We start from the raw sequence: 72,089 nt of genomic DNA, 5'->3' as shown, positions 1-72,089 counted from the left end.
ATTATACATGAAATGGCGACATACTATTATTACATATTATTATAGTCTTAAATGAAATCCATCACTTTCGTATTCTTCTTTATATCTAAATTTCACATCTAGACTCGCTATAAAATGCAGACATAATTCAAAGCAGAAAGGAACATAGGCAAAAACAGAAAGGAATATACGGGAGATTGTTAAATAAAGTGAAGAATCTATAAACATAATGTTATACAATTTATGCATTCAGTCACATATATTTGCTTCTTTGATGTTTCAATCAATTTTTTAAAAGAATATTGTACACGGACCATAAGTATAAATTGGTCGTGGTCTCTTCCATGGATTACACTGAAGACTAGAGCAAGACTGAACCCGTGTAGTTTATGCAGACTGCTTCTCCATTGGTTGCATGACAACACTGGCAAATCAATCCCAACATTCCCTATAATTTTGGGTTACCTCCTCTATTGTAATATCCGGGACATAACGTGTAACTGTTTCTATCAATAAATAATTATTATGTGATTATTATATGATTATTATCTGATTTTTGGTGAATTATCTGATGATTGGTGTTGTTATATGGATGTTTATATGTGGTAGAGTATAGGCATGTTAATTTTATTATGTCCAGAATAAAATATAGATAATTATGGTATTTTTCTGGTAATTTTTGGATTGTTATACAATTTTATAATGATTTATGACTTTATTAATTATTTTCTGAATAATTACAAAACTATTTTATAAAGCCCGGAATCGTCCAACTTCAACCGTTTTTGCGTTTTTACAACCCGAAACTCTTCAAAAAATTCCTTCCTAATCCAATCTAATAATTCCGGACATTTTCCGTGATTTGACTTTTTTGTTCGGATTACGGTTTGACCCGTGCGTGTCCCGGCGCAAAATTTTCGATACTATAACCATTTCGATAACATTATCTTCAGATAAAGTGTTTTATAAGAAGCCCGGTCTTGATAATTATCCAAAAGTTTTAATAGTTATCCAAAAGTTTTGATAATTATCCAAAACAGGTTGATAGTTATCAAAAACATTGTCCAATCAGATCGTTTTTGCAGTTTCTTAGCGGCAAAGTAACTTATTTTTTTATCCAATATGATCCAACATGTATTAATATTCCATATATATAAATAGCCTATTTATTATTTCATTTTATTCATATAATCATAATCGATCAGTAAAAATATAGAAAATACAGAGAAAACTCTGTAAAATCGTCACGTTCTTCAGAATCAAACTCAAATTCGAAAGCGTTATCGAACTCAGAATCAAGCGTGCCATATACCGAATCGAAGCTCTCGAAAATTTCTTTCATAATCAATCATCCATTTCAGTGCAGAAATCTAGGTGATTTTCTTATTTAATTATTTTAATTCGAATTAATTAATGATTAAAATAGGAATTTTTGATGTTGATGTTTTTTATATAATTGATGATTGTATCTTGTAGATAATTTTATCTTTTTCATTTTGGTATATTATATGTCAAATTTGGAGTTCATTAACATGTAGAAAAGTTCGTTTGATCTTCGTGTTTGAATGTTCTTGGTGTTCTTGAAAAAATTAATCGGAAAATTCATGTTTTGGCCAGATTTTTAAACCCGTTAAATCTGGGCATGTTTGCAGACTGTAGAGATGTAGATCGTCTCACCAGCAATCAAACCATGTTAAAATTTTGTCTATTGGATGTCGACTGAAAGTCGTTAGAAAATCTGACATCACCGGCGATGTGAATTCCAGTCGGTTTTCCGGCCGACTCGGGTATCGTTTATGACCTAAGAAACCACGATGATGTTCCTGCTCTACACTGCTTTTAATCTGCATCTTTTGAGGGAATTCTGGACAGATTTTCGAGCTTGAGGTCGGCCGGCAATGGCTGCCGCCGGCGACCGAGGAAGAAGGTGGCAAATTTTTATAAACCCTGTTTTAAAAACTTATAAAAAATGGATTTCTATTTATAAAAATTATAAAAATGATATTATGTCTATATTTATTTTCAGAAAATTGTTTTTAATAATTTAAAAATTCCAAAAATCATTATTTTAATTACGAAAATTATTTTTAATTCAAAAAAAAATCTGAATTAATAAAATAATTAATTTTAGTGGATAATTAATAATTTAATTGATCAATTAATTCAAAAATTAATTGATTAATTAATTTATTTAATTATTAATTAATTTTAATTGATTTTTAATTAGATTTATTTATTAATTTTGATTTACAAATTTTGAAAAATAGTTTCGAGTTTTAAAATATTATTTTAAATTATTTTCAAGGCTCGATAACTATTATTAAATCATTTTAAAGTCAGATTCGGGTATTTGAACGCTGTTATTTAATTATAAAATGACTAAGCTACCAATCCACTTCGAACACGTTCATTTAATACAAATAGAAACATCCACACACTACAGATGTCCAATTCCCTGCTCACAATTCAAATTATTATACATGTAAATGGCGACATACCATTATTACATATTTGTAAAGTCTTAAATGAAACCCATCATTTTCTTATTCTTTTTCATTATTAAATTTCATATCCAAACTCACTAGAAAATGCAGACATAATTCAAAGCAGAAAGGAACATAAGAAAAAACAAAAAGGAATACACAGGATGTTGTTAAACAAAGTGAAGAATCTATAAACATAATATTATACAATTTATGCAGTCGGTCACATATATGTGCTTTTTTGATGTTCCAACCATTTTTTAGAGAATATTGTACACTGACCATAAGTATAAATTGATCTTGGTCGCTTCCATGGATTACACTAAAGGCTAGAGCAAGAGTGAACGCGTGTAGTTTATGTAGACTGCTTCTATATTAGTTCCATCACAACACTTGCAAATCAATCCCAGTTTTCCTTTGAGTTACCTCCTCTATTCATCGTATCATTATTTATTTTACTAAGAGAGGACTATCAAAAGAATTGAATTAAACAGAATTTCTAAATTATAAGGGATTATATTTATCGGGTTTACTTAGAGGCATATCACCATCATGAAGTAGAAACTTGAATCCCCTGCAGCTGCTAGTGTTATTTAGTATCAAACACCCGAGTTCATTCTAATATGTTGAAGCTTCGATAATTGATTTGGGAAATTCTCATTTGAAATGTAGTCATAATAAACTAGCATTTTCAAATAGTAGTTTGTAACACTCCTATACCGCATTTGAATGTTGTCAAGCTATATTTTTTAGTATCATAAGTAAAACTCATTGTGAGGTAGTCCACCATTACATGTCAAATGAAAATTTATAAAACTCATTACACACACATTAGCTCATTAGAATGGAATTACGGGTGTGAGATACCAGATGACATAGAGTCAACAAGGAGATTAGATGATTTTCCAAAGACCTCTTCATCAAATGAAAAATTGATTGTGACCAAAGTACTTAATAGCCACATTAACAAAATTAGCTAATTATTTTTCTCCCATTGATACATATTGATATTAGAAACTAAAGTATGATAAATTATCAATTAAATATTTGAATTTTGATATACTCATATATCACCGGTACCCCACTATTATATTCACCTATGAATATAAACATACATGATTAAAATTGATAAATAGAAAATTAAAAATTATGGCAAAAAGACTTTGCAATCCGATCTCCCATATGGTTAAGGATCATATTAGCTCAAGTTTCCAAATTATTGAAACAACTCATTGCATTCACAAATCCTCGATAATATAACTAACCAGTAATATAAAAAAAATTATATCACTAATTTTTTCAATTAATATGCATTTCTATTTCTATGAATACAACTGTTAACAAAGGAAATTTATATAATCTAAGGATTGTTCATGAAACATCATCATCTTAAAAAATTAATTTCAATATAATGATGTAGCATGAACATCCTCAAATTATATGGATTTGATAAACTATAACAAATTTTTGTTTACAAATTTGAATATTTTTACATTATCATTATATGAGAGGTCCTTTTACTATCATTCTATACAAGAATGTATAAACAAGGACACTCTTTGATTTGTAATTTGTATATGAGGAACATAGATTATGCAGGTATTTATAGTAGAATACAGGGATATGAAAAAATAAGTCAATAATATTACCAATGATTTCAAAGTATAACATATGTTTACAGCTGGATAACATCCACCAAATACAAATTTCATAAATACTCATTTAATTTATGATATGTGTATACAGCTAGAAAAATACAATTTTTTACATATATTTATATATAATATAGTTGGACTTTTTTGTTGGGCTTTAATGTGAGTTTGTGGGCTTCGCTATTTGTTTGTCCTTGTTGGTTGGCTCGATCTGCAAATGTGGAGTCTATGTGTTGGACATAGTCAATGTATTCCTGGAGTCTTTTTAGGTGTTTATCAGTTACGTTTGAATAATGAGTTGTAATAGGAAGTTAGTTGCCATGTTCTTTTAGTTTGTATGTAGCTAAGTCATTTGTTTCTGTTTATGTTTTTCATATATATGTACTTAGCACTCATATAATAAAAGTTAACACTTAGCATACATTGTGTATTTTCCCAGTTATTTGATTAAACTCTAACAAGTTTGATTGAACTGTATTCACTTATTCACACCAATTTTTGTTATGACCATAATATGAAAGACACATTTTTTATTAAAAATATGCAATTTTAATTGATGAGAGGTATTTACATATTTAAAAAAAAATTATTTGAATACAATGCACAATGCACAATATAATTTTTTTAATGTTATGTACAATGTAACTTAACTACAATATAAACCAAACATTTTTAAATATTATGTAATTTTGGATATTAAGAGATAGTATATCCAAAAATCAATTGTTTTAGGAGTAAGGGGCACATTTTTTTACAAAAAGGATAAGGACAAATAGTAAATAAGTAGTAATATATGAATATGTATATTTATCCATAATATATTTTTAAAGTGAAAAAATGATTTTTAGATTATTAACATATATGCATACCCATGATTTGTTGGTGGTTCACCAAAAGGACACATGAGTTATTTTGAAACTGGACTATAAGTGTCCCTAATGAAAGGGTAATTGACTAATTGTTAATTGGCACAATAAAATATTATTTTAATCTCTTTAGAAATAAATTGAATAGTCCTTCAAGTTTGCAAAGTTGTTTAATTAAAACTTGAATATCTTTTAATTCTCAATAAATTAAGATTTGAATGTTATTTAATCTTATATTTATGAGCGTGAAGCCACAAAATTTAACTACATCAACTCACCAATGCCAATTTTTTTACAGAAGGTGTAGACACATGCCTTGAATAAATGGATGCTCTCTAACATTTTGAAGGCCGATCAATTAATGATATTATAAATATTTACTTGTCAAGCTTCTTTAGCTTTTTTACGAGCTATATTAAGGTTTGATCAATCAATGATATTATAACTATTTACTTGTCAAGCTTCTTTGGATTCTTTACGAGCTAGATTTTAGTAATCATTGCCAATTTGCTATTATTTACTTTAAAGATTACCGTGATAAAGCCTTTCATTATTTCTTCTATTAGCTTTTTTATAAAACTTTACACATAATTAATATAACATATATTTTACTAATTAGAAAATCAAATAAATATATCTGAGTATTAAAGTGTGGCCATGTTTTTTAATGGTCATATATATAGGGAAATAGTGATAACTTATGTAAGATTTTATGATGGCATTATTGTTTAATCACATAAACTTTATTGTGATTGTCGAGAGAATACAAAAATCTTTACTGGTATACGTGTAGTCTTCAAAATATCACTACAAGAGAATTAGGGTATTTTCAACCAATTAAATTCAACTGCACGTAAATTCTACTATATTCGGTCGAATTTAGTAGGTGCGGCTAAATTCGACCAACATTTGGTCGAATTTAGCGGTGGTCGAAATAACCCGGTCGAATTTACGGTTATTTTCGACTAACTTCTCTTTTCGGTCGAATTTAGCACGAGGGAAAAAAATGCGGGAACAATCCCGCCAAAAAAAAATCCCGCGTAAAAAATTCGACCGAATTTGGTCAAATTTAATAAGTGGGATCGGCGGGAAAAATTGCCGCCCTTTAATTTAAAATTTTCAGTGGGCAGGGAATTTCCCTCTAAATTTTTTTTTTGAATAATTTCTGCTATTTTTGACCAACAACAGTCGAAATAATATAAATTCAACTGATCTTGGTGGAACGGAGATAAATTCGACTGTAGGCGGTTGAATATTTTATTTTCGACCTAAGGTAGTTGAATTTATATAAATTCAACTGACCTTGGTAGAACGGAGATAAATTCGACCGTAGGCGGTTGAATATTCCTAAATTCGACTACAGTGGGAAGCATTTATTGACATACTAAATTCAACCGTGTCTGGTGGAATTAAATCTTACTATATTCGACCAGCTGCGGTTGAATGTAAATAAATACAACTATAACTAGTAGCATAAATATAAATTCGACTGATTTTAGGGCGTTACTAAATTCGACCGCTTCTGGTGGAATTGACCCGTACTAAATTCGACTATTTCTGGTTGAATTAACCCGTGCTCATTTCGGAAACCCTACCCCTTTCTCCATTCCAGTAGTCGTTTTCTCCATTGTTTCTCCCTCCATACTTTCTCCCCATTTCACTACTTTTTTTGGTTTTCTACTAAAAATTACTTCTTCATGTGAGCATCTCAAATCTCAAATCATCAAGTAAGTGTAATTCTTTTACAGATTTTTGTTTTAAATAGTTTAATTGTGATAATCTTTAATTTGAGTAGATTAAATTTTTTTTCAAGAATAATGTGATTATTATTTGTTTATTTTTTGGTGACTAATATGGTATTTAATAATGAGATAATCTTAGTTTCCATAATTAAATTAGTAATTTATTTTTATTGATCATTTTGTAGATGACATCCGATCGTAGTTGGATTGGTCGTCATCGATTTAATGAGGCAAAATATTTAACGGAAGATTACAAAAATGGTGTGGATAATTTCATTAAATTTACTATTGAAAATCTTGATCCCGAAGATAACGGTCTTATAAGATGTCGGTGCAAAAATTGTGGTAATGAGTACTACAAGTATCCTAGTACCGTGAAAGTTGATTTGTATCGACATTGTATTATGCAATGGTATACTAGATGGGATTGTCATGGGGAAAAAGATGTGTTGCGCAACGATGTTGGAACGAGTTTTAGCAACACTAGCTACAGAGATGATGATATGTATGATGCACATGATGATGATTTTGAGGATTGCGAAGATTTTGATGAAGAACCGAATGCAAAAGCAAAAGAATTTAACGAGATGGTAAATACCGCTTCCGAACCAATATATCCAAATAATGCCAATTTTACAACATTGGAGTTTGTAATGGAGTTGCTTCTTTGGAAAAATAGGCATAATTGTAGTAATAATGGTTTTGATGACTTGTTACACCTCATTGGATTAGTATTCCCTCATGATCATAAGTTGCCTGAGAAGTACTACACTATACGAAAGATGATTAGAGGATTGAACATGGAGTATGAAAAGATTGATGCTTGTGAGAATGATTGCATGTTATTCTACAAGGAACACAGTGAGAAGACCAAGTGTGATATATGCAAAAAAGACCGTTACAAAGTGCAAAAGGATCCTAAAAAATAGAAGATCTCACGTAAGATCTTGCGTTATTTTCCTATTACCACGAGATTGCAGCGTTTATTCATGGCTGAGAAAACTGCAAAATGTATGAGATGGCATCATGATAGAGTTGTTGTTGAAGGTCAATTAAGTCACCCAGCAGATGGAGATGAATGGAAACAATTTGATCGTAGATTTACACGATTTTCAAAGAGATTAGAAATGTTAGACTCGGACTCTGTACTAATGGATTTGATCCCTTTCACGATGCTCATGCCAAGGAGTATACTGTATGGCCTGTGGTGATTGTTGTGTATAATCTTCCCCCCTCTATGTGTACTAAGGCTCCATACATGTTCATGCCTCTTCTTATTCCCGGACCAACGGATCCTATAAAAGACTTACATGTTTATCTTAGGCCGCTAATTGATGAGTTGAAATTATTGTGGCATACCGGGGTGGAAACATATGACATATATTCACGTACAAATTTATGATGAAGGCTGCACTTTTATAGACAATTAGTGACTTTCCTGCACTTGCCATGCTGAGTGGGTGGTCCACTAAGGGTACATGTTTTATTTTTTAAACACACACATGTGCACATATTTTATATAATTTCACATATGTTTATTTATTGAGTTTTTCACATATGTTTTAGGTAAGTTGGCATGTCCAGTTTGCATGGGAGAGGTAAAAGCTAAACAACTCAAACATGGTGGTAAATCTACTTTTTATGGCACTGCTCGGTATTTTTTGGAAGCAGATGATCCCCTGAGAAGGAGTACAAGGTTTGGAATTATTGAGACCCGATCAGTCTGCGCTAAACATTCAGGATCTTTTGCAAAGACCATGTGCGAGCAGATACAATTCCCCCTCCAGGAAAGTCAACAAAGAGAAAACCAAGGGATTATGGTGTGACATATAATTGGACTCACAGTTCTCCATTTTTTGAGCTTCCATATTGGGAGACACTTAGCCTTCGTCACAACATTGACATTATGCACACTGAAAAAATATCTTTGACAACATAATCTACACAATTCTTGATGATGCAAACAAGTCCAAAGATAACACAAAAGTGAGGAAAGATTGTAAATAATTAAGTGTGCATCGTGATTCGTGGATTCAAGATGATGGTACGGAACCACATGCGCTATACGCTCTTTCCAAAGAACAAATTCATAAGTTGTTCAAGTGGATTGAAGAATTACAATTTCCAGATGGGTATGCCTCAAATATATCAAGGTGCGTAAATTGGAAAAAAAATTGCATTCGCGGGATGAAAGCACATGACTGTCACGTCTTCATGCAAAAGTTGTTGCCTATCATTTGCCGTGACTTACTTCCGAAACATGTAGCTGATCCTATTATTGAGTTGTGCAACTTCTTTCAAGATTTATGCTCGTCAAATACTCAAATACTCAAATATAGTGAGAATAATGTCAAAACTTGAAACTGTCTTCATTCCAGGGTTTTTTGATCCGATGGAGCACTTGCCACTCCATTTAGCTACCGAGTGTAAGTTGGGGGGTCCGACTAATGGGCGTTGGATGTATTTTGTTGAGAGATACTTGCATATCCTGAAATTGAAAGTTTGAAAAAAAGCTCGAGCAGAAGGTTCCATGGCACAACGCTATATTGAGGAGGAAAGTGTACACTTTTGCTCAGTATTTTTTGATTCAAAAGTTGTGTATGGTCAGTTACGTCGGAATGAGGCACCTCGAAAGTTTCATGATGTCGAATTGTTAGAAGTTTATACATATCTGACACATCCTAGTCTACAAAGTAGAGATAGAATCTTGAATGGTGATGAACATGAACTTGTGGCATACTATATTCTTATTAATTCACCGGAAGTTGGAAAGTACTTGCAGTAAGATTTTTCTAAACCCTCTTTAATTCAAAAATTAAGAATTTAGTTTACAACTTATTTTTTCTTATTTTTGAACAAAAAAAATGTAGTGGATTCCAGAAGTTAGTGCAACAACATTACCCCCTTCTCAATGACGCCGAAAAAGAACAATACCAAAACGAAAATTTTAAAGATTGGTTTGAAAGAAGGGTATGTGTTTTGATTTATATATAAACACCTATACACATATTATATATATTTCTCATGCAATCTTTAAATTTATTCTTATATTTATGTATCATGTCACACATGTTTTAGGTACAAGATGATGAAGAGCTTAAAAAGAAATTTCTAGACCTAATAAGAGGTCCGATGTTTAAAGTGGAGTCTTATAAAGCGTGCAAATGCAATGGTTACAAATTTAGTTGCCCAAATGATAAGGAGCTCACTTCAACAAATTCCGGTGTAGTTGTCATCGGTGAGACTTTTACTCATAATATTTGAAACATACTTTTCCTTTATCTTTTAATCAAAATTATAAACAATTATAATTGTAGGGACTTCTTACAATGAAACTTATGGAAACTATTACGGAAGGATGGAAGAAATTTTAAAACTCTTCTATCATAATGGACATCAAGTGATTGTCTTCAAGTGTCATTGGTTTGATCATACGACACATGTCAAAGTTGATAGACATCGGATGACTACCGTGGATGTCAAATCAAAACTAAATGTCGACGACGTGTTTGTGTTGGCTAGCCAAGCTCATCAAGTGTACTATACACCAAATATTTTAAATGCAAAATCAACATGGTACACGGTTCTAACAACAAAGAGTCGATAAGTTGATGAAAGTGTGTTAACCAAGGAAAATATCAAAATCATCGATGATGCTTTACAAAATGAAGTGTCAAATGCTTCATCTTCCCATGTCGAAAGTGTTACTATTCGTGATCCTTCAAATTTTTTTGTTGATTTAAGGATGTTTGAAAATGACTACTCGATACATCATGATGATGATGAAGAAAGTAAAAATGATAAGGAAGCCGAAGATGAAGACGAAGAAAATGGAACGGAAAATGATGAATTTAGTGATGATGATGACTTGGTGTAATTCATTATTATTAATAAAATTTATATCAAAACAATTGCTACTTTATTTATATTTTTTAAATTTGAAATTTAATTAAATGTTTGTAAATTTTTGTAAAGTGGATGATAGTGTTTGTATTTTGGTTGATAACAGGAGGTTTTATACAGAAGCTTAACTGGGAGAACACTCTGATTCATTTTTTTCAACCAAACAAGGTCTTATTGCACGACACGGCTAAATTCAACTATTATTAGCCGACTTAGTTTTTAGGTATATACTTTATTTACCCCCAAAATTTCAATTACATCGTTTCCCCTCTTTCTCTTCTTTCTTTCACGGCGCAGCTAGGGTTTACAAACGATGGCTGAAACCTCAAATTAGAGGCTGAAACTGGCGAGGCTAAGTACACAGGTGTTCTTTCTCTCTCTTTCTCTCTCTTACTCTCTCTCTGACTGTTTATGTGTCTCTCGGACTGTATATATGTGTCACTTTGTTAATGTTCTCTTTGAAAGAGCCCCAAATTAGTATTTGTGTATAGTCAACATATATAGAACATCTGTGTAAAGTCAAAGCTGTGGTGGTTGACTCTGTTTTGGCTGCTCAAAAGGCCTTCATTTGTTTTGTTAATTGTTGATTTTGGTTTAGTTGTTGTGGTTTTCGAATCTTTCGTGTGGTTTTAATTGTGAATTCTTTTATGGCCATGTGTGATTTAGTGATTTTGGGTGTTTGTTTAAAGTGATTCTGTTAGCAGATATGTAACTGGTTTAGGGCAGACTAAAAATTTATCAACAACTTTCGGAGTAACTTGTGATTGTTAGTCTGAATTACTGTTATTAGTCTGAAAGAACAAGTATGGAGTTCCTCACCTGTAGAAAGGACGACCATTGAGTACGGTTGGCGAACCAGAGGCTTGTTTGAGAGCTCTATATTTGAAAACAAGCCTGTGTTTATAGGATAGTTTTCCCCAAACATGATAGTAGAAAATACATGGCATGTGAAATCCCTCGCATAATCATCCACTTTTATCTCTGTAATTTTCCCACTATCCCCAACCACATTCTCCAAAGATTTGATTAGTTTGCTCCCGGACACTAACACTATGCTTAGCATGTCCTGCGACCAATTATTACATAACGTATATAATCTCAACTAGTCAATCAATAGATAATATAGAACTAAAGCTTATGAATAAGGAGTACCTTGACTTTGTCTACAAAAAGATTATGAGCAATGTTTTTTCTCTGGTGAGACCAAACTTCCTGATTTGTTGTAATCTGACCTTTGCGTAGTAGAGGCCCCCTATCCTTCTGCAAGTAAGCAGGCTTTCCCAAGTCTAATGTTTTGCTTATATTAATTTCTCTCACCAAGACGGGATCTGCAATATACAGAATTTGTACCTTACCGAGTACAAAGGTGAAAGTTTTGCCTGCATTGTTGATTTACTAATATCAGTCTTTGACAAAGGTGTTAGCTTGTGATTGTTGATTTTCTGAATACTTCCCAATTTGTTTTTGAGTTTCTTGTGTTTAAGAAAGGAACGAGCCCTGAAAACTGACACTAGTATCTATTAGTCTGAATGTTCACTATATTCTTTTTATGCTATAAGACGAGTTAGCATAATATCCTTGTTCCATTGTTATTTTTTTATAGGTGACATGGTCGAGCCCGAATTCAAAGAAGGGTAATGGAGACAAGGGTAAGGGAAACAAGAGGGTCAGGACCAATGAATACATCAAGAGATATGCTCATTATTATGAAAGGTTGGTTGTAAATGAAAAGTCAAGACAGAAAGCATTAGTAGATCTAAGCGAGATATAAAATAAGAAACTTCAAAAACTCGAGAAAAAATATTGTCAGCGAGAACACCCAAGCTTCTTTATGGAAGCTTGGGAGTAGATTTTTGAATGAAGGCGAGTGTTAAAATGGACTTATATTTATGGATATTCTATGCCACCAGAAGCATATACGAAAAAAAACAATTTGATTAACCACAAGGTGAGTCTGAGGTGGATTTGGAAAGGCTCCATGATTACGCAGAGAATAAGCTGCAAAAATACTTTAGGGATGAGGCTAGCTCAGAAGAATTTAATAAAAAAATCATAACGAGCTTATAAATTTAACAAAGGTAACTAGAAGATATTTTTCAAACTTTCTCAAAAGATTAGAAAATGGGCTATCTGAAGTTGATGTTACTCTAGTGAAAGAAAAACATGTCCAATTGACAGATGCCTGGCAATGTCAATATTGTAATATCCTAAATGATTGTGACCATAACATGTGCTAAGGGTGCTTGGTGCGTAAAGGGGGTTAAAACAGAGACACCAATCAAAAACTTTGAGGTAAGAGTTTCTTTAAGGTAGCTAGATAAAAAACAATTCTTATTTTTCAAGTCAGCTTAATTTAAGGGATTTAGTAAGTAGTTGCTACTGCTTTGTTTTTAAGTGAACTGGTTTTGTTTTTACCTTAAATTTTCATATTACTTAGATTTTACTTTACTTATGTTAGACAATTCCTATATTTTGATGTTTGTTTGATTGGAATATTAATGTAGTAGAATTTCTATGAAGTAATTTTAATTCTGCTACATCTCATATGAAAGTGGAAAACTACTTATAGGCTTATAATATTATGTGATAAGCTGGGCAGTAAAAAAAATTAAAATAGTCATGAAAATGGGGAATTCTGAGAATTGAACTCGGAATATCTCACTCCCTAAGCGAGAATCATACAACTAGACCAAATGCCATCATGGGTGCAAACCAAAAAATAGTTTAGAACATCTCTATCACCCCCAAAAGCAGAACAAGTAACAAAAAAAGATTTGAAGCATCCCATTGTCTAGTATTTATCTTTAATGGAAAGGGTGTATGTCATAGAGCATTATTTTGTAGCAAACAACATTAATTTGGCAGCAATTATTTTTCTAGCTGGCTTTCCTTTTTAGATGATTATTGGACAAACTATTTTGAAGTATTCATTATGGTTTCTCTTGTAATTAAATAGAACTGTACTTACATCATACCACTTTGTTTCTAACCGTTGGCTGTGGCCCGGGGGTCAAGCGTATTAGGATCTAAAATATTATTGTAAATTACAATTGAATATAGACATTAAGAAATTGATTTTTGACGAGGAGGCGAAGAGCTGCAAACGTCCATCACATCTCGAACCACAAATGAATTAAGGTACCAATCCACTTCGAACACGTTCATTTATACAAACAGAAACATTCTCGCACTACAGATGTCCAATTCCCTGCTCACAAATCAAATTATTATATATGTAAATGACGACATACCATTATTACATATTTGTAAAGTCTTAAATGAAACACATCAATTTCGTATTTATTTTTATTATTAAATTTTATATCCAGACTCGTTAGAAAATGCAGAGATAATTCAAAGCAGAAAGAAACATAGGAAAAATAGAAAGGAATATACGTGAGGCTGTTAAACAAAGTGAAGAATCTATAAACATAATGTTATACAATTTATGTATTTCGTCACATGTATGTGCTTCTTTGATGTTTCAACCAATTTTTTAAGAGAATATTGTACACAAACCATAAGTATAAATTGATGTTGGTCGCTTCCACGGATTACACTAAAGGTTAGAGTAAGAGTGAACCCATGTAGTTTATGCAGACTGCTTCTCCATTAGTTCCATCACAACACTTGAAAATCAATCCCAATTTCCCCTTGAGTTACCTCCTGTATTCATCGTATCATTATTCATTTTACTAAGAGAGGACCATCAAATAAATTTAATTAAACTGAATTTCTAAATTACAAGTCATTATATTTATCGAGTTTACTTACAATATCACCATCATGAAATATAAACTTCAGTCCCCTGCAGCTCCCAGTGTTATTTAGTATCAAATAAAAATTTATAAAACCCCTTACACACACATTAGGGGATTAGAATGGAATTAGGATGTGAGATACCACATACCATATAGGCAACAAGGAGATTAGATGATTTTCCAAAGACCTCTTCATCAAATGAAAAATGGATTGAAACAAAAGTACCTAATAGCTACATTAACAAAATTAGTTAATTATTTTTCTACCATTGATACACATTTATATTAGAAACTAAAGTATGATAAATCATCACTTAAATATTTGAATTTTTGTTGGAAAAACTTAGAGAAAAAAAGACACTTACAGTTTGCAGAGAACTTGTACTGCTATTTTTACTTATTATAAAACTCAAGGTAAACTAGCCATTATATAGGCTTTACAAACATATTAAAACTAACTACTACCAAAACTAACCACTAATAATTAATGGGTAAATTACATGTCCATAATTTACTCCACTACCCCACTACTAAACAATTCTAATATAATATTTTTATCTAATAATTAAATATAATTAAATATCTAATAAATCTAACAGTTTCAATATAGTGATGTATCACCTGTACCCCACTATTATATTCACCAATGAATATACACAATTAAAATTGATAAACAGAAAAATAAAAATTATGGTAAAAAGACTTTGCAATCCCATCTCCCATATGGTTAAGGATCAGATTAGCTCAAGTTAACAAATTATTGAAACAACTCATTGCATTCACAAATCCTCAATAATATAACTAACCAGTAATATAAAAGAAAATTGTATCACTAATTTTCTTCAATTAATATGCATTTCTATTTCTCTAAAACACAAAATTTATATAATCTAAGGATTGTTCATGAAACATCATCATTTTAAAAAAATTAATTTCAATATAATGATGTACCATGAACATCCTCAAATTATATGGATTTGATAAACTATAACACATTTTTGTTAACAAATTTAAATATTCTTACACTCTCATTATATGAGAGGTCTTCTTACTATCATTCTATACAAGAATACATAAAAAAGGACACTCTATGATTTGCACGAACATAGATTGTGTACGTATTTATAGTAGAATAGAGGGATATGAAAAAAATAAGTCAATAATATTACCACTGATTTCAAAGTATAATGTATGTTTACAACAGGATAACATCCAGGAAATACAAATTTTATAAATGGTCATTTAATTTGTGAAATCTATATACAACTGGAAAAATAAAGTACAATTTTTTACATATATTTATATATAATATAGTTGGACTTTTTTGTTAAGACAATAATATGAAAGACACATTTTCTATTAAATAATATGCAATTTTAATTGATGAGAGGTATTTATATATTTAAAAATAAATTATTTGAATACAATGCACAATGCACAATATACTTATTTTTTGGATGTTTGGTACAATGTAACTTAACAACAATATAAAACAAACATTTTTAAATATTATGCAATTTTGGATAGTAACAGATAGCATATCGAAAAATAAATTATTTTAGTAGTAAGGGGCACATTTTTTTTACAAAAATGATAAGGAAAAATATTAAATATGTAGTAATATATGAATATTTATGGATAATACATTTTTAAAATGAAACAATGATTTTTAGATTATTAAGATATATGCATACTCATGATTTGGTGGTTCACCAAATGGACATATGGGCTTTTTTGAAACTGGACTATACAAGTGTCCCTAATGGAAGGGTAAATGACTAATTGTTAATTGGCTCAATACAATATTATTTTGATCTCTTTAGAAATAAATTGAATAGTCCTCTAAGTTTGCAAAGTTGTTTAATTAAAACTTGAATATCTTTAAATTCTAAATAAATTAAGATTTTAATGTTATTCAATCTTATATTTATGAGCATGAAGCCACAAAATTTAGCTGCATCAAGTCACCAATACCAAATTTTTCACAGAAGTTGTAGACATATGCCTTGAATAAATGGATGCTCTATAACATTTAGAAGGCCGATCAATGAATGATATTATAACTATTTACTTGTCAAGCTTCTTTAGCTTCTTTAGCTTCTTTACCAGCTATATTAAGATTTGATCAATCAATGATATTATAACTATTTACTTGTCAAGCTTCTTTAGCTTCTTTACGAGCTAGATTTTAGTAATCATTGCCAATTTGCTAATATTGACTTTAAAGATTACCGTGATGAAGCCATTCATTATTTCTTCTAATAGGTTTTTTATACAAATTAACACATAATTAATATAATATATATTTTACTAATTAGAAAATCAAATAAATATATCTGGGTATTAAAGTATGGCCATGACTTTTAAAGGTCATATATACAGGGAAATGGTGATAACTTATGTAAGATTTTATCATGGTATTGTTGTTTAATCGTAGAAACTTTCTTGTGATTGTCCACAGAATACAAAAATCAATAATGATACACGTGTAGTCTTCAAAACATGTTGGATGCATTTATCATCTAAATCATAGAACACGAACTTTCGATGTTTGTACGTACAGTTGGAGCATACGACTGAGTACTTGTAAGCGTCCTTGCAAGCACGAGTTTTGTTGGATATGCCTAAGATCATGGAATGCACATGATCCTAAGGCGTGTAACTGTTATTAGGAGACTGTGAGGAGAGCATAATGTGAAGTTGTTAGACTTAGAACATCGGCTCACGAATACATCAAGAGATATGCTCAATTTTATGAAAGGTGGGCTGTAAATGAAAAGTCAAGAGAGAAAGCATTATCAGATCTAAGCGAGATAAAAAAAAGAAACTTCAGAAACTCGAACCTCGAGAAAAAACATTGTTAGTGAGAACACCTAAGCTTTTTTACGGAAGCTTGGTAGCAGATTTTTTAATAAAGACGAGTATTAAAATGGACTTATATTTATGGATATTCTTTGCCACGAGAAGCATATACGAAAACAAAGGTATTTGAGTTACTACAAGGTGAGGCTGAGGTGGCTTTAGAAAGGCTCCATGATTATGCAGAGAATAAGCTGCAAAAATACTTTAGGGATGAGGCTAGTTCAGAAGAATTTAATAAAAAAAATCGTAAGGAGATTATAAATTTAACTAAAGTAACTGGAAGATATTTTTCGAACTTTCTCAAAGGATTAGTGTAATATCCGGGATATATCGTGTAATTATTTTTGCTATTATATAATTATTATGTGTGTTCAGTATCTATTCTGTGAGTTAATTGTTAAGTGTTATCTGTATTTGAATATTCAAAAATAATATTAATTGAGTATTTTAATTTTTATATGTCCAAAATAAAATATAGATAATTGTCATATCTTCCTAATTATTTTTATGTTGGTTTACGGATTTATAAGAATCATATGAAATTTCTAAAATCTTTTTCCGGGTAATTAAAATCTATTTTATAAAAACGGGAACCAACCGACGTCAACCGTTGTTACGTTTTTGGAACCTGAAATTCTTCCGAGAACTCCTACCTAACCTAATTATAATATTCCGAGCATATTCCATGTTTCGACTTTTTCGATCCGGCTTACGGTTTGTCCTGCGCGGGTCCCGGTGCAACATTTTCGATACAATATTGGTTTCGGTAAATCAATAAAACCCGTATTTTCGATAAATGGGAGCTTTTTATTAAACTATCCCAATTATCACTTCGTAATACGTGTAACCAGGCGCTGAGACCAAGACCGCAGTACAAATTGTATTGATTTGGATAATTATCCCGAAAACCGATACCGTTTGGATCAGTTTTTACAAATAAACGTATCATTTTATATCCGGAATGATCCAACGGGATACAAATTTTCCATAATTATAAATAGCCTTCTACCGTATTTTATTTCGTATCAAAATCATTTGCAGATAGTTAATTATATAATTTTCAGAGAAAAGCCCTAATTTCTTAAAACTGTTCTAAGAATCAAACAACAAAACGAAGGCGTTACCGATCTCTGTTTTCACTTCAGAAATCAAGGTTATTTTTTTTAAAAATTATTTATTTTCGAATTTATTTTATTAAAAATATGAAATTTTGTTCGGATGATTGTTTGTATGATTTGATGATTGCATGTTGTAGAGCTTGTTTTCCTGATGATTTTCATATGTCATACGTCTGATTTGGAGTTCAATAACATGCTCAAAAGTGGGTTTAATTTTCGAATTTCAAAATTAGGGTTTATAACCCGTATGAATGTTTTCAATTAAAATTTGGGGGTTTTTGATTTAGGGGTTATTAACTGTTGATTTATAGTGGGTTGTGTTCCTTATAAAATTTGTAATCGATTGATATATAGCTCGTTAACAGAGGATGCTTGAATCGAAGGGAGTTGTATTTTAAAGATTTGCGATGTTCGCCGGAAACCAGCGATGTTTTTGGCCAATTTCCGGCCAGAACAGGGATGATTAGAATGTTTTGAATGCATGAACAAGTTCCTGGTGTTGTGTAGTGTTGATCTGGAGGTTTTGGTGGGGTGAGGACGCCGGGATCGTCTTCTCCGGCCACCCCCGATTTTCCGGCGACTGAAACTGCAAAATTGCAGTTTAATCCCTGTATTTTTGAAGATGGTGAAGTTTAGTCCTTGTAGTTTGCAAAGTTTTCAAAAATAGGATTCCTGTTTATAAAATGTTTAAAAATCATATTTCCTATTTATTTTTATTAAAAGAAAATTCATTTTTAATTTTTGAAAATTCTGAAAATTATTATTTTAATTCCGAAAATTATTTTTAATTCACAAATAAATCTGAATTAATTAGTTAATTAATTTCAGTTAATTTATAATTGATTAATTGGTCAATTAATTCGAAAATTAATTGATTAATTGATTTAACTAATTATTAATTGATTTTAATTAGTTATTTAATTAGATTTAATTATTTAAAAATGATTTAAAAATTCTGAAAAATAGTTTCGAGCTTTAAAATATTATTCTAAATTATTTCCAAGGCTCGATAATTATTCTAAAATTATTTCGGAGCCAGAATGGGCCAACCGAACCCTGTTTATTAACCCGAAATTGATTCAACGACCCGTTTTAATTCCGAAAAATGTTTTAAAAATCATTTTAAATACCCGAAAGCATATTTATGACCCGAGACTTCTTTATAGATGATATGTCATTGATTATGTAATGTATTATGTGTTATACGTGACCTGTTGTTTGATTATCGGTCTATATATTCGGTGTTTACTTGGTTATTGCATAGATTTCAATCCGTTAATCGGATTTGGGTAAAACGAAGGGTAGATAGAAGTATGTGTTGAATAGAATCCTGTGAGTTGATGATTGATAGATGCTTATGATATGTGAGCAGAAGAGGCAAGGCGTAGGAAAGGGAAACAGGTAGTTGAGGAGTAAGATGATTGAGATTGAAAGCAAGTGCAGGATAATAAGCTAATATCAGGCAAGTGTTCTGAACTTTCTCGAGATATTGTAATTCTTGACAGTCTTGTTGACATTGCAAGTGCTTTGAAGCACGAAAACCTAAATCCTGATTTCAGTTATTGTTCTTGAGCTATGAACCATATTCTTTTTAATCCATTGATTATTGTATACCCAAACAAGAACCACAAATCTACGATACTACTCCAGAAATACATACAAACTAAATACCAGACACTGAACTGAATTATTATATACTCAATCCATGATATCTTATGCTTTGAAAAACCAAATCCTTGAAACCCTGAAACGTTGTTTCCTTTGTTATCCAATTCTTTCATTACCCAGCATTCAAGCTTTAAAAGTACCTTGTTGATCCTTACAAGGATTTAAACCCTTTCATTGTTAAACATTTATTGTTGTTAATGATTTCGGTTATTGTTTACTATTGCATATTTTGTTATTAAGTTAGAATTGGATTGTTTTTATAAAATTGTTGACCAGATTCATGGTCAGACCATATAATGGTCAAGTTAGGCCAATGTGTGCCTTGGATCCAGTAGTTAGAGTAATGCTGTGTGCCTTGCTCGGGGTTAGTGCGTGACTGATCAGCAGCCTAACCTTGGTTTTTAAATTAAAAGTATAATATCCAATTCTAAATCATAATCCATTGTTCACTTAATATCATAAACATATTCACCTGATGATCATTATTCTCAGTTTTGTCATTGTGACTTGCTGAGCTAGTTAGCTCATTCGTGCGATGTTGTTTATATTCTTTCCAGTTAAAAAGGAACCAGTTGGTAAAGAGGATCCTCAGTCCAGCGCGAGAGCTAGGGGTTCAGGTTGAGAAAGCTGAGCTAGTAGGCTTCTTTTGGAGTAATTTAAGTTTGTAAAAGTTTGTAATAATGTTTAATACTCAGTTTGAATTTGAAATAGTTGGGATTTGAAAGGTTTGTAATATATATTAGTGTGTTTGGCTTGTGTGTGTACTTTAACCTGTTGCGGTCCGTGGTGGTTGGTAAGTAGGGTCATTGCATATATTATTATTATCTTTATTATTGTTATAAGCAGGTTATAATTAAGGTATGTGTGTGGACCCCAAACTTCTGACCCGGGTTTGGAGGGCGCCACAGGTTTGGTATCAGAGCTACAGGTTATAAGTCACTGACACAAGCCTAGGTTAACGGGAATGGGTAGAGGGTTAGGATTAGAAGTAAGGTATAGGATGATAGAACATCAAGAGGTTGAGTGTTATGGTATAACCGGTATTAGTATAGTTTGCATCATGGTACGAGATTCTTATATTGCGATATAATTTCAGATAGCAGTGATGGCCGACTCTTTTATTCCCGTATCAGCTGATCACTCAGAGCCTTCAGTTGGAGTGCCGTTTTCGGATCCACGTCCTGTTGTTCCAGCTGTATTGGCTATTCTACCTCCATCGGTATTGTAGCCCGTACCATTGCAGGCTATTCCACCTCCAGGCATGAGGCCACCTGTCAGAGGACACCCACCAGCTGATTCAGATTCCACTGGGCATTCAGTAGCGAGTGCCCCATTCCAGTCTACATTGCCGCCAGTTCCTTATTACCGGTATGAGGCTCTTTTATTGGAGCGTGATTCCTTGTTGGCTCAGATCAGAGAGTTACAGCATATCATCAGGACTACAGATGTTGATCATGGTGTGAGGGAGCTTCGAGAGGAGATTCATGTGACACGGAGGGTTTTTGAGGCTAGGCTACATGGAGCTACACTACCTGGCAGAGGCCCTGATGCACTGATGGGCTGGGCTACTGAGGTGATGGAGGACTTTGAGAGGCTGGCAGGACCAGAGTTTTCTTGGAGCTGAGTTAGAGATTCAGAGATGGAGATACTGAGCAGTGTTGTATGGTTATGTAGTATGAACAGTAGTGTGTAGTGTGTATCAGAAGACTTTTGAGTTGTATTTATAGACTAGCGATGCTGACTAGTGAGTAGGTTGCTGTACCCTTTTTGCTTTGACTTTCGAAGCGTCTTTACGCTTGTACTACCCTAAAACTTTTGATCTATATATATCAGTACCTTTTTCCTTTCCAACACTGTCATTTACTTTATCGCACCTGTTTTACCTTACCTTATTTATTGCACCAGTTATACCCTGTGATACCATGTGCCCTCTTTTCCATAACTGTTTATATTCTGTAAAGAAGCATGCAATTTATTTAGTCACAACTGTTTTCAAAAAGAGATATTCCTGTTTTACAAAACCTTTCTTTTATACAAAGATTTGATTCAAAAGCTAAATAAGTTGATTGATTCTTTACAGAAAATGCCTCCCAGAAGAAATACCCGCACCAACACCCAGAATGAAGAAACCAACAACAACAACAATAACAACCAAAATGATATAAACCAGAATGTGAACCCAGGACCCATGGACCCTGCAATAGCCCAGATTCTTCAAATCTTGGCCCAACAAACAGTTCACCTGGCACAACAACAACAAAGACAGACCAATCTCCTGGTAACTTTCAAAACTTTTCAGGCAATAAACCCACCAGAATTCAAGGGTTCCTTAGAGCCAATTAAAGCAAATGTTTGGTTAAAAGAAATAGAAAAGGCATTTGCCTTAGTGAAAGTGAAAGAGGAACAGAAGGTTGAGTTTGCAATTTACTATCTAAAGAATGAGGCCACCTATTGGTGGGAAATGGTGAAGACACTGGAAGGCACATATGTTATTAGTTGGGAAAGGTTCAAGTAATTGTTTTTAGAAAAGTATTTTCCTCAATTTGTTCAGGATCAAATGGAGCTGAAGTTTTTAGAGTTAAAGCAAGGGAATATATCGGTAACAGATTATGAGGGGAAGTTTGAGGAATTGTCAAGGTATGTGTCGTCGTATGTTGATACTGATCTTAAGAAAGCTAAGAGATTCCAGCAAGGCTTGAAGCCATGGATCAGGGGGAAGGTAGCTATTTTTGAATTGGATACATATGTCGGGGTTGTACAGAAGGCTATGATCGCAGAGACAGAGAGTGAGATGTTCCAGAAAGATAAGGAAAGCAAGAAAAGGAAAGTTGAGGGAAGTGAGGGTCAGTCACAAACAGGGAAGTTTCCAAATTTTAAGAAGGGCAAGTTTCAACCAGGGAGAAATTTTAATTTCAGGAGACAAAATGCAGGAGACGGAGGCCAGGGCAATCGTCCAGCTAATGTGAATCCGCCGAATCAATTGAGATTAACTTTTCCAGATTGTCAAGTATGTGGAAAGAAGCATGGAGGAGTTTGTAACAAGTTGAATGTGGTATGTTTTAAATGCAACCAGAAAGGGCATTACTCGAGGGAGTGCCGAAATCAGCCAGCAAGAGAGCCAGCAAATAAAGATCAACCTATCCGGAATCCAGCAGTGAAAGTTCCAGTCATTGGATTTACATGCTTTAAATGTGGGAATCCAGGACATATGGCCAGGGATTGCGAGACACCAGCCCCAGTCAGTAATGCATTGAGAATTATGGGATCTACCCCAACAGTGAATGAGACTCCGAGGGCTAGAGTTTTTGACATGTCGGTGAAGGATGCGATCCAGGATACAGATGTCGTGGCAGGTACGCTTAATGTGAACTCTTTATGTGCCAAAGTGTTAATAGATTCGGGAGCAACTCGATCGTTTGTTTCACAAGATTTTGTTAGTAAATTAAATTGTCCAGTTGAGTGCTTAAATGAAATAATGACTGTGGAGTTAGCAAATCAAGAACGTGTAGCTGTGAATCAAGTTTGTGAGAATTGTGAGGTTGAGATTTTTGGTAGTAAGTTTTGTGTAGATTTGATACCATTTAAGTTAGGAGAATTTGATGTGATATTAGGGATGGATTGGTTATCTAAGCATGATGCTCAGATAGATTGTCGAAATAAGAAAGTAATGGTGAAAACACCAGATGAAAGAATAGTAATGTTCAAAGGTCAGAAACAAGTAAAGAAGTTCTTAACGATGATTCAAGCCAAGAAGTTACTACGGCAAGGATGCGAGCATTTCGTAGCATACGTGATTGACAAAAGTCAGGAGCCAGCAAAACATGAAGATATCCCAGTAGTGAATGAATTTCCAGACATATTTCCCGACGAATTGCCAGGACTTCCTCCAGATAGAGAAATTGAATTTGCGATCGACTTAGCACCTGGAACAGAACCAGTATCCAAAGCCCCGTACAGAATGGTACCTGTTGAGATGAAAGAGCTAGCAAAGCAATTGCAGGAATTGTTAGAGAAATGAGTAATCAGACCCAGCATATCCCCGTGGGGTGCACCGGTATTATTTGTCAAGAAGAAAGATGGAAGCATGAGACTGTGCATCGACTATAGGGAGCTCAACAAGTTGACAATTAAGAGTAAGTATCCGTTACCCAGAATTGATGATTTGTTTGACCAATTGAAGGAAGCCAAGTATTTCTCCAAGATCGATTTAAGATCGGGATATCATCAACTGAAGATTAAACCAGAAGATATACCAAAGACAGCTTTCAGAACAAGGTATGGACATTACGAGTTTTTAGTGATGTTTTTTGGATTGACCAATGCCCCAGCAGCGTTTATGGACCTGATGAACATAATTTTCGAGGAATATTTGGACAAGTTCGTTATAGTATTTATAGACGATATTTTAATCTATTCAAAGACGGAGGAGGATCATGCGGAACATTTAAGGACAACTTTGGAGATTTTAAGGAAAAAGAAGTTATATGCTAAATTGTCGAAGTGTGAGTTTTGGCTACAAGAAGTTCAGTTCTTAGGACACATAGTCAGTAACGAAGGGATCAAAGTGGACCCGGCAAAGATCGAAGCAATTACGAATTGGGAGAGACCGAGAACACCCACTGAGGTAAGAAGTTTCTTGGGATTGGCAGGTTATTATCGATGATTCGTTCAGAATTTCTCAAGGATTGCCACACCATTAACAAAGCTTATATGAAAGAATGAAAAGTTTATATGGAATGACAAGTGCGAAGAAAGTTTTCAGGAATTGAAGCGGAGATTAATCACAACACCTGTGTTGTCAGTTCCAGATGATCAAGGGAATTTCGTAATTTATAGCGATGCTTCCTACAAAGGATTAGGATGTGTTCTTATGCAGCACGACAAGGTGATTGCGTATGCGTCAAGGCAATTGAAACCACACGAACAAAAGTATCCTTCTCATGACTTGGAGCTAGCAGCTATAGTTTTTGCTTTGAAGATTTGGAGACATTATTTGTATGGAGAAAAGTGTGAGATTTTCACGGATCACAAAAGTTTGAAATATATATTTACCCAGAAGGAACTTAATATGAGGCAAAGGAGATGGTTAGAATTAATCAAGGATTATGATTGCTCGATTAATTATCATCCCGGTAAGGCGAACGTGGTGGCAGACGCGTTAAGTCGGAAGGAAAAGTTAAATGAGTTATCAGTACCTGAGGATATATATAAGGAATTTCAGAAATGGGAATTGGAAATTAGAGTTTGTGAACCTGAGGAAGCGAAAGTGTACAGTATGACTTTTCAGCCGGAGTTGTTGGAGAAAATAAAGAAATGTCAGAAAGATGTAATGGATCAAGATATAAATCGTTTGGTAGGTGAAGAATTATGCACGCGGAAGGATGATCAAGGCATTTTGAGATTTTCATCTAGAATCTGGATTCCACCAGTGACGGAGTTAAAGAATGAAATTTTACAAGAAGCACATAGTTCAAGATATTCCATCCATCCAGGGAGTACCAAAATGTACAGAGATTTAAAGAAGAATATACATTTATCAATTACATTCTCTGTTTCTTGTACTTCCTTGTTGATTTGGATTCCTTGGGAGTTTCAGGAACCGTCATACGTCTAAGCCTCTTGAGAAGCCTAGAACCCCCAATTGCAGAATCCTTCTGAGAAGTTGCCTTCTCAGCTTCATCACTTAGAGAATCATGTTAAAAATGACCGAGATAATTTCGATGAATAAGTGCTGACAAAGAATCAGAACTTAAATAAAGACAAAATTTAAATGGTCATCAGAATATCAAGCAGGATTTAACAACACAAGATAAAATAACTCAGAGACAAAATCTTGAAGTAAAAACAGTTTTCATTAATATATCAAGTCAATACATATATGAAATAGAAATTACATCAATACAAGATTTTCCCTAAGCTTCTAATCCTAACGTCAACAGCTTTAGTCCTAGCTAAGAAGCCTGACAAAGCTGAGGATGAAGAAGAACAGGAAGAAGACGAGATTAAGTCATCTTCCTCTTCCTATCTTCGACAAACAAGATAGCGAGTCGAATGATTCGCTCTTGCTGACGGATAGCTTCCCCTGCATTGGTGCATCTTCCTTTGACGTAGTCACCACAGTTTCAGTAACATCAGAGTTTAATCCATCAGAATTTACAGTATCAGGACTTAGACTGTCAGGACTTGAGGTATCAGAATATGAATCTTCATTTTCAAATCTCAGCTGATCATGATCAATGCAATCTTCAAGTCCGGTGATCTTCTTGTCATCAAAAGAGACATTGATAGATTCCATGACCACTTTTGTTCTCAAATTATAGACTCTGAAGGCTTTTGTAGAAAGTGGATATCCAACAAAGATTCCCTCATCAGCTTTTAGATCAAACTTGGATAGCTGTTCAGGATGAGTCTTGAGAACAAAACACTTACATCCAAATACATGAAAGTATTTGAGATTTGGCTTCTTGTTCTTCACCATCTCATATGGTGTTTTTCCATGCTTGTTAATGAGTGTTGCATTTTGAGTAAAACAAGCAGTCTGCACAGCTTCAGCCCAGAAATAGGTCGGAAGCTTTGCTTCTTCAAGCATTGTTCGTGCAGCTTCAATGAGAGTTCTATTCTTCCTTTCAACAACTCCATTTTGCTGTGGAGTTCCAGGAGCAGAAAATTCCTGCTTTATTCCATGATTTTTGCAGAACTCTTCCATTATCAGATTCTTGAATTCAGTGCCATTATCACTCCTCAAAATTTTCACAGAATCTTTGATCAATTTATCCAGATGTTTGACATGATCAATCAGGATAAATGCAGTTTCACTTTTTGTGTGCAAGAAATACACCCATGTGTATCTGGTGAACTCATCTACTATGACCAACGCATATTTCTTCTTTGCAATAGACATGACATTCACTGGACCAAATAGATCAACATGAAGCAGATAATAAGGCTCAAGAATTGATGATTCAGTCTTGCTCTTGAACGAAGATTTTCTTTGTTTAGCCTTCTGACATGAGTCACAAAGACCATCAGGAACAAACACTGATTTTGGCAGTCCTCTCACAAGATCTTTCTTGATTAGTTCATTTATCTTGTTGAAGTTTAAATGAGAGAGTTTCTTGTGCCAATTCCAGCTTTCTTCAGTTGAGGCTCTACTCACTAAACAGATTACAGAACCATCAGAACTTGTTGAAAGCTTAGCTTCATAAATGTTACCACGCCTGAATCCCTTCAGAACAATTTTTTCTTTAGATTTACTAACTATTTCACAATGTTCTGCAAAGAAATCAACATGATAACCTCTGTCACAGATTTGACTTATACTCAGTAAGTTGTGTTTAAGTCCTGAGACCAGAGCTACATCTTTAATGATGACATTCCCAAGATTGATATTGCCATATCCCAAAGTTTTTCCAATGTTGCCATCTCCATAAGAAACACTTGGGCCAGCTTTCTCCACAAAGTCTGATAGCAGGGCCTTATTTCCAGTCATATGTCCTGAACATCCACTGTCCAGAACTAAAATATTTTTCCTGTTGCCCTGCAATCAAAAAGACCACTAATTATTAGTTTTAAGGACCCAGACTTGCTTGGATCCTTTGGCCTTTTTAGGTTTGTTAACATTTGCAGCGGATTTAGCAACAAATTTTATGTTAACAGTTTTCTTATCAGAACTTTTACTAACAGACTTTGAATCAGAACTTACACTAGAAGGAACAACAGAAACTTTCTTTAAAGAAGGTTTTATTTGATAATAATCATAGTACAAACTATGATATTCCTTACAAGTATAAATGGAATGCCATAAACTACCACAATGAAAACAAGGATTTTGTGGTTTGTATCTAACAGACTGACTCTTAACTCCTGATTTTGAAGATAAGGAGTTAATATTCTTATTTTTCCTGCAAAAAGAAGCCAGATGGTTAGAACTTCCACAGTTATGACATGCTTTCCTAGGAGCATCAGGAACAGATTTATAGTTATTGCTTTTATTCACACCTTCCTTTCCATTCCTGTTTTTCCTAGGTGATTTTACCTTGTTTGCATTCTTAACATCTTTCAGCTTATGCTTAAGCTGCTTCTTTGTCATTAAGCCTATGTTAACTTCAGCTGTCTTTTCCTGTTTTAGTTTGTCAGAAGCTAATTCCTTTTTAACTTCTGATTTCTCATTTTCAGATTTTTCAGTTACAAACTTAACAGGTTTTAACTTCGGCTTTTGCTTATCAACATGCTTAATTTCTACAGTTCCTTTTTCATTTTTATTTTCTCCATAACCTAAGTCCTCTTTCCAGTTTCCACTGCTTAGCAAATTTTGAGTTGTTTTGCCAGAGTTAGTCCAAGTTCTGATAATCTCTCTCTCCTTTTCTAACTCAGTTTTTAGAGATTCATTCATTTTTAGCACTTCATCCCTAACATAAAAATCATCATCTCTATCCTGCTGAGTTTGATGGAACATGACTAACTCTTTTTCTAAGAAATCATTTCTTTTCCTAAAAGCAAGATTTTCAGAAGTTAATCTTTCACATGTTAAAGTTTGATCTCTATAACTAACAAACATGGTTTTAAGATATCTTCTCAACTCATTAATATCATCAGTATGAAAAGCATAAGTAGTCTGAGGTACCTTTGTTTCAGCAGCTTCAGAACTTCTCTCAGAACTTGATTTATCAGCATTTGCCATCAATGCATAGTTCTCCTCACTTTCAGAGTCTGAGGTGTTTGTCCAGCTTCTCTGCTTTGTGACAAGAGCTTTGCCTTTGTCACTCTTGGTCTTCTTGCAATCAGGAGATATGTGGCCTTTCTCACCACAATTATAACATTTAACATTAGCGTAATCTCCTCTGTCAGACTTTCCTCCTCTTCCTTCAGATCTTCTGAAATTCTTCTTATCAGAACTTATGCCTTTCCTGGAAAACTTCTTTCCCTTCCTGAACTTCCTGTATGCAATCTTTGTGATTCCTTTCACCATAAGAGCACACAGCTTCATCATCTCCTCATCAGCATCAGTTTCAGGCAAGCTTTTAGAATCTGAGTCATCATCACTCTCAGAACTTGATGACTCAGTATCAGACTTTATGATAAGAGCTTTACCCTTGTCTTTCTTTGAGGAAGGTGATTTGGGGGATTCCTCTTCAGCCTTGAGAGCAACTATCCTTGACTTTCCTCCTTTCCTCTTGCTTCTTTGTTCCATCTCAAGTTCATGAGTCTTGAGCATTCCATAGATTTCATCAAGAGTTGTTTCATCAAGATTGTAGTTGTCTCTTATTGTTGTTGCCTTCAAATCCCAACATTCAGGAAGAGCTAACAGGAATTTAAGGTTTGTATCTTCAAGATCATACTCCTTATTAACCAATGACAAGTCATTCAAGAGTTTGACAAATCTATCATATACATCAGTCAATGACTCATTAGTCCTAGAGTCAAAGTGTTCATACTCTTGAGTGAGTATTGTCTTCCTGTTCTTCTTAACTGTTTCAGTTCCTTGACACCTTGTCTCCAGTGCATCCCATATCTCCTTAGCAGTCTTGCAGTTGATTACCCTGTTTGACATTACATTATCAATGTCACTATGCAATAAGTGTCGTACCTTGGCATCCTTAGCAATAGATGCTATATCTTCAGCAGTGTAATCACTTTTTTCCTTTGGTACGGTCTTTGCTGCTTCACCTGCAACTACAACAGCGAGCTTGGTAGGTTTGTGAGGCCCTTCCTTGATTCTATCAAGGTATTCTGGATCTGTTACTTCCAGAAACATGGTCATCCTTACCTTCCATATGGGATATTCAGATGGTCTCAATATGGGAACTCTGATAGTCTCATATCGACTCTGAGTTGATGTCTTTGATGATTCCTCAGTTTTGGTAGGCTTAGTTGGAGTTTCTGTGTCAGACATGATTGTGTTTGGATCTTTAACTGTATGTGTGTTAACAGAAGGCTCTGATACCACTTGTTAGGTCACACTTTCACTGTAGAGGGGGTGAATACAGTGTTTATTACAATCAAATCAAACTTCAAGAACTTATGTAACAGAAAACAAACTTTATTGAAACAATAAACTCTGTTACAATCTGGAACTGTTATCTCTCAGTGATGAACAAAATATCACGAGAGCTGCTAGAGTTACAATAAATAATATTCTCGATAATGATAACACTTATAGTGTAAACCCTATGTCTGTGTTTATATACTACACAGTTACAAGATAATCGCTAATTGATATGGAATATAATTCTGCTTCCTAAAATATATCAATCAGATATCTTCTATTCCAAGTATTCCATTCTTCAAGGAATTCCTTCTTCATGCATATCTCTTCTTATGTTTATCTTGATCTTCTTAACTTTAATCAGCTACTGTCCTTATCTGATCATCCTTCAACACTTAAGTTCTGATATCTATCTCCTGATGCTTATCTCCTGATAACATAAGTACTGATATCCCTTAAGTTCTGACTTCCAGTATAAGTACTGATCAGTTAAGTACTGATTTGTTCTGTTCAAATAAGATCTGAAATCTAAACATAAAACATATTAGCCATGACATTATCAAATATATCTAACAAATAATACTGTCAACCGGTTGTTCCTCTAAACTGTTGTATCTCTCAAGGATATTATCGTGTTGGTAGCGACTGTTGTACCCGGTTTCTTCTTAAACCCAAAAAGTTGCACACAGTTATCGATGTATATATATGTATATGTATAATAGATATGTAAAATAGATAGACAGTAGCAGTTTTCTATTTAAATTTGAAATTTGAATTCACTTAATTGGCTTCTCTTCAACACCTCACCTCCATGAGACTCTGCTTGCCTCTTCTTTTTTAGGTATGCTTTCGACCTTTTCTTCTCTATTCAATTCCATCCGTTTCTCTGTTGTGCTTGTGTATTAGTGTGAATAATGATTTAGTATGATAACTGATAAATGATTGGAGTAGATATAAATGGCCATTAATCATGTTGTGGGTTTCATATTTATGTTCAGACATCATAAATGCAATCTGAAACTATATTTTTTCAGACACAATAAATTCCCCCTTTCCGTTTATTAGTTTATTGTACTGATAATTCTATTAAATGCTGTGATAGTCTTAATTTCCATTATTGTGCAACCCCTCTTACTAATATTATGGTTTTAATTGCTTGAATTTGGTTGTTTTTCTGAAATTTTTTTATTCCAATTATTTCTCATTCCTTTTATTACAATTATATCAGCAGATTTGTTAGGCAATAAATGTTTACCAATTGACAATTACAATGGATAACGGTACTAACAGAAAACGTGAATTGCCCAACATTCTACATCGAGTGTGTAAGTATCATGTCACATTGTCATACATTACACAATAAAACGTTCTTATTGTGTTCAAGGTCATAATATAAGTTCCGTTCACTTTTGGATATGTAGTTAGTTATGAAACAATATTGACAAAAGAGTATTCACACCCTCCAAAGGATATTATGTCAATACGGAACATGATTGATCAGTGTAAGTGTTTATGATGTCTCAAAAATTTAATATGTTCATAGGCTTTCATTTCGAATATACTAATTTTAACATCCTATATATGTGCAGATCAGCCCCCCCAACCACATGGATCAGACCATGACACGTTGAGAGGACCGGATAATAGTATGTTTTACATAGTATATGTCTGTTTTTACCCATATGTTATATGAATCTTCTTAATGTTATTTCTGTGCTTTTGTAGGCATCACGTTGAAAGAAGACGCAAAATCACATAGACAATTGGCGACCAAAAAGCGTAAACATATTGGTGGTTCTTATCTTCCTCAAAAACAGAAATTGCAGTCTACATAATTGTCTCCAAATACACCTGCTGGTAATAACTCAAATTGTATGATATATTACATGCTAAAGTATGACAAATACAAACATTTCACTCTTAACATTATTATATAAATTATAGAGAGACTTTTGTAACCGTTTAGAATCCCCAATCCTACTACACCATTGTCCCCATTATCAGACAAATTGAAGATTTGTGGGAGGAGTCCCTTGGCAGAAAAATCAGATGCGAGGATTGATACATGCTATCGAGTAACGTCACATTTTTCTAGGAAGCACGCTGAGTTAATACCCCGTAAGTGGAATCTTACGTATTCGCATAATCATGTTACTGTAAATTCATTGTTCAGTTCTAATTTTTAATGTTTATAATTACGTGCAGGGAAGACTGTTCAAATGCTGAAAGAAAATGTGCCACCGCAGAACATATTTCCGCCACAGAACATATGTCAAACACAACCTTACACACCAATCGGTATTTCTGAATTCCTACTTTCAAACATAACCTATTTTAGGCTACAACTTAAGATAATATAATTTTAATTATGTTTGTAGTTGCAAATAAGGTGTGCCCGACCAAGTCAATTAAACCATTTGCATGAAATACAAAGTCAAGTGTGAGAAAAGATGTCATTGACAATTTCACTCCGTTATAACAGACCTTTAAAGTCAGCAAAAAAAGACAAACTGCACCTAAATTGGATTCGTTGAAAAATGGTAACAAATGTTTTTTCACAGTGCTTCATGTTTGGTAGATTATAAATTTGGTGATTTCCCACTAACAACATAGTTTTTACACAGCTGTTAGAAATGTTAGAATCCCGTACATATGCATACCGAAAAATGTTGAGCATAGAGCAGTGGGTGATGATTGCACACCGACATTACCAACAAATAACATTTCTGAGTGTCTTGTTCTCATATTCAATTCTGAGATATGTTATCATTCAATTTATTTATGACTTTAAATCTAAATTTATTGCAATTGTGAACACAACACGTTCTGACACCTCTGTTCACGATACAAGTAATGTTAGTACATTTGTGGACAAAGGGAAGAAGGCTATTGAACTGGAACATGATCCAACTGGTAACTATAGTTGTTGCATTATATTGTACATAATTGCGTAGTAAAAGTGGCTAAATTTTTTTCTTGGTTTATGTATATTTCCAAAGGTTGACCATTTATCAGACTTTAACAGTGATGTTAGTGAGGTTTTCTCTGACCAAGGTAAAAAAATGTATTTAAAATTAGTGGATAGACTACTGTCATTAAAATAGGCCTATTGTACTAATCGTAAATGTTGCAGAGAATTTGGAAGACTTCATATTTGAAACAAATGAAGAAATTATAGATCGACTTGGGTGCCCACCCCGTAAATGTTAGTGAGGATCCACCGTATGATATTAACAATGACAATGGTAAGAAATTTTTAAGGACTACTACAGTAATATATATATATATATAAACAAACACTTATAGTATACAAATATATATTACCGTTCATGGTAATGTTTTTCAGAGTTTTCCTATATTGCGGGAATGCACAGTGATCAGTCTGATGGGGACTCGGAGGCAGGTAACTACCTTTTAAGTACTTTTTAATTATTACTTAACCATATATCATAAAATAATCCTTCAGTTAATGAATGGTATTTAATGGCAGAGATGGATGAAGATATTCATATTCCTTCGTATGAAGATATGTCAGCTGGTGACACAGGTAAGCTATCTCTAATAAAAGAATTCTCAGGCCAATTAAAGAATATTTTGAAAGAAATGTGATGATAACAGATTACATGTATATTATGCAGTTGTGAAGGAGTATGCGTCGCTAGGCCCTGCAAATGTGAAGTGTAGCTACTGTGACGCTTGGATGTGGAAGGAAGAATGTGTTAATAAGAGTGTAGTCCGTGGCACCCCTGTTTTTTCTCTGTGCTGTATGAAGGGTCAGATTAAACTACCGAAAGAGCCGCCAACCCCTTCTTTTATTTGGAAGCTGCATACTGATAAAGCAAAAGGTCAGAGATTTAAGGATGGAATGCGGTTGTATAATAGTATTTTTGCATTCACATCAACTGGTGGACGAGTTGATAATTGTATCAATAATGGGGGAGCACCATATATATACCGCTTAAATGGACAGAACCATCATTTATTTGGTTCCTTAATCCCACCAGATGGTGAAGACCCTAAATTTTTCCAGTTATATATTTATGATACAGAAAATGAAATTAGTAATTGGCTTAGATGGGTTAATGTGGATGGTGGTGATCCAGTTGATGTTGAAATTGTAGAAGGTTTATCCGCCATGTTGGATGAAACTAACAAATTAGTGAAAGAATTTCGCACTGCACATGTTCGTTTTGAGAGTGATGATGTTCAAGATTTGGAAATCAGGCTGAAGGTTTGTAGAGCCGAAAATGGTCGCGAGAATCATGTAGGTCCGTCTGATGAGGTAGCTGGTATAATGGTCGGAGACATAGATGATACTGATGGTTCTCGTGATATTATAATACATTCTCATATTAAAGATTTGGAGAGAATTAGTGACATTCATCCCAAACTGATGGCATTGCAGTACCCTCTATTGTCCCCTCATGGTGGAGGTGGTTTTCACAAGAAAATTCCATTCGGAAAGGTTGATAACAAATCGCAGAAAAAAATAGAAATGATTTCACAGAAATAATATTATTCCTACAAATTCCAAGTTCGCACTAATGAAGGTAATTTTCTATATGTAATAGGATTTAATTTTCCGTCGCTTCTAATACGTCTCCCTCTATTTAATATACTGTTTACGTAAATACTTCTTTATTTGTAGGACTTACTCCCCGTTTGGGTGGTCGGCTTTACCAGCAGTATGTTGTAGACGCATTTTCCACAATTGAGCAAGCCCATTTGTGGTGGTTCCGTATGAACCAGACAACCTTACGGTCTGAGTTGTATAGTAACATACAATGTAATTTAAATGAGGGTACTTCTGACTCCGCAAACACGGGTAAAGGTTTTATTCTTCCTGCCGGCTTTGTAGGATCACGAAGATATATGCAGCAGAACTTTCAAGACGCACTAGTAGTTTGTTGCCATATAGGCCATCCAGACATTTTTCTCACAATGACAACAAATCCTTTATGGGATGAAGTAATCCAAATGATGAAACTGCTTCCATATTGTCAAGCACAGAATTCCCTTGATGTAATGGCACATGTTTTCAGAATTAAACTTGATCAGCTTATTGATGATATTAAGAAGAAAAACTACTTTGGTACTTGCCTCAGAGGTACATCTTTCCTAAACCTCAATATATACTCTTTAATTCTTTTTGGTTGTCTGGAGAATTACATTACAACTTTATATTTGTCCCAACAATTATGTATATTGTAGAGTTCCAAAAAAGAGGACTCCCGCGTGTACACATGCTCATATGGTTGTATGCTGCTTCAAAGCATAATTTGCAAGCAAATGTTGATAAGTTTGTTTCGGTGGAAATCCCAGATCCAGAAATAGATCCTGTTGGTTACGCGGCTATAAATGCTTTCATGGTACATGGACCCTGTGGTAAAGAATTCCCTAAATCTCCGTGCATGAAGCAACATAAATGTACCCGACATTCTCCCAAAAAGTATGTTCATTTTGAAATAGATTTAGCACCACAATCCTTGGTCATAAATTATAATGGAACTGTTTTGTTTTTTTGTTAATATTACAACTTAAAATATCTGATTTTCAGGTACTGTTACTCTACAACATTTGATCAGTCGGGTTTTCCAATATATTAAATGCGGCAGACAAATATCACTGTTTCAAAAGGAAAGGCAAATTTAGACAATCAATGGGTTGTACCTTACAACCGCAATTTATTGGTTAAATACCAATGTCATATTAATGTTGTGATTTGTGCTCATGCCCGTAGTCTCAAATATCTCTTTAAGTACTGCCTTAAAGGGCATGACAGAGCTACATTAGAAATCAGAGGTAAGAAAAGACAATCCAAAAATGGAGAGGCACTTGATAAATATGAGGATGAGATTCAATCCTTCTTTGATGGGAGGTACATATGTGGATGTGAAGCCACATATCGCATATTTGGTTTCAATATACATTACAGGTCTTTAGCTGTGCAACACCTTTCTTTTTATTTGGATGGGAATACATATTGTACCTATCGCGCAAATGAAGCACTACCAAAAGTTGCAGAAAGGGAGAGGGTCAAACTCACACAATTAGAAGCATTCTTTCTTCTTAATGCCAGTGATAGTAATGCCAACAAATACCTATATGATGAGATACCACAACATTATGTATGGAATGATGCAGATCATATGTGGAACCCGAGGAAGCGTGGTACAAAAATTGGCCGGTTGTCTTACACACATCACAGTGCGGGGGAATTGTGGTTTTTAAGACTTCTGTTGACGAAGGTGCGTGGTCCTACTTTGTTTGAGTCATTAAGGACAGTAAATGGACATATCTTTGAAACATTTCAAGGAGCATGTCAGGAGTTAGGCCTGTTGGACGATGACAATGAATGGCATCAAGTCCTAAGTCAGTGTTCAGAAAGTGGGTTTCCACCGCAGATTAGGTAGCTTTCTGTCCACATCATGGTTAACTGCAAAGTCTCAGACTTGCGTGATTTATGGGAAAAGCATTGGATATATATGGTTGATGACATTTTGTTGAAGCAACAAAAGTTGACTGGGAATTGACATTTGGTGCTTAATGAGAAGCAGCAACAGTATTATGCTCTTGCAGGTAATCCCTTACTAATCATTATACAATGGTGTTAATGTTTATTTCTACCTATTCTGCAAAACAGAAGATACTAACTTCATGCATGTTCATGTTATTAATTGAAATTCACACATTATTGAAGACAATTGGGAAATCACTGAAAGACTTCATTCAGATGCCTCAACCTCCAAATTCTTATCTAGACTGTAATGTTAACAATTTGATTATTGAAGAGACAAGTTACAACATTGCTGAAATGGAGAAGGAATTCCAACACCTTTTTTCAACTTGCAACAAAGAGCAGTTGGAAGTTTACAGTGCGGTAATGCAATCAGTGGAAAAAAATGAAGGATGTGTTTTTTTGTTTATGGCAGTGGGGGTAGTGGTAAAACGTTCTTGTGGAGAACTTTGATTTCTAAGTTGAGGTCAGAGTGTAAGATTGTCTTGCAGGTTGCATCATCAGGAATTGTTGCCACTTTAATGCCTAGAGGACGTACGGCTCATTCAAGGTTCAAAATTCCAATTTTCATTGATGAGCATTCCATGTGTTCTATATCTCATACATCGAACATAATAAAATTAATTAAGAGGACAAATCTGATCATTTGGGATGAAGCTCCGATGCAACATCGTTACGCATTCGAGTGTCTTGACCGTTCATTGAGGGATATCATGAAGACCGTACATCCAAACAGATTCCACATGCCATTTGGAGGTATTACCGTAGTTTTAGGCGGTGATTTCCACCAAATACTACCTGTAATTCCAAGAGCTTCAAGGGGTGAAGTTGTTGCAACATCAATTACAAGATCAAAGTTAAGGAAAATAGCTAAGGTGTTAAAACTATTGCACAACATGCGACTTCACAAAGGAAAAAATGAAGAGGAAGTAAAAGCTTTGTCAGATTTTGCACAGTGGGTTTTGCAGATTGGTGATGGAAAGGTTGGTCCAGCAGCACATAGTAACCGAGATTATGTTGAAGATGATATTGCCATACCTAAACAATTCTGCCACCTAAATGCAATAAACTCAGTTGATGCAATGATTGAAAGTGGGTTTCCAAATTTCCTAAACAACTTCCAAGATGCAGATTATTTAAGTGATAGGGTGATAATAACACCAACAAACGAAACTGTTGCCAAAGTTAACGGTATTATTGTTGAGAAAACTCCGGGTGAAATGTCATCTTACTTCTCTGTGGACACAACTGAAGATTATCCTCGTTCAAAATGTGACCAGTTGGCATCTTTTCCGCCAGAGTATCTCGACTCAATCAACATTCCTGTATTGTCGCTGCATGAATTGGACCTGAAAGTGGGTGTCATTGTCATGTTGATGCGAAATCTCAACCAAACACTAGAACTGTGTAACGGCACTAGGATGATGGTCACCAAATGTCTACAACATTGTGATGAGTGTGAGGTCATAGCTGGGCAATACAAGGGCACTAAACATTTCATCCCAAGAATGGAATTGGCACCAATGGAGACTAAGCTGCATTTCAAGCTATGCAGGAAATAAATGCCTTTGCAAGTATGCTATGTAATGACTATAAACAAAGTACAGGGTCAGTCACTAGAACAAGTTGCCTTATATCTACCAAGCAGAGTGTTCACTCACGGATAGTTGTATGTGGCTCTAAGTCGCGTAACTTCACCGCAGGGCCTTAAACTTTTTATTGATGATAAAGATGGTAATAATACCTACATTACTCAGAATGTGGTATATAAAGAGATCTTCTATAATTTGCCTGTTATATAACATAATTTCATGTACTGTACAGACTAGCATGATAGTCATTCAGTACAAGGGTTCAACATTTAGTTCATAGGTTATGACAATGTTGAGCATATTTTGTTGTAATGGAAATCCTTTTGTACTTAATCAGTGGTTCAAATATGTAAGCAGTTAGTGTCCCATTATTTTGTAAAACTGCAAACCTAAAGTAAATGAAAAATTTTAAGCAATGACAAACAAAATCCAGAGCTATCATAATTTCAAAATAATGTATTTCTTATAATTTTAGTCTTAATTTTCACAAGAAGATAACATTTATAAGATAATAAGTCAATCACTCATATCTATGAAAAATGTATCTTTCCAAAAGAAAACTTAAAGTTATATTAATGTGGTTTATTTAAACATGCGCTGAAATAGTTAACAAATAGTAATAACAAATGTCTAAGTTAGTACAATAATTGAGGTGTTTCTTATTTTGCATGCCATCTTACTTCCATCTACTTTACCAAAGGTCTTAGGTTTAAGAACGAGCCATCTTCCCAAATTCAATAACAGAGCAAGGTATGAAAGTTTAAGATGTTTCTCTAATTGCAGTTTTTTATTAAATATTTGTAATGACAGCTGACAGTTAGGTTTATTTTGTCATAATAAAGGTACGAACTGTAGCAATGGCTTTCTATAAATTTGACAGCTTGGAGTTGCTCAATGACTCCAAAGAGGAGTGGAGAATCAGAGTTCGAGCACAAACTCTATGGAAAGGAATCAACCATCAAACCAGAGAGATTCGAGGTTATAATGTCATTTTCTGTGATGACTTTGTAAGTACCACTGAATTGTAACACTATTTCATAATTCATGACAGTGTAACCTCAGTTTGGTAGTAATGTATTCTAAATGAACATATATAGGGGTCAAGGATACATGCTTTTATAGCGGTAAACCTAATTCCAAAATTTGAACTAATTCTGGAGGAAGGAGAGATTTATATTGTAGAAATGTTCAATGTAAAGACTTACAATGGAGATGAAACTAATCGACCTATTCGTAATGAGAAGCATCTCTACTTTTCAAATGAAACGGAAATTCAAAAAGATGTGATTCCTGGATTATAAATTCCCGCATTTAGTTTTGATTTCTATGATTTGGAGGAGTTTAACCGTTTAAAAGACGACAACCGTTTTCTGACAGGTTATTTTTTTTGGTTAATAACGACCTCATAGTTTCTTCATGAACCTAGAGATTCATTAATAGACATATATATGATGCAATTTTGTAGATATGATTGGTGTGATAGAGGATGTACATCCTAGATCCAATTACAATAAAGATGGAGAGGACAAATCACATGTCGCACTGACCATCACCAATGGAAGGTATGCTTATTACATTATTTCCTGTGAAAGGGTTTTTTAGGATAATTTTCATGCATAAACAAAAGAATTATATCCCATCAATACATTTGTAGGACCACAATCAATGTTACACTCTTCAATCAGTTTGGAGATTCATTTCTACAACAGTATGAAAATATGAAAGAAAGACTAGTGATCATTATAATAGCATGTGGAAAAGTCAGTGAGTAGAAAATTAAGATTAATATCACTTTACTCATTTATTGGCCTTATGTTCAAACATTTCACTTACATATCATTTTCAACGTAGATGTAATCTATATCACAAACTTCCCTACAACAAGAATATACTTAAATGTCGACCATACTGTTGTTAGTGGAATGAGGCTAAGGTATTATCCAAATTAAGTAGTAGCTGTCAGCTTTAACCAATAACAAATTTGAACTTACATTACTCATTCCTTGAAATAAATTACAGATATGCCAAGCCTGAATTTTATATAATGGACATGGACGAGGAAGATGATTGTACAGAGGTACCGACTATGAAAGTGAATGAGTTGATAAAGTTGAACGAGTCTTTTGTTTTGGTAAGCTATGTAGACAAAAATAACTATTATCACCACAATTTTATTAGGTTAGGTTACATTGTTAGACCCTCTATTTAAACCTGCAACGATTCGTAACATACTATATGTTACAATGTCTTATAGAAGAAAGTAATTTGCCAAGTTATTGTCAAAAAATTTGACGAGAAAATGAATTGGTATACACCTTTCCGCCTCAAATATGAGAAAGACCTGAAGTTGGTTGATGAAGTTTATAGTTATTGTGGCCGATCTGTTCCTTATCCGGACATAAGGTTTGCATAAATGTTGTGACATTTGTCCGTACCAATTATAATTTATGTATGATAACTTTGATTTGCAATGTTTCGTTTATACGCTTTATGCAGTGATGCTACTGGATGTGTCCCAATAGTATGGCCAGATGATGAGGTAACTCGAATTTTGGGGAGAACTGTATACGAAGTTGATGCAGATCACACGGAGTTAATAAACTAAACTGCACTAACATCAATGGTGTTTTCCACATTTGATATTTCATCTAACAAATGTTACAAACTCAGGTAAAAGGTTTAAAAGTGATTCCTGACATTTTAAGGACCCTAGAGAAGAAGAAATACAATGTCACTATTGATTTAACTGACAAAAATCTCAAAGAATGATCCAAGGTCTTCTATGCAACTTACATCTCAGAACCAGTAGAGATCACTGACAACCACTCTCCATCACAAAAATAACCTGTTCAACTGCAACAAACAGAACTTACAAATGTAAGTACATAATCCTTAAATGTTATTTCACATGACCATGATCTCTAACCACATTTATGTTTATAGGTGACTGATAAACAAGGTCCAAGCAACAACTTCAACCCACCAACAGTGGTCTTAACGAATCGTACTCGACCAAGGTTGAATGTCGAACCACTACATTACAATCAAGACCACCAGGATAAACAACCAAATTTTAAGAACATCAAAATTGAAAAGGTAACAGAACTATATCTTTTCAATAAAACCATAAACAAATTATGCCAATGCCTTATAGTTATTTACATGATTAATATATATTACAACCATGAGGCTAGGGTGCAATGAAGATGAACCAAAGAAGAAAGGAAACATATATTGCACATGAATATCAATATTCCATATTTTGTATCTATAAGAACAGTTCCTTTGGTTCAAATTTTTATTCCCTAAACTGTAACATATACAATTTCATGTTACATGAAAATTTATAATCCCTTATATTTACCAAATTCATGGCTGCAACATCACAGTAGAAATGATGTTTAAAATCTACATTAAAAATTGCAAAGAAAATCATCTACTGGAAATGATTAGTAATATATAAAACCAGCACCATCTATTTAATTATAAGATATAGAGTTGACAAGTAACATTACTAATACAACCTGCACTAACACAAATTGAAATACAGCTGATGCAAAATTAATTAGATAAACCAACTAACAAGAGCAGAATTAAATTTCATTTACCTACCACCATCACATAGCATAAAGACTATTCCCTTAACAATTGGCACGACCACATAAATTCTTAAACAAACAGAAACCATGTCAGCCATGGATTTTGATTCTTTGGGAAATGTTCAGAAGGGAAGAACCAATTGGAAGATTAGAGTACGTGTAATAAGAAAATGGTGTGGGGTTACAACCACTGGGATTGTCTTCAAAACAATCAACTACCTCTTCATGGATAACAATGTAATTTCATTTTGCAGCCGATTTGTTTTCCAACATATAATGTTAAATTCTTCATATCTAACCACATCAGTATAAATACATGTCTCAAAATTGCAGGATGCACGCATTTGTACCGGTTGCTTTTGTAGAAAAAATCTCCAGACTTATTGTGGAGGGAAATGTGTACATGATCAAAAATTTCCAAGTGAAAGAATATACAGAGAAGGACAAGTACCGACCAGTCCAGATGGAGCAGCAAATAATTTTCACCGCTGATACCAAAGTGAAAAAAGTGGATGAGAAAAACATTTTCATACCAAAAAACAGCTTCGACCTCTTTGACTATGCAGACCTGAAACCAATGACCAAACAAGTTCTTTATCTTACAGGTTTGTTCACTAATATTTCCTACCTATGACACATTCTTTCTTTTACATATACTAAGTTCAGTTGTTAAACAAATGTGATAGGAATACTAGAGAAAATTCCGACCATTAGTCGAGTTCCAAACAAACAAGTGAAAATTAAATTCAAAATCACTGATGGGATGAAATGTACAAACAAATGTACACATAACACCAATTTTTTTACAAAATGTTTATTCATACATGTAATTCTTGATTGTTGACAACTACGTAGGAAAAAAATCAATGTCACATTTTGGAGTACATTTGCAGAGGAATTTGATAGAGCAGTGCATGAGATGTGGGAAGAGCCCATTATAATCATCATCTCAAGTGGAAGAATTACTAGCTGGAATGGTAAATAATATTTAATTTTTTGAAATGTCAAAATTATGTGCTTACAAACTTACTAACTTTCTCATTTATCAGACCAACTCGATATTTCAAACTACTCCCCTACAAGATTCTACATTAACTATGACCATGAAAGTGTTGCAAAACTGCGGAATAAGTACGTTTTCTCATTCACAAGATTTAATGCCCACATTCTTATATCTGCTAATAAGTATTTCATCACATCATTTAGGTTGAAAGATCCAATGTTCTCAACCCAACAATTTGCTCAAAGGAAGAAATCTATCAAACTCTATACCATTCATGAAATTAAACAACTGTCTAAAGATTATTGTCATGAAGAGGTCGTCTACAAAGCAACTGTACAATCAATTCAACATAAGCCTCAATGAAAAAAATTTATTTGCTCCTCTTGCTACTCACAAACCGAGTACTTAAACAACGAGTCGTTTTGCAAAATTTGTAAGATAATTTTGCCACATACTTTGAAAAGGTATGTTAATACATAAAAAAATTACTCAAATTAGCAAGTCATACAAGCTTTGCTATTAACAAATACCAAAAATCACACGTACCACATTTCTGCCTTGGTGCAAGATGGAACTGGTGATCTAGAAATTGTCCTACAAGAGAGAGAGATACGAATTGTAACTGGGAACCGGGTGGAAGATATTGAAACTGAGGTAACAAATACTAATCCAACATATTCATTACTTCTGCAATTCATGATACTGTAATGTAATGATCTGCTTTCATATAGGACAATTCTTTTCCAAAGGAGATACAAACACTTCAAGGGCAAACTTACAAATTCAAGCTACTAATACAGCAGGAAAATGTGGATAAAACAGGTGTGCAGTACGTGAGTACTGGAATAATAATTGGCTGGGAATACGACACAGAGGGAGAAAACAAAATTAAAATAATGAACTATACTGAGAGCTCAACAACTCAGGTGATTTCTTACACGTTAAATAGGAATTTTAAGTGAGAATTGTATTCAATGTTTTAACTTACTCTAATTGAAACAACAAACAGGACCTTCTTACCACCTTGATGACCTTTCTCAAATGAACCACTGTTTTCACTGAAAAATTTGGAGGTTAAACAGGTAACCAATTTAAATTATATATAGTAGTATACCATTTCACGTTTCTGAACAAGTCATAGTGACAGAAATGTTCGTTTCTCATTTTCCAGTTTTCCAGACAAGCTTTAGCAGTAAGGGAATGGTGGCAACACTTTCACAGGACCGTGGTTGTTCATGCATTAATACCATTACAACATTTTGTGTAACCACTTTTAAGCGTATTGTATTGGAAACATATTATTTTGCTTATCAACGGAGTAATGCACTTATAACATATGTATGAATTCTAACCCTACTTGACCATAATTTCTCAATCTGTCTCGCTTTATATTATACCCAAAAGGAAAAACAAATATAAAATACAAATTACAGAGTAATTAAAAGTGGACATGGACATTAAGGATTGTCATAAAACATGGACATCAATGGACATGTTTAAATCCATCAAAATAAGAATTCAAACTTACACACCAAAATAAAAAAGTAGACAAAGAAGTCTATAGTCATTTCCATCAGCAGCTTTCAACACATGGATATCAATCTCTCTATTTTGAACTAGATAAGCTAATGGTATAATGTAATGTCTGGATGGATCAAACTAAGATTATGCAATAACTTATATTCAACATTAACCAGTAATACCATTACATGGAATGCACATTTATAAAGCCACCAAATTTATAAATACCATTAACATCCAAAACCAATAGTCATACATCAAAATTAAACTGGAAACATAAACAAGCCAACATCAAAGTACCATTACATGCCAATTCTTAGCAAACCATCAACAATTCCAGAGTTAATTACCAGTACAGACCATGATATTCATTGCTACCAAAACAACCAAAATAACAGTTTATTAAACAGGACCAACATCAGCCTTCAACACACGCACATCAAAATTATATATGCTCCCAACACGCCATTTGAAAACATATATATCACGAGGAACAAGCTCCAAATCCTGCCTGAATACAGACCACCCATCATTAATAGTTGTTCTCCTACGATCTTTGAGATGACGAATCTCTAGCTTCCAACAACAATTACGAACGTATGCACTAATATAATCTGTCTTACGCCAAATCTTAAAAAGCCCCTTAAACTCAACTGGAATGTCCTATAAAGAAACAAAAAATTCAATTACAATTCAAATATTATACATTGTTTACGCATACACTTATCACTTCAAATAAAATAGGTAAATAAGTCGCAACTTAATAAAATACACAACATAAAGGCATACATAAACATACCACACCATAGTCGTAGCGTTGAATCTGAAATTCCTGGACTACAAACTTAAAAGTCGTGCTACCAATAGAATTTGCCAAAACAGAACCTAAACGGTGAACAGATGAAAAAAATGTTATGGAATTTATATAAAAACAAAGGGGTAACTGAAATGCAATGAAAGGTGTTACCAAAGGCAGGGGTAATTGGTGATAGATGAGCCTCAATATGACCACGATCAATAGCAAACATGGTAAACTTATCACCACCATGGTAAGTGAACACCAACATATGCAAGAAATTAAGATCAAGAATATGTAACATATTGCATAAGTTATGCATCCCACAAATATCAGTCTGCTTGGCAAAGTAATTTGCAACTAGCTCATAACCACTACACAGTTGGATCGTTACTTTAGGAGGAATCATACCACCAACACGATAAACTCATACAGTACACCCTAAAAATAGTTTAAAATATTTGAGAGTTACAAACATTGTAAAATACATAGTGCATAGGGGGAAACAAAGTTAAACAATTCAATTAACTTACAACAGTGTCAACAACTTTGCCACCCAGCCAAGATTTTTAACAAACATTATACCATCATCATAAACGAAACTACAAAACAAAATTATACTCAATAATCTGGCAAAGAAGTAATGAAAAGAAAACATTTTCTATATAAGTTTAAAACAATTCATACCCAACTAGTATCAATATCACATTAAACAACTATATTACCTTTTACAATAAATATCAAAATACAACAAAAAAAGGTCATGTCCAAGTCAAAAATCCAATAACTTTTTTAACCACAGAATATATGGGCCCAACTACAAAGCCCAACAATTATTAAAGTAAAAAAAATAGAAAATTAGACATACAGGTATTGAAGTTAAACATACACGTAATAAATAGAATATTAGACATACAATTATACAATCTCTTTCGACAAAAAACTTGCCTCAACCGTGCGTAGCGGGCACAACATCCTAGTATATATAACTTTTAAAGTTTAAAAACATCATTTTGAATCTAAAAATACAAATTAAATACCACTCTAAATTTTCGTGCATATATCATTTTTCACTAAAATACAAATATTTAATATCTTGGTATCCATAATTTTGTTATATATAGCGAAGGTATTGGGTAAATTATATTCAGACTTATATTGAAAGACTAGTACACCTTAAGAATCTTGAATAACAGGCTTTCAATAAGCAAAAGCTATGGATACAAATAAGAGAACAAATGGCTCGGGCAGTAATGATAGAAGCTGGGGCATTGTGATCAAGGATGTAGATGAGTCAAAAGGCCGTGTAAATTCTGAGACAGTCGGGCTCTACGTGGGCAGTGGACACAGTAAAGATAAAGGTAAAAACAAATTATTGGGAGATGCATCCTATAATAACAACGGTCTATTGTCTCAGGAGGCTATTGAGGTGCTTGAGGATGAAATGTATGTTTCCAAGGAGGCTAAGAAGATTTGTCTAAATCTTGAGAATGCTGTGGCGGCAAATATGAGTATGGGGAAATGGCTTGAGGAAGCTACCAAGATGAAAATTGAAGAGAAAAAGAAAGCTGAATTGGAGAAGATGAGAAATAGTGGAGCAGGCTCTAGGGGAGGTGCTGTGGACCTTGATGAAGGTGCTGTGGACCTTGATGAGGAGGAAATGCTACTCCTGGAGGAGCAGATATCGAGGTTCTTGGCTCAGAACTAAGAATTAGGCAGGGATGTACCTAGCTTAATGGTTAAATGTCAAAAAAAAATATCATGATGTTTTAATTTTGTTTCTTTTCATGAGGTATTTTTTTTATTTAAAAGTGATTTACTCAAGATGGACAGTGGTTATGTAATGTATGTTTCAAAAGTTTCAATAGATGGCTGCCTGCTTATTTACCAAAAAACAAATACCAATTCTAAAGTTAGTCACATTTCAATAGATGGTTGCCTGCTTATTGAATTTAATGGAGGACAATAAAATAAAAGGTTATGAATTTACCATCAATTGCCATGTGGATTTAACAAAAATTTAGAGGACGCATTGGTAATAATATTTAGTGGTTTAAAAATATTTAAAAAGGGGGGAATAGCTAATCAAAATTTTCTTTAACAGAAAACTCCAAAGAGCCTCAACTCCCTCACATATACAAACAAAAATCTATAAAAAGACACATGGGTTACGAAGACTTTAGCGTTTTTTGAGCTATAAGAGGATACATGTGAGCTCCCATTTCCTTATCCTTCATTTCTTGAAAATTCGCGACCATTGTTTACTTTCTGCAGCCATAAATTTTAAAAATAAATGTCAACTTTGATCTAAAACTTCTTAAAATTGCATTTTTTTGTTGAAATCAGGTTTATTTTACAATGAGACTAAAAAGATCTTATTTGATTGTTATTCTTAAGTTTTAGATGATGTATATCTTTAAATAAATATATTGTTATATGATCTTGGACTATACATATGTTTGTTATGTGGTAGAAGAGTTTTAAATTTGAGTTATTTGTGAATGCTGATTTTCGATCTAACTTTTAATGCCTAGATGAATTTGCTTGTAAGACCGAAGGTACATATATGAAATCGGAAAAATATTCATCGGCCATGATTAAAGCTTTTGAATTTTGTTTTCTTGTTAAAAATTATATTTCTTCCACACGAAAATTAAAAAGATTTTGCTTGTTATTCTATGAATATTTGATGATGTACATCTTGAATGGTATGTGTGTTTATGATTATGTTGTACCCATTATACAGTTTTTAATTATCCTTTTAATTTAATCATTTGGTAACTGAGATTAAGTTTGAGTCATTTCTCTATGATTATGTTTTAATTTTGTTTCTTTGCATGAGGTGTTCGTCTTATTTAAAAGTGATTTGCTCGAAATGGACAGTGGTTATGTAATCTTTCAGAAGTTTCAATAGAATGGCTGATGCCTACTCAACTACAAAAATAAAAATACTAATTTTACTGTTAGTTACATTTTTTTATTGAATTTAAGGGAGGAAAATAAAATGAATCGTTATGTCAAAAGAAAAATAAAATAATAAGATATTAGTTGGTATATTATACATTTGGCAAGATTTAAGTATTAGTAAAAAAATATTAATTACTCCATGACACAACATAGAGATACGTGTGTATCTAGTTCTTTATATGTAATTTTTAATTAGCATTTGTTCGAAGGGAGTAAGTGAATTACGAGTTTGTGATTTTAATTATCATTTGGTCGTAGGGAGTAACTGAATTATGATAATTATTTCGATTTTTTTTAACTTATTTCGATTTTTCAATTTTTATTAACTTTAATTTTAAATTATATGTTTAAAATGTTAATATAATTTAAAAATCACGTATTAAGATAAATATATTTAAAAATAATTTATTTTAATTTATTTAAGTAACAAAATTTTTGACTTATAAATAAAATTATAAAGAACTTACCTAAATTATAAATATCCGTTTACTTATCAATTATTTTATGATGAAAAATAATAGGCAAATCTACTTGTTAAGTGAAAATGGACCCATGTATTGATACTAATAACGTCAATTAAATATTTCAAACTGTTGCATCCGATGACTTGTTATTTTGTATATTTTTTGTAACTTTATTTTTGCCTTCCAAACACACACGCACACAATTAAGGACAATCAAGTTTAGACATTCAAAGTAGCTCAAAAATATAGATGCTGTAACGCCCCCAAATCCGGGGTCAGAGGATTTGGTCGTCACTATAAAACTTCAATCCAAATTAACCTGTTAAATCAAATAATAATTGCCAGCGGAAGATATTTATCATTTATGACCCCAAACTACTCCAAGATCTTTTAAGGTTACAGTTCTAGAAACAAGATATCCAAATTCCACAAATAAATTTTTCTCTTTCTTTTAAAACTCTTTTCAATAAGTTCCAACTCACAATTAAACCCACTAGTATAACTTCGAAATGAAGTATACTAGGCCCAAATAAAATACACAACTATAATATAATATAATATAAACAACTTACATAATAAAACTTACACTAGTCCGCAAACCCTGGACCAACCACCTTCCAAGAGCTTCTTTTTTTGCTTCCTTGAATTTCGCAGCTAAGTAGCGCAAGCTAATCCTCACTGGAGGTTAAATTTAAAAACAGGCAAGTATGAGCGGAAGAAATGCTCAGCAAGATCATTATAGCATATATAGGGTCTTTTGATATAAAACCGATATCTGCATTAGAGCAGAACATTTAAAATCATAATTGCTGAATTATAAACCCTTTTTGATATTTTCGAGCGAAAGGCTTCAGCAATACTTTGAATCTTGACGAGAATAAAACTCGTAAAACAGTGTTTACGGAAATATCGTAAACCACAATAACATGAAACAATGATTATGGATTGAATCATAAACTTTACTCAAACCGAACTCTTGAAATTAATACTTATTTTGCTGTCATATCAAATTAGATATTAACACGAACTTTGATGCTCACAACATTCCATACTGAAGTCAACATCATTCATCTGTACTAATACCACCTTTGATATTTAACAACAACGTAAGTATCAGCAAAAATAAGAAACTGAATCAAAACCACAATTCATCTTTAATCCAAAACAGAATCAGTATTTTTAATCCAAAACAGAATCAGTTGATAAATCATTTATGCTATGATTATCAAAACAATAAAGAATTTTAGATATCTATTTAGATTAGAACCAATTATGCACTATGCTGTTCCTGATGATCAGTCACGAAACAACACCGGTATCCCGCAGCCATACCGTAAATATAGGTACTTCCCGTATCCCGCAGCCATACGGTACCTATAGGGCGCCAAGAAAAGGCATAACAAGCCTTGTAAGATATTACACTTCCGTATTGCACTTCTGTATAATAGCTCACGCTGGACCGGTGCCTCGGCCTCTTACGCTACCAGTAACCATCAAATCTCAAAACCTTTTATTGAAAAGGGTCATAATACTCGACACCCGAAATAATTTTATTCCCCCATTAACTTGGGTAGGAATATTCACAACCAAATCACTTTTCTCAAAATCCAAAACATTTATAAATCCAGAAATTGGATAAGTAAAATCACTTGACTATTCTGAATATAGAATAGCAGATGAGTATTTGCATAAACAGAATTATTTAATTCAGCGATATGTAAAACCTTTATCTATTCCGAACAGAGAATAGGGAAAACAATACTTGCATAATATAATTCGAAATAAACGTCACTTGAATGATAAGTGAAGTCAGGGGTACTTGCATAATATGAATCGAAATAAACGTCACTTGAATGATAAGTGAGGTTAGTGTACTTGCCTTTGGGTTTTTAGCAGTTAGTCACACTCGCAATGACGCATCTATTCTGACATTCTGTCTTTAAAGTATCACCGTCTTTCTTTTCAACACTTCACTGATATGCTGCTCCTGCGATTGCTAGAAGCCAGATACCCAATACCATTCCATCTCATTCCTTATCCAACGTCTTGTCCTGCTCAACTCGAGAGATCCGCATCTATAATTAAAAGATATAACTTTAATCGTTTAAACGATAACCACTCGACGAACTACGCGTCAAAAGCCTATCGTCTACCCATACGATAGCCCACACATAAAGGAAACAGTCAAACACAAGACTCTTGACCCACGTACGCACATAATTCACATAGCACGTAAGAACATAACTCATGTATCACATAATTTATAACACACATCCCTCGATTCGTCAAAAGGTTCGATTCGGTATGTTTAAAACTAAAATCGGGTCAAAAATATGATTTATCGATCAAAAATTGACTCAAAATGATTCGTAAAACAAGCGACCTTTCGAAACAAAAGAATTTGGGTCTCGAAAGTATTTTTATTGAAAGCGGAATATTTTTCTGAGTCTGTACGCGTTCGTTTCGTATTAAACAGACAAACGGTTGATTTAATATGAATTTTTGAACATTTTTCGGAATTAAAACAAGTCTCCGAATCATTTATAACTAAATAATAGTGCTCGAACACTCAAAAATAATTTTATAAAATTTATCGAGCCTAGAAAATAATTTACAATAATATTTTAAAGCTCGAAACTATTTTTCGGAATTTTTAAATCAAAATAAATAATTAAATCTAATTAAATAATCAATTAAAATTAATTAATAACTAATTAAATTAATTAATCAATTAATATTTAAATTAATTGACTAATTAAATAATTAATTATCAACTAAAATTAATTAATTAAATAATTTGGATTTATTTTTGAATTAAAAATAAATTTTCAGAATTAAAATAATGATTTTCAAATTAAATAAAATGATTTTTGTAAATAAGAAAAACAATTTTGTATTAAAATAAAAGAAAAATGCCAGAAATGAATATCAGAATTTTGCAACCGGGTTTATAAGATTAAAATCGGGTCGGTTTCCGGGTTGGAATTCGGGTGAACCGGGTCGGAATCGGGTTAATGGGTCAACCAAGAACCCTACCGGAATCACCTAGAAGGTGACCGGTTTCTGGGATTGTCCCAGTTGCCGGTGAACTTCCGCTGACCCCTATAACCTCTGACGAGCACGAACAGTGCCAAAATCAATGCGTAACGACGAGTTCTCCCCCTCCAATCAATCTGAAATGACACCAGCAACCCAGAAATACGAATCAATCGCCCCTAACCTCGCCTGAACTCTATGTCCGGCTAAAATCAAACAAAACTCCGGCTAACATAGTTTCTTACTCGATTCTATACCAAAATCAACGATTAAGCTATCAAAATAATGCCCGGAATCAACATAATTCATTCATAGCCTTTAAATCAACGACCCAACAACAGTAAGAACAGAAATCGAATTTTAAAGATCATGGTAATTTCGATTTTTGCTAATAACAAACTCAAAATGATGCAATTCCTATATCAATCCGAAGCAAATCTGTTCTACAGTCTTATACAAACAATCAAATATGCAAAAATTCACTCAATAATAAAGCCCCGATTTAGTCGATTCCGACGAGCGGGGTTCGAGCAAAATACCGAACCTTTGTTCGAGAAGTTGATGCCAACCGGTTCGTCTCTTTACAAACTACAATTTTGTACCAAGAACACTTCAAACAATCCCTGAATTGCAGGTGAATCTTCGAGAATGAAATGGTTTTTGGTCTGTGTTTATCCGATAAGGAAGAGAGGAAAGACTCTGATAACTATCTGATAGTATTTTTTTTTTTTTATAAAACATTATATACGAGAATAATATAAAAATATCCCGTCTCTCGAAAATACGGGTTTTGTTAATTTATCGAAATGGTTATCGTATCGAAAATATTGCGTCGGGCCGCGCACGGGTCAGACCGTAATCCGGATTGAAAAAGTCAAAACACGGAAAATGTCCGGAATTACCAGATTAGGTTAGGAAGGAGTTTTCGAAAGAGTTTCGGGTTGTAAAAACGCAAAAACAGTTGAAGTCGGACGATTCCCGGCTTTATAAAATAATTTTGGTAATTATTCAGAAAATAATTAATAAATCATAAATCAATATAAAATCGTCTAACAGTCCAAAAATTACCAGAAAAATATCACAATTATCTATATTTTATTCTGAGTACATAAAAATTCAAATATTCAAATAATATCACATCTAAACACCCAAACATCAATTCCACTTATCAGATAATTCACCAAAATTCACGTAAAATCACATAAATAATTCCAAATAATTATAATAATAAGATTTGAAAATATGGGATATTACAGATGCCGGAATGAAAGTCTATTCATTAAGTCCAAAATATATACGATTTTCTATTATGTACTAAAGTTATTATTGGCCGGGCCATACGGGCAAGTAAACTTTGTTGCCTTATACTTGTAACTTTTTTCCCGTTATGCGAGTATTTTTCATGGTTGATGACTACAATTATGTTATTTTAACTGAAGATATCCTTAAAAATTAGACGGACTACTTAGATGAAAATCTTGTTGGGACATTTATCGAGACCTTGAAGTTTTCGAACTATCCACTACGTGTTGTTCTTGACTATGTTGATATAACATAATTTCTCCGTCATTAGTTATTAGGGAGCTTCTTGTTAGTCTCATTGAACTTCTCTAATTCAGTTGAATTGAATATTTAAATTGACCCAATTTATATTTAATTTATAAAGAATTTTGCTCAATTATGATGACTGACTAATTGGTAAACGCATGCCCGTGCCAAGCTCAGCTAGTGTCGTATTTATGTGATCGCTAAAAAATTAAGAAAAGTTTAGGAGGGTATGTAATTATGCTAAATTTTTTACTTCAATAGACTCATTCCAAAGGTAGCAGTAATGAAAATTACGCAAACTATATATGGTATAAGTAAGTTCTTTTCGACATATATATGTTACGGGTAGCGACATGAATAAATAGTCAACCAAAGAGGAAGCAAGCTTCACTGAGAGGTGGTGTAATCAAATATCACTATCGAAAGAAGTGTTTAGGCCATATGACAAAATTGATCGATTTAATTAAATTCGGTCGATTTAAAGATTAAAATTGTCTATAAGCAATGGTCGATTTTAAAGTGGTTGGTTATAGTATAGGATTTGAAGTTCAAAAACATCTTTTTCAATTCAAAAATATAAATTAACACTATATCTTTATATATCATTAACTCGAAATATGAGATCCAATATACATCTGAATTTAAAAATTAATAAACGCAGCGTTAGTTTGGTTGTTATAATTTTATCGAGTTATAACTCGTAGTTCATATACATTAAACAATTTTTAAGTTTATTTTAGAAAACTTACTTTTAGGTTAATGAATTATGAACAAATTTTGTATTTCACATAATGTTTTGTAAAAAATACATTAGTATTAATTTGATCAAATTTTATACATTATATATATAAAGTTGTTATATTTAATAATCAGACAATATTTTAAATTTTCATAATTTTTAAAATGATAGATTAATGATCCGTGAATCGAATTTAATCTCAACATGAACCGATTTTCAATATGATATGAAATAGATTGGATCTGAAATCGACCCTGAACGACGTCAATTTAATACTCAAAATTTTATAGCAAAATCAATGTAAAAGTAAAACTTGTTAAAAAAATCAGTCGCTCTAAGATTCAAAGGAGGTGGTAAGATGAAAATCTTTCAGGGATCTTATCTTAATATTTTATCAAAACTTAAAGCACAGACAACAACCATCATATATTTTTTCTTTACCCTTGTCTATAATATATAAAATTTAGGCAAAATATGCAATGAGTCAAAAAGAGAAGCGTTTAAATGTAATTTTATCAGAATTTTAGATCGGGGTCTGTTTGGCTAATCTGATAAATCAGCATAATGACTTATAAATGCGCAACAACGACAACGTACTTTTTCTCAAATTATTTTTAATTTATTGTTTTTTTATTAATTTTACTTTTATTTTTTTTAAATATTAATCTAAATTAAAATATATGAATTAAGATAATTATATTTAAAAATTATATTTAAAAGTTATATTATTGAACAAGTCAAAAACAAAAATAAAATCAAAAGATAATTGGTTAGTAGGTATAATAGCCTCGGAACAAAAAAATATTAAAAATTATATACACTATCCATCCAGGTTTAAATAAAACTATACTATTGATACGGGCTATAGAAAAATCGAGTATATATTTAGTTGGATTTGCTAAATCGGGATAAAATAAAATAAGAAATTCTATTGACGCAATTTAAAAATCTATACTATAATATAATAATCGGAATGAGTTATATTTTGTTTCAATGATTATCATCTTATTTTGGTTATTTAAAATAAAATAAATAGTGTTATATACATGCTAAACTACTAAATTGTTAAATTACTAAATATAGTCTAGTTATCCCGCTAAATTATGACGAAAACTTATCCTACTAAACTACGATCCCAGCTTATTCCTCATTCTTTTATTATTTTTATTATAAATCTATACTTATTATATATTCATATAAATATATTAAAATTAATATATGATTGGGAAAAAAATTCAAAATTTATTAAAATATTAACGGAAAATGGAATTTAAGCTAGTATAATTTATAAGCATTTATCAACTTATCATTATCAAATTAAATTATAAGTCACTTTCAGATTTTCCAAAGCTGAAGTGTCTAATGAGAGCGTTATGTTGAAGTACATGCATCGTTTCAAAATTGTATAAGGCGGATAAAGATAATGACAAGCTTGAATCATCTCCTCTGCGCATACATACATTTAGGCCATGAACATGTTTGGAAGGATTATAATCGAGGGATAATAATCCCTTCACTATAATCCCCTCCTTATTTTTTTAAGATTTATAATCCTTTAAAATAGTGCAATCCCCTGTTTGTTTCCAAACATATTTTAAGAATTATAATCCTTTAACTAGTCATATCCCTTGTTTGTTAGGTAAAAAATTATAGATAGGATTAATCATATTTAAAAAAATAATTTTTAAATTATATTCAAATCATAATCAATTTGGTTTTGTGTAAAAGAATAAATAAACATATTTTTGCAGAAAAATTATATAAATTTTGCATACATTTGAATAAACTAGAAATATTTCATGATCATTAAATATTAACTACAGAAACATAATTCAATAATGTTGCAATAATAAAAGGTTCCAAAATGACTCCATTAAAATAGCTTTTACAAAGTTACTGTGATGTTACTGCACTGAGTTGAGAAATCTAGAAATCAGCATTTTGGAGTAGTCTCACACATGACTAGCTAACTTTAAATGCACGAATTCAGCTTGCATTTCTTTTGGGAGACTTAAAAATAAATCAACATTAGGCGGGTTATCAACTATTTTTGATGCTGCTGACAATTTTTTTTGCCGTCCAAATTGCTAATCTTGTTAATAATGCCATACACCTCTGGTCGTGACTTACCCAAATCATGCTCATATCCAATTCTTTGACTTATGACACCAAATTGTTCTACAGTTATTTTCAACAGGCTCTCAATATTTTTTTGCATTTTTTCCATTGTTGCCAATAGAGCATCTTGTAACTTTGCTTTTTTCTTTTTCCTTCATTTGCATGTGAATCACCGGTAGAGCATGAAAAATCATCAGTTTCACATTGCTCTTTATCCAGATTTTCAATAATATCCGCCGGGGCCTCTGCATGTTCACCAGTAGCTCTGTGCTTGCCAAAAATTTTCTGCCAATCATCATACCACTCTACGGGCTTGTTACGAAGTTTAGCCAATTCTGAATCTCGCTGCAACAAAACGACATTTAAGTGTCACAATCACATATGTTTTGTTCAATTTAAAAAATAGAAAAAGACGGCATAAAGCATCTCAACTTTAGAGTTTAGATTCAAAATTACACATACGTAATAGCAATAAAATTAAACATTGAGCTATACTAGAGCACAACAATATTATAGTCTATAGATAATAAATCCACTACTAGTACTTGTACTAACCAGACTAAAAAATAACTAAACCCGTCGTACCCTTGAGTTAAATAACTAAAATCAGACTACTACTAATTTATTCTTTTAAATTAAAAAAGTTAGTATTAAATTGGTTCGTGGTACTTGATTTATATATATTTCAGGTAAGCCAGCAGATATGCAGCATAAATATATGCAACTTTAATACTAAAACACAAGTCATTGCTTGGCTTATAGTATCCATATACTGAACTCAGAACAGAACCAAAGATATGTCAACTAAATTTACTAAAAAATTTGATAAAAACTCCAATTACCTTGCACATTTGAGTCCACACATCTTCATCATCAATACTCAACATTTTATTAGAGTCATTCCAAGCAATACCACTCGTCGCCAAAGCACTGTAGACGGAACCCCATAATTTTTTCCATGTCTTTATTTTCGACTCTATATGTCGCTATACGTGTAATGAGTTTGATCATATATTTTTCCAACTCGATTAGATAGTCAGTTTTGTATTGCCCATTATCCAACTTGTAGCCATCTGCAATTATTAGATAATAAGAATCTATCAAAGCCCTTTCTTCTACTAATGTCCAAGTCCTCCTGTTCCTTCCTTCTCTCGAATGTTTTCCAGTTGATGAGGATGTCATTAGAACTTCAGCAACAACAACAGGATGCCATTAGATTCTAGTAAAAATCATAACACCAGGGTCAGGGGATACATTTAGGCATATAGCCAAAGATACACTGGTTCACTTTCTATCAAACTAACACATTAAGCTGTTTTAAAATACAGAAGTAATATTGGTAAAATTTTGTTTTCAATTCAGTGTTGCAAGCCAAATGCATTTTCACAACATAAAAAAAAAATCAGACTCAAACCTAGCAGAATGTAGTATATAGGTTTGTTAAAAATACATTATCCTTAATTTTAAACAAACAGTTTGTCTACATTAAAAATTAAAAAAAATAAACTACTAAAAAATAACAGAAACATATCACACAAAACAAAATAAAATAACATAACAGATATATAACATTGCATTATCTGAAAATTGAACTTGTTTTAAATTAAAAAATTATTCTATAATCAGAATGCATCAACAAGAATTTATCTGATACACAGAAACACAAAAACTCATATCAATGTAAAAGATTCTTACAAGATAATAATAGAGATTGTAGTTATTTAGAACCAGAAGGAAAGTTGTAGGTATATATTTGTTTGTACAGAAGCCATGGAGGCGGCTGAGTAGAAAAAAAATGAATGAGAAATGCAGGGTTGTACATATACATTGGTATGGCCGTAATTATTGTAACAAAATAAGGGTATTTTTGTCTATAAAATTTTAATACCCTTGTTATACCTTCACCGACGAGGTATTATATTATCCTGTTGGATAGTAGAAAATGTTATCCAGCTCTTATGCTAGGATTATAGTCCATTGCTCTAATTTGTAAAACAAACAAGGGATAACTTTTTTTTAAGGATTATAATCCAATCCCCTCCTTTATCCCATTAAACAAACATGTCCTTACATTATAACAGAAGTTCTAGGATTTCCTGCTGTCAAATAATTCAGGCGAGCTCAAATTTCTCCTACACTTTTTTTTCTTGAAAATTCTTTGCGAGTGGTCACCTTTTGTATCAAGAATATTGGAAATTATTAATTGCAGTGATCTATTCTTTTGAATTTTTTGTTTTTGAATTAGTTACAATCAGGTTCTTCTCATAAAGGGAAATAAAATAATTGTATTTTGGCTGTTTATTAATAGTATGTGGTAGATGTTGTATATCTTGAATTGTTTGTTAATTTTTTTTTGATCTCAAATTATGTGTACTTAATTTGTGCATTTATGTGATGTTAACTAGATTTTAATTATTTTATCAGTTAGTTTAAGGGATTAAAAGGTTGAGCCATTTCTCAATGCTGAATTTTTATCTGGATTTTTCTGCCTAATTGATTAGGTGAATTTGTTTGTTAGACTTTGAGCACATACTTTTTTGTGTTTTTGGGGAATTGGTGTAGATATGAATTTGGGGGCTAAAATCTGGGAAGAATCAATAGGATTCTGAGAGATTTGGGGATAAAAAAGTTTACTTGTCACAAAGTTTCCAAGGTCAGCCTGAATCGGGGTTTAATTCATTTAATTTAGTAATTTTTTAAAGATTAACTTTGTAAGACCTTGAGCATATAGTTTATTTTGGTATAGGGAATGGGGGTAGATCTGAATTTTAGGGTTAAGAATCGAAGAAGTCTCTAATTTTTGTTTAATTATTTTATTTACCGATATTTAAAGACTGTTCGGATTTGAATTATTTACTACGCTTTTAGAGGAGGTCAGATTAGGGTAGCCTCCCGTCGGTCTTACTATTGAGATCTGAACCCAAATCTCACATGAGTGAAAGGAAAATTTTCTTTAGATATATCATATAAGCACATTATTAACTCCTTTCCTATTAGTATGAGAGTCCAAAAACAAGTATTTGCGGGCTTGACCCAAAATGAACATTATCATACTACTGTGAAGTTATATATGAGTGCTAGCGGCACAACATGTGTTATCAGAAGGTAAAGATTTAGAAGCTAGAACTTGAGGGTTGACGGGCTGCAAGTCCTATATATGGTGGAGAACCTTAAGTCTACTCGCAACTGAAGATTTGAGGTTGATGCATTCTTTCGAAAGTCTTCATGCTAGAGGTCATCTGACAGTTTCAATAGATGAATAGCGGCAATACAAGATGATCAGTCAAATTTATCGTAGGAGGTAAAGCCCCAGAATTGTAGCTCTTGGTTTGAGGGGAGGATTGTGGGTGTATATTTTAACCCAATATCAGCATAGATGAGTAAAGGAAGAATACCCTTTAATATAAAGCATTCACTTTATTTGTTAGTATGAGGATGTAGCAGTCCCAACCAATGACTAGCACCCAGAATGTTACAAAGGAAAATAAACTAAAATGAAACAAAGGTTTTAATGCATATAAATGTTGCCACACAACGCTTTACCTTCCATACATAAAGTTATTAGACATTTCTACATCTACTGTAGTTTGTCATGTCTGACTACCGTATTGTTATTTTGACTTATGTAACCTTTGATGATCTTTGGGTACAAATTTATCCTTGATATTGTTGATTTAGCTTAAGTTTCGTGTTTGTTAGTTATATGTTACCTTTTGTCTTTAATAACTTTCCTCACATGTAGAATATAAAATCAACTTAATTTTTCAATTTTCGGGTGTGGAATCATGATAATTAATTATTTCCACAACTGTGCAATATCTTGTGTTTTCTCGGAAAGTTGGCATTGGATGAAAGGATCTCACTCAAACTCACACAAGACAATTTAGGAGAAGAAATGTATTACTTGAAAAATTACTTGATTACAAATGACTTGATACAAGGGTTTATATAGGACTCCATAGAAAGATCTAGATAACTCTTAGACTCCAATAGACATCACTTGACCAAGATACATGTATCTAGAGATTACATGTACCTACACCAATACATTGAACATAGAAAAATATTAATACATGTACCAAGATTATTCTAGAGACTCCTACATAATTCTATTATTTTAATAGTCAAAAATATATTATTTATTTTTAACACCCCCTTAATTTTGACTATCCCAAGTAGACTTCGGAATTTGTTGAAGGCGTCACTTTTGAGAGACTTTGTAAATATGTCACTAATTTGATCTTGGGACTTCACATAATTCAACTCCACTTCACGCCTTTCGATGCATTCCCGAATAAAGTGATATTTTGTATCAATGTGCTTACTCCGTTCAGGAAATACCAGATTTTTGGCCAAAGCCATTACCGACTTGTTATCAACCAATACTTCCGTGGAAACATTTTGTTTCATGTGGAGCTCTTCCAAAACTCTCTTTAGCCATATAGCTTGACAAACACAAGAACACGCCGCCACATACTCCGCCTCACAAGTGGACAACGTAACAATGGTTTGTTTCTTTGAACTCAATAAAAAAGATGTGTCACCAATAAAGAATACATATCCGGTGGCACTCTTTCGATCATCAATGTCACCGGCCCAATCACTATCACAATAACCAACAAGTTTGAACTCATTTGAGTAATGATACAACAATCCATAATCCATTGTGCCTTTAAGATAACGAAGAATTTTCTTGGCCGCCTTCATGTGTGTTATTGTTGGAGCCTCCATATAGCGACTAATAAGTCCAACACTATAGAGTATGTCGGGCCTCGTGCATGTCAAATATCTCAAGCTTCCCACAAGACTTTTGAAATATGTAGGATCCACCTTCTCACATTCTTCAAATTTCGACAACTTCGTTCCACATTCAATGGGGGTGCTTACGGCTTGACAATTTTCCATCTTGAATTTCTTCAAAATCTCCCTTGTATAGCTTCATTGTGATATTAGTATTCCATCATCCATTTGCTTTACTTCAATGCCAAGATAATACGACATAAGCCCAATATCGGTCATCTCAAATTCTCTTATCATGTCTTGTTTAAATTTCTCAAACATACTTGTACTATTTCCCATGAATATTAAATCATCCACATACAAGCACACAAGAAGAAATTCTCTATTTTTAGCAACCTTGGCATATAGAGCATGTTCACGAGGACACTTGTAAAATCCTTGATCTTGAAAGTATTTGTCAAGTCTACTATTCCAAGCCCTCGGCGCTTGTTTCAATCCGTACAAGGCCTTCTTTAACTTTAACACTTTTCCTTCTTGTCCTTTTATGATGTATCCCAATGGTTGCTCCACATACACGGTTTCTTCAAGAACATCATTCAAGAAAGTGGACTTCATATCCATTTGATGAATTTTCCATCCATTTTGAGCCGCTAATGAGATGATTAGCCTTATAGTGTCCATTCTTGCAACCGGGGAAAAAACTTCGTCATAATCAACTCCATGTCTTTGATTGTAGCCTTTGGCCACCAATCTTGCTTTATATTTTTCCACCTTACCTTGGGCATCCTTCTTCACCTTATAAATCCACTTTACACAAATAGCTTTTTGTCCTTTCGGAAGTGTTGCTAACTCCCATGTGTCATTCTTCTTTATAGACTCAATCTCGTCGTCCATTGCTTTCTTCCACCTTTCATCTTGCACGGCTTCTTTAAAGCTTGTTGGTTCGATTTCAGCTAAAAGACAAAGAAGTGTTAAGTCGGAAATAGCGGGAACCTCTTCCGTTTCATCGTATATTTCTCCAAGACTTCTATAACGTCTTGGTGGTGTATCGTCATCATCACTTGTTGCTCGTGGTGATGTGGGAGGAGTGATATTTTTTTCACTTTCTTCATCAACAAATGGGAAGAAATTATAATCTTCTTGTGTGTTGCTCCAATCCCATGAGCTCTCTTCGTCAAATACAATATCTCGACTAATAACAATCTTTCCATTGATGGGGTTGTAAAGTTTGTACCCCTTTGCTCTTGCATCATAGCCAACAAACACATACTTTTCACTCTTGTAATCCAACTTTGTTCTTAGCTCATCATCAACGTGTGCATAAGCTATGCTTCCAAAAACTCTTAAGTAAGCAATAGATGGTCTATTTCCTTTCCATGCTTGTTGCGGAGTTATGTCTTTAACACTTCTCGTGGGACATCTATTTGACATGTAGACGGCACAATCTACCGCTTCGGCCCAAAATTCCTTAGGCATATTCTTGCTCTTTAGCATGCTTCTAGCCATGTTAAGAATGCTCCTATTTTTTCTTTCGGCGACTCCATTTTGTTGCGGTGATCTTGGAACCGTTGCGGGTTGTCTAATACCATGAGCTTCACAAAATTGCAAGAACTCCTTTGAATTGAATTCACGTCCTCGATCCGAAAGAATGGCTTTTATTTGGTACTTGGTCTCTTTTTTAACTTGGGGTTTGAACTTTTTGAAGCATTAAAAAACTTGAGACTTTTCTTTAAGAAAGTACACCCATGTCTTGCGGCTAAAATTATCAATGAATAACAAGAAATAGCGATTCTTACTAAAAGATGGAGGATTAAAAGGCCCACATACATCGGAATGAATGAGTTCAAGTGGCTCCTTTGTTCTTGACATAGATTCCTTTGGAAAGATCTTTCTTGATTATTTTCCGAAAAGACATCCTTCACAACTTTGGTTTGGATGGTTGATGTGAGGCAATCCATTCACCATATGCTTCTTTGATAGTGAATTTAGTCCATCAAAGTTCAAGTGCCCAAACCTAAGATGCCAAAGCCAAGAAGAATCTCCAACATAAGCCTTAAGACATTTTGCAACATTATTTTGAATTTTGAGAATAAACATACGATTCTTGGTCATAGGCACCTTTGCAATTAAATTATCATTAGAATCTCTCAAATTGAGAAATCCATCTTTCATGGTGATGGTATAGCCTTTCTCCATTAGTTGCCCCAAACTCAAGATATTATTTTTCATGCTAGGCGCATAATAAACACTTGAAATAAAATTATGTTCTCCATTTTTCAAGTGAATTAAGATGTTACCTTTGCCTTTGATGGGTACTCCCGAAGAGTCTCCAAAAGTGATTTTTCCATTCACTTTTTTATCAAGATCCACGAACAAATTTTTATTGCCACACATATGATAACTTGCGCCGCTATCAAGATATCACAAATTATCTTCACAATTTACTTCTCCTTTATGTGTTAGAAGCAAAGTGGGCTCATCAACATTGCCTTTATCTTCAACAAAATTAGCTTTCTCCTCCATTTGATTTTTTGAAGTGTGACACTCGGAAGCATAGTGACCAAAATTTTGACAATTATAGCATTTAACATTTGACTTGCCATACCTTGTTGTAACTCTTCCTCTTCCACGGCCACTTGAATTTCTTATCTCGTACAATCTTTCATACTTTTGACTTTCCTCCCTTTGTTGGCCACGACCTCTTCCTTGTCCATATAGAAATCCTCTTCCATGTCCTTGTCCAAGACCTCTTTGGCTCCTCATATACCTTCCAATATTATCTCTAAAAGATAACTTTGATTGTAAGGCTTGTTCAATTGGCTCCTTCTTTAACATTTTTTCTTCATGGGCTTGTAATGATCCCATAAGATCATCAATAGTCATTTCATCTATATCTTTAGCCTCCTCAATTGCCACAACTTTGTAATCAAATTTAGAGTCAAGTGAACGAAGAACTTTTTCAATAACACGAACATCACTTACCTCTTCTCCATTGCTTTTCATTTGATTGACAACGGTCAAGACCTTTGAAAAATAATCCGAGATTGATTCAGATGCCTTCATTCGCAAAGCCTCAAACTCGCCACGAAGTGTTTGTAGCCGAACTCTCTTTATCTTAGCATCGCCACTAAAAGAAGATTTGAGAGTATCCCAAACTTTCTTTGACGTTGTTGCGGAAGCCACTTTTTGTAACATAGAATCTTCCAAAAATTGATGAATGATCATGATCGCCTTTTGATCCTTCTTTCTTTGGGCTTGAAATTGATCTTTTTGAACTTGATGGAAATTTGCTTCATTTTCGGGCACCTCCAATCCTTTCTCCACAATTTCCCACACATCATTTGCTCCAAGGATCGCCTACATACGAATGTACCAATTCTCATAATTATCTTTGGTAAACTTTGGCATTTGCCATTGAAATATTCCATTTGCCATGATCTCCTTCTTCTTTACACCACACAAGCCTTCTTTGAAGATAAGTAGAAGTAGAACCTTTGGCTCTTAATACCACTTTGTTGGAAGAAAGGATCTCACTCAAACTCACACAAGACAATTTAGGAGAAGAAATGTATTACTTGAAAAATTACTTGATTACAAATGACTTGGTACAAGGCTTTATATAGGACTCCATAGAAAGATCTAGATAACTCTTAGACTCCAATATACATCACTTGACCTAGATACATGTATCTAGAGATTACATGTACCTACACCAATACTTTGAACATAGAAAAATATTAATACATGTACCAAGATTATTCTAGAGACTCCCACACAACTCTATTATTTTAATAATAAAAAATATATTATTTATTTTTAACAGTTGGGGTTAAAGGGATTGCTTTAAACATTAAAAGTGGAATATAGTGTAGTTTGTGCTAAATTTGTTTGAGTAAAATTTTAACTATCTTCTTTCCATATGCAAATGTGCTGACGAGCATGATTTTAACTGTTTCTCTTTCATACAGATAATACTAGAAAACAGGTCTTTGTAATCTCAAGTGGATTGCCAAAGAGGAGGATGCTTTAAAAGACGGAATACTAAGCACGGTGCTGGGAAAATAGGCCGATATTCTCAAAGACCACCAGTTGGGAAGTATCTTGGGTGCACGTTCTAATGTGGACCTCAAGGTATGATGAACTTTGCACACAACTTCTTTCATTGCTGAAAAATACCTTACTCTCAGATTGAACAGTAATAAGAATCAGCTAATTATGCACATACTAGTATAAATACTGTCAGCAAGAATATATGCGAGCCTTCCGTGGTTCCATTATTATGTTTCTTTTTCTCCACAATACTTTTGAATATAGTTGTCAGGACAAATGGAGAAATATGCTATTAGCAATGAATGGCAAGTCGAGACAGCTGCAAGACTGTTCAAAAGAATATCAAGATGACCAGCAGACAGGGTGATAAGTCTGCGGCTCTTATCTGTGAGAGCTGTGATGAAGGTAAAACTGATGAATTTGAGCCACTGTCCTCATCTAATGAAGCATTACAAGTGGGAAACTGAAAAACTAACAAGGTTGTCGTATTATATATATCCTCAATTCTCACACTTTAACAGTTAACATGAACTAGGTCTGTACACGGCTGTGGACTTGTATCTTTTTCGGCTGCATCTAAATTAGAACTTGATAATAATTAGTAAAATCTAGTATGTGTGTTAAGTTAGGAAACATATTTATTTAATTACCGATTGTTCAAGTGCCAATATCTGGTTGCACCACTGCTGAATTAGTGGTGCTGATAACTATGTATGATACTCATTGATGCTAAAATAACTATTAATAGCACCTTAATTGCAAGCCAACACATCTAATTTTAGCGTAATTTTTTACTCTGTATGTATACTGAATATTAATATTGGAAATGCAGGTTTGATGACTGCGAACTAGAAGATCTAAGGAATGTCAAGCAGCAATCTATTTCTACCAAAATACAGGTTGTTTTCAAACAGTATTTAGGTTATACTTCACAACTTGTTGATGTTTCGGAATAATATTGATAGTAATGAAACTTTATGAGCTAGGGTCTCTTAAGTTCAGCGGATATATTCATATATTTCCGAGATCAATCTTTTTCATGTTAATATCTAATGAAGTGTTGATAAATATTGCAAAGAATCATGTCAAATCATTCTAACAATATATGTAGAATGAAGTGTTAATATTCTAACGACCCTATAAGATTTTATTTGCAAAAGCCATTGCCACCTCTGAATTTGGAAACGTTTTCTTTGGGAAACATGAGAACTGTTGCAGTTGATGGAAAACTCATCAAGGTAATTAACATTTTCCTCTTCAGAGGAGAAAATAAAGAAGAATTTTTTAATTTATTGTCTTTTCTGCAACCTGGTTGCTATGCCTTTATTTTGTAAGACTGTTTGATTCACATAGAGGGTTAATAAATAAATTAGATATACCTTAGAGTATTGCTAAAATCAACAAGTATATTGAGTTCATAGGTCAAATATTTTCTTTTTGTTTCTTATTTAATTCATAGTGAAGTTTCTACTTTGAGATGTTATTCCTGTAATTATAAGCTTGCATTGCTTATTTGCTGATATGGACAAGCATATTAACGTCTTAGGTCAAGTGCTCATTTGTTTCTTGTTGATTTCAATCACAGGCCTCCGAAAATAGCAAAATATAAGGATTTAGTTTCTTGCGTTTTAGGAAACTTATCTAGTACTTACTGATTAATCATTTCTCAATACAATCTATGTTGTTTTCCTTGCGTTGAAATGCGGTTTTAGATTTGACTTGCATACATTCTTTATGTTATAAGTATTCTCGTTCTGCTTACACCATCTTGGCAGGAAGCTGTGTCATATTCTTTATATTTGAAACTAGTCCAAATTCAATTTTTTTTTGTCATTTTCACTAGATTTTTCAAGTTTTTTAATATTGAAGTGCTAAAAATTAGTATTCCAATAATTTAATCTCTAATTATGATCATATAACTATAAATAAATTAAAATTAAATATAACTCAAATTATGAAAGATTTATTAGCATTATAGGGCACTTAAACTTTTTGAGTGGGAAACTTTAGAAAATATACATAATTACATCTAAATTTTTTATTAGAAAATGCTAATTTTGGGTTCTTGGGGGCACATGTCCCCTACATGAATATCCGCCCTTGATTTGAAAGTACTTCTTATAAGTTTTCACTCAGGGGTAAACCATGCAATAAAATATTTTGCTACTATATTTTCTGGTGCAGCACCGAATGGAGTACTCAAATAGCCCATGGCCTGAAGTTGATGCTGAGCTGATGATGCTAGCGCAGATGAGTCCTGAGGATGCTGCTGCTGCAGTAGCAGCAGTTAAGAAGGCCGAAGCTGCTATTGCAGAGGCTGAAGAAAAAGAAAAAGAAGCTGAAGAGGCTGAAAATGCCGCAGAAGAAGCAAAAGAATTTTATGAACAAGTAACAAAGGAATCATGGGAAAAGAAGGCTAGACCTGGTAAAATCTCATTCATTTTAGTACTTAAAAATTGTCCAGTTTTACCTTTTTTTTTGAAAAATACCCTTTCTAAAAATTTAAGTCATTAACGGTTATTATCACCTGTCAAAATATAATTATATTAACTTTTTTAAATCCACTTCTAATCGATTGTGAATACTGAATTATATTTTTCTTACTTAAATCTACAGAGATCATGTAGAAAGAAAAAGATGAAGTAAATTAGCCAAACACGTGAATTTACTGAAAGAAAAATATTTTTGATTACAGGCGAAGTACCGATTAAAGATAAAATTAATAGCTTGTTTTCTCTGTCAAAATTGTTCATTCTGTTTTATAATACTAAGATTGTAAATAGTCACTAAAAAAGTGGTTGGAAGAATTTTGAATTTATTACAAGCTTCGGTTTATTTATTCTAAAGTTCTAGAAAAAGTGCTTGCTGTCTTTTGCAAATTATCAACATTGAACATGGGTGGAGATGTCACTTCTAATGTTGACTAACATCTCTACTATTGAGCACTATTTTTGATTCTCCTTACATATATAGAGTTTGCATACAGAGATATGTCAGAGGAAATGATAGTTTATGCTTTACAAAAATATCTAAACAGTGGTCGGGTTTATATATGATTCGTTCCTTTAAATTGTGAAAGCCTGCAAATGATTGTTGAATTGTCTAAATTATATTGTGTTCATGTTGGTCTTGATTTTACTGAAACCAGTTATCCGTGCAGTAAATGATCAGGATGCCTAATATTAATTTATTTCACCAGTAACAAGACTCGGAGTTTGAACATGCTTTCGAGTCTACACATATGGTTCCTAGGACATTTTAGTAGAAAATTAATGATACTTGCAGTTCGTACGCCATTTTTGTATTAAAATAACTATTTTTAATGACATGATTTAAATTTGTTCCGAATCTATCATTAATCTTGTAATTTGCAACGGTGAAATGTATGTGAGGTGAACTTGACAACACTACTAGAAAAAACACCGTAGACATCGGTTAAAAACCGATGTCTATGTAAAAAATGTATGATGTCTTCGCGACTGATGTTAAAGATATTTTCTCATAGACATCGGTTAAAAACCGATGTCTAAGTAATCTTACACAACGTTTCTGGAAAATTTCTGATGTCTAATTCACATTCTTGTTATCTAATTGAGTTATGTCAAGTTCAGAAATGCAATATTAGAACGATTAGGCCTATTTAAAACTATAGCACACAAGCAATATTTACGAATTAACATCGATTAAAAATAAAAAACCGATGTCTCAAACCTATTAGACATCAGTTGTTTTTAAAGAACCGATGTTAATTTGAACAATAGACATCGATTATTTTCTAAATAACCGATGTCAATTTGAACAATAGACATCGATTATTTTCTAAATAACTGATGTTAATATGATAAATAGATATCAAGTGTTTATTTTTGAATCGATGTTATTACCTTGTTTACATGCGCTAATATCCCTTTATTAACATCGAATATTAGACAATGTATTAACCACAATAGTGAAAAAGCTTAATTCTCAAAACTCAACCAATACATATATATTATTACCCAATTGAATTCAAGATCAACAAATTCTCAATGTGTACAAATAATATCAAATATGTCTATCATTCTAAACAAAGTACAACTAATGTGTAAAATCAACCATATTCCTAGTACTCAAGTCAATCCCTTTCATGCGGGCTCCAATTTTCTTTACCATTCTTCCGATCAACAAACAGATATTTGTCTCGCCTAAAACTTTTCCAAGCCTTGTGCGGCAGCAGGGTTGTCAGCAAGGTTGACAAAGCCAGGCCATTTCAATGACTCAGACTCATCAACATTGCCTTTATCTTCAACAAAATTAGCTTTCTCCTCCATTTGATTTTTTGAAGTGTGACACTCGGAAGCATAGTGACCAAAATTTTGACAATTATAGCATTTAACATTTGACTTGCCATACCTTGTTGTAACTCTTCCTCTTTCACGGCCACTTGAATTTCTTATCTCGTACAATCTTTCATACTTTTGACTTTCCTCCCTTTGTTGGCCACGACCTCTTCCTTGTCCATATAGAAATCCTCTTCCATGTCCTTGTCCAAGACCTCTTTGGCTCCTCATATACCTTCCAATATTATCTCTAAAAGATAACTTTGATTGTAAGGCTTGTTCAATTGGCTCCTTCTTTAACATTTTTTCTTCATGGGCTTGTAATGATCCCATAAGATCATCAATAGTCATTTCATCTATATCTTTAGCCTCCTCAATTGCCACAACTTTGTAATCAAATTTAGAGTCAAGTGAACGAAGAACTTTTTCAATAACACGAACATCACTTACCTCTTCTCCATTGCTTTTCATTTGATTGACAACGGTCAAGACCTTTGAAAAATAATCCGAGATTGATTCAGATGCCTTCATTCGCAAAGCCTCAAACTCGCCACGAAGTGTTTGTAGCCGAACTCTCTTTATCTTAGCATCGCCACTAAAAGAAGATTTGAGAGTATCCCAAACTTTCTTTGACGTTGTTGCGGAAGCCACTTTTTGTAACATAGAATCTTCCAAAAATTGATGAATGATCATGATCGCCTTTTGATCCTTCTTTCTTTGGGCTTGAAATTGATCTTTTTGAACTTGATGGAAATTTGCTTCATTTTCGGGCACCTCCAATCCTTTCTCCACAATTTCCCACACATCATTTGCTCCAAGGATCGCCTACATACGAATGTACCAATTCTCATAATTATCTTTGGTAAACTTTGGCATTTGCCATTGAAATATTCCATTTGCCATGATCTCCTTCTTCTTTACACCACACAAGCCTTCTTTGAAGATAAGTAGAAGTAGAACCTTTGGCTCTTAATACCACTTTGTTGGAAGAAAGGATCTCACTCAAACTCACACAAGACAATTTAGGAGAAGAAATGTATTACTTGAAAAATTACTTGATTACAAATGACTTGGTACAAGGCTTTATATAGGACTCCATAGAAAGATCTAGATAACTCTTAGACTCCAATATACATCACTTGACCTAGATACATGTATCTAGAGATTACATGTACCTACACCAATACTTTGAACATAGAAAAATATTAATACATGTACCAAGATTATTCTAGAGACTCCCACACAACTCTATTATTTTAATAATAAAAAATATATTATTTATTTTTAACAGTTGGGGTTAAAGGGATTGCTTTAAACATTAAAAGTGGAATATAGTGTAGTTTGTGCTAAATTTGTTTGAGTAAAATTTTAACTATCTTCTTTCCATATGCAAATGTGCTGACGAGCATGATTTTAACTGTTTCTCTTTCATACAGATAATACTAGAAAACAGGTCTTTGTAATCTCAAGTGGATTGCCAAAGAGGAGGATGCTTTAAAAGACGGAATACTAAGCACGGTGCTGGGAAAATAGGCCGATATTCTCAAAGACCACCAGTTGGGAAGTATCTTGGGTGCACGTTCTAATGTGGACCTCAAGGTATGATGAACTTTGCACACAACTTCTTTCATTGCTGAAAAATACCTTACTCTCAGATTGAACAGTAATAAGAATCAGCTAATTATGCACATACTAGTATAAATACTGTCAGCAAGAATATATGCGAGCCTTCCGTGGTTCCATTATTATGTTTCTTTTTCTCCACAATACTTTTGAATATAGTTGTCAGGACAAATGGAGAAATATGCTATTAGCAATGAATGGCAAGTCGAGACAGCTGCAAGACTGTTCAAAAGAATATCAAGATGACCAGCAGACAGGGTGATAAGTCTGCGGCTCTTATCTGTGAGAGCTGTGATGAAGGTAAAACTGATGAATTTGAGCCACTGTCCTCATCTAATGAAGCATTACAAGTGGGAAACTGAAAAACTAACAAGGTTGTCGTATTATATATATCCTCAATTCTCACACTTTAACAGTTAACATGAACTAGGTCTGTACACGGCTGTGGACTTGTATCTTTTTCGGCTGCATCTAAATTAGAACTTGATAATAATTAGTAAAATCTAGTATGTGTGTTAAGTTAGGAAACATATTTATTTAATTACCGATTGTTCAAGTGCCAATATCTGGTTGCACCACTGCTGAATTAGTGGTGCTGATAACTATGTATGATACTCATTGATGCTAAAATAACTATTAATAGCACCTTAATTGCAAGCCAACACATCTAATTTTAGCGTAATTTTTTACTCTGTATGTATACTGAATATTAATATTGGAAATGCAGGTTTGATGACTGCGAACTAGAAGATCTAAGGAATGTCAAGCAGCAATCTATTTCTACCAAAATACAGGTTGTTTTCAAACAGTATTTAGGTTATACTTCACAACTTGTTGATGTTTCGGAATAATATTGATAGTAATGAAACTTTATGAGCTAGGGTCTCTTAAGTTCAGCGGATATATTCATATATTTCCGAGATCAATCTTTTTCATGTTAATATCTAATGAAGTGTTGATAAATATTGCAAAGAATCATGTCAAATCATTCTAACAATATATGTAGAATGAAGTGTTAATATTCTAACGACCCTATAAGATTTTATTTGCAAAAGCCATTGCCACCTCTGAATTTGGAAACGTTTTCTTTGGGAAACATGAGAACTGTTGCAGTTGATGGAAAACTCATCAAGGTAATTAACATTTTCCTCTTCAGAGGAGAAAATAAAGAAGAATTTTTTAATTTATTGTCTTTTCTGCAACCTGGTTGCTATGCCTTTATTTTGTAAGACTGTTTGATTCACATAGAGGGTTAATAAATAAATTAGATATACCTTAGAGTATTGCTAAAATCAACAAGTATATTGAGTTCATAGGTCAAATATTTTCTTTTTGTTTCTTATTTAATTCATAGTGAAGTTTCTACTTTGAGATGTTATTCCTGTAATTATAAGCTTGCATTGCTTATTTGCTGATATGGACAAGCATATTAACGTCT

At 33.2% G+C, this 72,089-nt stretch overlaps 4 protein-coding genes and 4 long non-coding RNA genes across 8 annotated transcripts; 5 read left to right on the top strand and 3 right to left on the bottom strand.

The window, feature by feature from the left end:
* Positions 1-30,651: 30,651 nt before the first annotated feature.
* Positions 30,652-31,620, top strand: LOC141661572 (uncharacterized). The gene is made up of 4 exons (XR_012550023.1): positions 30,652-30,860; positions 31,251-31,344; positions 31,441-31,521; positions 31,609-31,620. It is a non-coding gene; the product is annotated as an uncharacterized LOC141661572 (long non-coding RNA).
* LOC141661571 (uncharacterized) lies at positions 31,614-33,566 on the top strand. Its single transcript, XR_012550022.1, has 10 exons — positions 31,614-31,665; positions 31,745-31,876; positions 32,024-32,137; positions 32,225-32,317; positions 32,398-32,559; positions 32,644-32,932; positions 33,019-33,073; positions 33,153-33,264; positions 33,366-33,422; positions 33,510-33,566. It is a non-coding gene; the product is annotated as an uncharacterized LOC141661571 (long non-coding RNA).
* An 890-nt stretch (positions 33,567-34,456) lies between these two features.
* LOC141661667 (uncharacterized) lies at positions 34,457-36,307 on the top strand. Its single transcript, XR_012550082.1, has 3 exons — positions 34,457-34,569; positions 34,668-35,126; positions 35,231-36,307. It is a non-coding gene; the product is annotated as an uncharacterized LOC141661667 (long non-coding RNA).
* A 258-nt stretch (positions 36,308-36,565) lies between these two features.
* LOC141659778 (uncharacterized) lies at positions 36,566-38,098 on the top strand. The gene is made up of 3 exons (XM_074466706.1): positions 36,566-36,598; positions 36,720-36,899; positions 37,028-38,098. Exons 1-3 carry the CDS (start codon positions 36,566-36,568, stop codon positions 38,096-38,098), a joined length of 1,284 nt encoding a protein of 427 aa, XP_074322807.1.
* A 4,172-nt stretch (positions 38,099-42,270) lies between these two features.
* On the top strand, positions 42,271-43,106 carry LOC141723314 (uncharacterized). The gene is made up of 3 exons (XR_012576234.1): positions 42,271-42,332; positions 42,583-42,704; positions 42,777-43,106. It is a non-coding gene; the product is annotated as an uncharacterized LOC141723314 (long non-coding RNA).
* A 16,839-nt stretch (positions 43,107-59,945) lies between these two features.
* On the bottom strand, positions 59,946-60,824 carry LOC141659777 (secreted RxLR effector protein 161-like). The gene is made up of 2 exons (XM_074466705.1): positions 60,136-60,824; positions 59,946-59,955 (listed from the first exon to the last, which is right to left on the bottom strand). Exons 1-2 carry the CDS (start codon positions 60,822-60,824, stop codon positions 59,946-59,948), a joined length of 699 nt encoding a protein of 232 aa, XP_074322806.1.
* A 2,256-nt stretch (positions 60,825-63,080) lies between these two features.
* Positions 63,081-64,822, bottom strand: LOC141659776 (uncharacterized). Its single transcript, XM_074466704.1, has 2 exons — positions 64,670-64,822; positions 63,081-64,016 (listed from the first exon to the last, which is right to left on the bottom strand). Exons 1-2 carry the CDS (start codon positions 64,820-64,822, stop codon positions 63,081-63,083), a joined length of 1,089 nt encoding a protein of 362 aa, XP_074322805.1.
* A 4,071-nt stretch (positions 64,823-68,893) lies between these two features.
* Positions 68,894-70,659, bottom strand: LOC141659775 (uncharacterized). Its single transcript, XM_074466703.1, has 2 exons — positions 70,507-70,659; positions 68,894-69,853 (listed from the first exon to the last, which is right to left on the bottom strand). Exons 1-2 carry the CDS (start codon positions 70,657-70,659, stop codon positions 68,894-68,896), a joined length of 1,113 nt encoding a protein of 370 aa, XP_074322804.1.
* Positions 70,660-72,089: the final 1,430 nt, after the last annotated feature.

The sequence above is a fragment of the Apium graveolens genome, chromosome 5 (genome assembly GCF_009905375.1).
Source record: "Apium graveolens cultivar Ventura chromosome 5, ASM990537v1, whole genome shotgun sequence".
NCBI classification, from domain to species: Eukaryota; Viridiplantae; Streptophyta; class Magnoliopsida; order Apiales; family Apiaceae; genus Apium; species Apium graveolens.
This window is presented reverse-complemented; position numbering and strand designations above follow the sequence as displayed.

Excerpts from the sequence above, each read along its gene's own strand:
- LOC141659778 (XM_074466706.1), top strand. The coding sequence starts at position 36,566 with ATGAGAAGCAGCAACAGTATTATGCTCTTGCAG. Across the intron at positions 36,599-36,719 it reads ACAGTATTATGCTCTTGCAG|ACAATTGGGAAATCACTGAA; the intron begins GTAATCCCTTAC and ends ACATTATTGAAG. Across the intron at positions 36,900-37,027 it reads AGTTGGAAGTTTACAGTGCG|GTTGCATCATCAGGAATTGT; the intron begins GTAATGCAATCA and ends ATTGTCTTGCAG.
- LOC141659777 (XM_074466705.1), bottom strand. The coding sequence starts at position 60,824 with ATGGAAAATTGTCAAGCCGTAAGCACCCCCATTGAATGTGGAACGAAG.
- LOC141659776 (XM_074466704.1), bottom strand. The coding sequence starts at position 64,822 with ATGAAAGAAGTTGTGTGCAAAGTTCATCATACCTTGAGGTCCACATTA. Across the intron at positions 64,017-64,669 it reads TTAAAGCATCCTCCTCTTTG|GCGATCCTTGGAGCAAATGA; the intron begins GCAATCCACTTG and ends ATTCGTATGTAG.
- LOC141659775 (XM_074466703.1), bottom strand. The coding sequence starts at position 70,659 with ATGAAAGAAGTTGTGTGCAAAGTTCATCATACCTTGAGGTCCACATTA. Across the intron at positions 69,854-70,506 it reads TTAAAGCATCCTCCTCTTTG|GCGATCCTTGGAGCAAATGA; the intron begins GCAATCCACTTG and ends ATTCGTATGTAG.